Here is a 58,614-nt window from a genome sequence, read left to right on the forward strand (position 1 = left end):
TTACACCAAGCCAAGGACGTCTCAGCTTCTCACTCTGTCCTGCCAACGGGCAGGCTGGAGGTGCAGCAGGAGCTGGGAGGGGACAGATGCAGGACAGCTGACCCAAACTGTTCAAAGGGGTATTCCATACCATCTGACGTCATGCTAAACAATAGATAAGGGTGGCTATCCAGGGGGAGGAGGGCTGGACTGCTCGGGGTTAGGCTGGGCATCGGTCAGTGGGTGGTGAGCAATTGCATTGTGCATCACTTGTTTGTACACACTATTAGTAGTAGTTATATTATCATCATTATTGTTATTATTGTTATTGTTATTATTATTTTCCTGTCTTAATAAACTGTTTTTATCTCAACTCACAGGCTTCACTTTCCCGTTTCTCTCCCCCATCCCAGAGAGGGAGGGGGGAGGATGAGTGAATGACTGTGTGGTGTTTAGCTGTGGTTGGATTAAACCACAACACCTGGACATGAGAGTTTTGATGTTTGGGGGTGGTAAGAGGAGCATGGGCAGCAGAAAATAATGATTTCATAGAGGGAAGAGGCATCATGTAATGTAGATCATGCGGTAACAGTGACTTGTACAGTCATATATGGCCCTAACACTATTTTAACCAGTAGTTTTAATCCCTAAACCTAAATGTTCCTCCAACACTCTGACAGGAATCCATTTCTCTAAAGCTTGAACACAAGGTATCCCTTGAAGCAAAACTCACCCCATAACCCCTTTCCCTTACCTTTTCTCTCTTGCTCACCCTAATCCCTTCCCTTAACATTAGTAATAAAATGCTCTATTTAAACCTCGGCTTCTAGGCAGACATAAAAATGAACTAAACCACAGAGCCTGCCCATACCCTAAACAAAGAAGAACACCAAACCTTCCCATTAAACATTTGTTTACTCTCTAACCCAGAAAGGTGAGCCCCAGTCCAGTGGGAACTAGAAAGTAGTCAGCTCTGCCTCAGGATCTCCTGCCCCAGCAGCAGGAATGTGACTTTGAGGTCACTTCTGTCTCTGCCCTTGATAGGGCAGCAGCAGGAATGTGTCACACAAAGGGACTGTGAGGTCACTTGTGTCTGGAGGTGGCAGGTCACCCTTGACTTCTCCCTGGGAGCTGCACTTTTGGGCTGACACCTGCCAGTGGCCCTGCTAGGCCAGCAGAAGGCACCTGCTTGGCATGCTGACTGGGGGATCCCCTCTGCCTCCAGACCCAGGAGGACCCAGACAGAAAGAAGGCCCCCAAATGGGTTGTCCTGTCCCTTCTGCTTGAGTCCATGAGTGGGCAGCAGCAGGCACAAGGCTTGGCTGTGTCTAGCCAAGAAGCTGCAAGGCCAGCAGCAGGCCCCTGGCTTGGAAGCTGCTGCTGAGGTGACTTGTGTCTGGTTGGCTGAGAGGCCGCAAGGAGCCTGCTGGGTTGGGATGCCTACTTCAGGAGGGGTTTCCAACCTGATGGAGCTATCTGTGGTAGCAGGAAAGAGCAGGAGAGAAAAACTTGCCACAAAGTGTGCCCTGTGTTATAAATTAAACCACACAATTTACTGGTCTATTGAAATTATTTTATTAATCAAGTAAGCGGACACAAGCAAAACAGCGCTGGGTGGCTGGGGAGTCTCCACTCTGCAACAGCACGCAACTTCCCTTTCCAGTGTTGCTGTTTTATAGCAGTTGAATTCCGGCTTATCAGGACTTGTTGAACTGGCTGAGGCTGCGCAATCTATTGTTGAGAGGGGGGGTCGTTATTCCTCTGCTTCGTGTTCAGGTGGGGGTAGTGAAGCGGCAAAAAGGATGTCTTGTGGTAAGGAATTTCACAGAGTCTGGTTTAACTCAGGGATGTTCACCCAACACCCCCTCCTGCTTCCTCCCTTATCAAGGCCATTAAATTTTACAACCTTTTCTCCCCAGCAGATTCTCCAAATTCCTCAAAGACAATGAACAAACCCCCACTAATTTATCACACCCTGGAAGGTTGGAACTGGCCACAAGGAGGAAGAAATGTCCTTCAAGGGGTTGTGCTGTAGTGCCAGAGGTCACCCTCTGATCAGACCATGGCTTTCTGTTTCAAGGAACAGCTGGTGAGGGTTGACGAGACATGGGTTAAAGCAAGGGATGAGAGCAAAGTGGTGAACAGAGATGGGTGTCTGCAGACTTCAAGGCAATAGGGCAATGTGTGGGACAGCATTGGAAAACCTGCAGAGCAGAAGGCAGAGGGTGCTGGTAAAAAGGGAAGGTGCTAACAACCCTGAGATATTTGTCTCCTTTGCTGCAGCTTATGAGGAGAGATGTTATACTCGTTGCAATGAGGCCTCATTAATTGCTTGCAACCCTGTACATCAGCTCAGAGGTGACATACCACTATTCTTCCCTTGGCATCACCCTGCCCACCACATCCCACAGATTCCAGCAAGAGCCTTGAGAAAGACTTGGGGATGCAGGATCTCCTGTTCCAGTGGCTGGGGCCAACCCTTGGCCCTTCGGCATCACCAAAACCAACCAAGACTTTTCTCAGCATAGCGCTTTGCCTGTCTGTAACCGTGGCCTTCAAATATCTGCCTTAACAAGGCCCTGGGGAGGCTTTGTTAGGAACAGCCCTCAGTGGGGCCCATTAATATTCCAAGTCACTTCAACTTTTCTTTCTGACTTTACTTGCTCAAACAGTTACATCACTCTCTTCTCAGTACCTGAGCTTCATAGACTGAACACCGAAATACACCATGGAACTCATTAAAATGCAGAAAGTCCTAACATCTCTTCCATAGTTGTCTTCAAGCCTTCACGCCTTGTGCAGCTACTTGCAGAGCTTGCATGATGTAGTTAAGGATGAAGTTTTCAAAAAGCATCAAATATTTTTTTTTTCTTTTTCATTTAAAACGCTGAATTTTGTTGCATTTCAGTTTGGAGCATCATTCACCTATTGCTATTCATCCAGGGTGACTTATTTGCAGACCTGCATCAGGAGGAAAATCAGAGTCTGGAGGTCTGACACCTCATCTGCCAGCAGTGGTCTTTGTCCCTGTAGCTGCAGCAGGGCTCGGCACATGAAAACCTTTCAAAGATAATTCAAGGAAAAATAAAATAAAATAAAATAAAATAAAATAAAATAAAATAAAATAAAATAAAATAAAATAAAATAAAATTGAAATGACCATTGGATCCTGAGACATTCTAAATTAATCTTAGTAGACACCTGGACATCCATGGTTCTCTTGGGTCTTCTGTTGAAAACTCAGGAAGAAAACTAAAGAAAATATATCTTCAAGTGGCTGTAGCTGTACCCATGAGCTTGGCCTCTTTGGGGAAATCGTCCCTTTCCAGCCACGGAAACCTAAATTGAGTAAAGTGAAAAGACCTGCCCAGTCAATGGAGTAGGGCAAAGTCCTACTTCCTGTGCTATAGATGCAGAAGGCAAAAAGAATTGCATTGTGCCTGACACTGCTCTGGGACATGTCACCCAGGTCAGGCAACTTTACCTTAGTGCTGACAAGTCCATCACATAACCACGCTACCAAGCTCTGCATCTACACCTTGGCTCTCCAGTTAATGAACGAAGGTCATGGAGGGCAATCAGGGAGACTCGGTTAGCCAAAGCCTCACCGGTGGTGCCCTCTTGGAACTTTAAAGTTCCCTCTCCTGAAGCCAGTCTTTGCTGTTGCTGGGCAAAGTTGTTTGACAAATGAAAAGTTCTTTTTGAAAAGGACTGCTGTGGGGCGAAGGGTATAAGAGGGGAGCCTGTCCTCAAGATGAAAAAAGACATCCCGACATAATGAAAAAGGAATGAATAGGGACAGGCTAGCAGAATAGAGACCAGGATGGGAACAGGCACATTGATCACCTCATAAAGATAGGTTTGGCCAAACTCAGCAAACCACTCAGAGACTCTCGTACAGAAAGTCGCTGGAAATGGGCGCACTGGAGATGAGAAGAAGCTCAAGCTGAGAGAAGCAGAGCCACGCACACAACTGCCCCTCGCTGGTAAGCAGCTGCACATTATGGGGAATCATACGTCCTTAGAAACAAAGACTGTCCTGCTAACCTTACAGCTTATTCTCCTTCTTAACAATTAGACAGTTTATGATCCTGAAATATGGAACCAAACTGATGTCAAGATTGATGTCCAGGTGTGGGAATCTGCAACTAAAAATTACAAGGTTGCAGTGGGACTGCTCGGCACCTGGCAAGCAGTCTCTGAGGCCTTAAAGAGCCATGTGGGACCACAGTCAGACACATGTGGTTTGCCAGACAGTGAGGGAGCTGCAGGCTCATCCACCAATCCTTCTACTACACCATCGCCCCCGTCCCCACCACTACTGCCATTGCAGGCCTTTGCTATTATGCCCCCTGGTGACATGCCTTTTGACCCAGGCCCTGTTGACCTTGAAGAGGAGATAGATATGTTTTCTTCGATCTGGGAAGAATAGGATACATAAGGCCCGAAGGCCGAGTTCCTAGCAAGACATGTTGTTCCCACAACTAGCCCTGGAACTCTCCGGTGTTTGTAATCAAGAAAAGGAGTGGAAAATGGAGACTGTTAAGTCATGGAAGATATGGGAGCACTTCAACCAGGATTACCAACTCCAACTATGCTCCCCCATTCACGGACTTTAACAGTAATAGATTTAAAGGATTGTTTGTTACCGTTTCTGATTGTACATATGTATAGGCATATATAAAAGCAATGTTCTGTACGTTTAGAAAGTTCGATCTTCGTATGTGCATCTTGGTAGAGCATAGACTCCCCAGACACCCAGCACTGTTTACTTGCCTTTTATAAATATTACTAAATTCAGATTGAGTAAGACTTCATTTATAACAGGTGCTTTTGCCATTCCTTCCCAGTTAGACTCACTTCAGCCTCCAGTGCAGTTATCTCTTGGGCTGCCCCTGTCACTCCAGAAATACAGGTGGGTTTTACCTCTTTACAGCTTGATGGCATTAGGGTACTCTGTGCACTGGTGTCTAGTAGAGCCTGATACATTTGTGTGTCTGATGTGCCAGGCCATTAAATATACCTAGTCCAGTAAACCTGATTGTCCCTTTCCTCTGTGCCCCCGCCTTGGCTGGAAGGAGGACCCCTCTAGTCCTGCTCATGGTATTCATTGCTGTGTCTGGTAGATGGTGCACTGGAAAGCATGTCCCATCATGGCAGGGGAGAGGTCACTGAGGGCCAAGGAATGCAATTCGGTGCAGGAGTTGGGGCCCAGCAGAGACAAGGAGTCAAGGCAGTTGGGTGGGGGAGGCCAGCAGAAGCAGCCCAAGGGGTGGTGCTGCTTGTGAGGACACGTTTGTGGCAGCAGCCTGAGTGGGCAGCAGCTGTGCGCAGGCGAGGGGAGGCCAGGAAGCGCGTGCCAAGAGCGCTCCTGCCAGCACAGACAAGGCCGGGGCTGAGGCCAAGGGCAGAGGCAGGCCCAGGGCAGGGGGCTGCAAGGGCCATGCTGAGCTCCCTGCCCCTGCAGCAGCCGCCCTGGCCCTTGGCAGATGTGCTGGCAGGCTGCAGGGAGGGGACGAATGCCCTGGGCCCCCTTCCTGCTCTGCCCAAGCCAGCAAGGGCCCAGAGCGGCCTCCTCTCCCCTGCCCCTGCAGCTCTGGGCTCCCTTGGCGCAGCCCTGGCTCTGCAGCACCAAGCCCTGCTGGGAGCCCTCCCCTGCATGCTGCCACTGCTCTCTGACGGTGCTGTTTCCCTCTGCCGGGCACTGCCCAGCCCAGTCCAGCCACTGCCCACCTCTCCCCTACTCCCTTCCCTCTCCCCAGTACAGCCCAGCCCAGCCCAGTGCAGCCCAGCAGCCCAGGCTGGGTTGGCCCCAGGGCAGTGCCTACTGCAGGCTGCTGCAGGGCTCTGGGCATGGCCACCACAGCCCCAGCCCCTCAAAGGCACCGCAGCTGCTGCCTCAAAGGCAGCTCTGGGCCTCCCCAGCAGCCCCCGCGCTGGGGCCAGCCCCAGCTCAGGAGATGGAGGTCCGTGAAGCTGCAGGAGCCCTGCTCTCTTGCCTGGGAGATCCCCAGCACACAGTGCCTGTGCCCCGCAGGGGCAGCCCCGCTCCCCAGGCCAGCACAAGAGGCCTGGCCCAGCCACAGAGCAGCTCCACATTCCTCTCCAGCATGTTATTTGCCATCAGACTAAGCACAACCGGGACAGTTCCAGGCCAGTCAAGGCCAGTTATTGTTTGCTGAGCCATGGCCAGCCAAGAAGGGAGCTCCCAGTCCAGCACTACACTGAGCACTCTGAAATTCTGATCCACAGTGAAGGCCAGAAAAGCAAGAGGTCCATTCATGCAGCAGTTCCTTGCGTATATTCCTTCCACCAGCTTTGGAAGAGCTGTGCAATGAAAGAGATGCCACTGTACAGACAGCAAGATACATGAGATCTGAAGACTTAGTTGAATGTGAAAGCACGAGAGAACAATGAGGAAGCCAAAGGGAGTAGCAGTGAAAAGGCCACGTCCTGCTGCTGGCCATGGCCATGGCTCCAGGGAAGCAGCAGCCCCAACCCAAAGGCAGCAGAGAGGCAGAGCCCAGTGGGCGGTGAGCCTCTTGGCCCTGAGCCTCTCCTGCGTGCTGGGGCTGCTCCCCCAGAATCAGAGGAGATGGGAAGAGAGGGATACTGAGTCCAATGAATTTATGCTGTCTTCTTTATTGTCTATACTTACAGAGGAAGTCTAGTTCAATAGGTTGATTAGAAGATGTAGTTAAAGTAAATAAATTACTTAAAAAATTAAGCCAATATCAAAAGTTATGAAAATAATCAAAATGAAAAATGAAATGAAAATCTCTCATGTCAGCTTCTCAGATAGAATGGTAGCGTTTAGAGGATTATTAGTAGTAGTACAATATGATAATAATACTAAGTACAAAAAACGATATGATACAAATCACAATAATGTTAACAACACTGATGCTTAAGAAGCACATATAGAAACAGTTTCCCCTCTGGAACCTTGAGCTCCTGGTTCCTCATGCTGTACATGAGGGGGTTCACTGCTGGAGGTACTACTGAGTACAAAAGTGACACCACCAAGTCCAGAGATGGGGAAGAGATGGAAGCGGGCTTCAGGTAGGCAAACATGGAAGTGCTGAGAAAGAGGAAGACCATGGCCAGGTGAGGGAGGCACGTGGAAAAGGCTTTGTGCCTGCCCTGCTCAGAGGGTATCCTCAGCATTGCCCTGAAGATTTGCACATACAACAGCACAATGAAAACAAAAGAACCAAAGGCTAAAGAAATACTAAAACACAAGTGCCCCAACAAGTGCTCCCCCAGCTCCTGAGGGGATCGGAAGAGATGGCAGCTCAGACCAATGAATTTCTTCTGGATTCTTTATTGTTTATCTACACAGGAAGCCTGGTTCTGTAGGTAAATCTTTAAGAAGCAGGAGGCTAAGATTAATATTATTTATATCTGAAACAATAGCTAGTGAAAATAACAACACAGACAAATAAAAAGAAAAAAAAAAAGTATCTTAAAGATTTCTGAAAAAATAGATGTTTCTGATTATAAGCTTATTGTTATAGTCAAAGAACCAGAAGCATATGTATTCAAGCAGTGTCCTCACTGCATCCATTAGTTCCAAGTTCCTCATGTGTGTTCACTGCTGGAGGCACTGGTGATGGGAAGAGATTGCAGTAGAGACTAATGAAATTGTCCCAGTTTCTTTATTTAAACAAGAATATTGATTGTAAAGGTATTTGAAATTATCAACGTCGTAATAATAATAATAAAATAATAATTAGGAGGCTTAGAATAACATTAAATCAATGCCACAAGTTAAAGGAAATAATAATAAAGAAAATTACTTTCAAGAATTTGAACTAAGAGTGTTTGTTTGCAGAAATTCTATTAGTATTTTATGCACATTATTAATGCTGAAGAAAGAGGTATAAAATAGTTTCCTCACTGTATGTTTGAGCTCCTGGTTCCTCATGCTGTAAATGAGGGGATTCACTGCTGGAGGCAACACTGAGTACAAAACAGCCACCACCAGGTCCAGGGATGCGGAAGAGATGGAGGGGGGCCTCAGGTAGGCAAACATGGCAGTGCTAAGAAACAGGGAGACCACAGCCAGGTGAGGGAGGCACGTGGAAAAGGCTTTGTGCCGGGCCTGCTCAGAGGGCATCCTCAGCACTGCCCTGAAGATCTGCATGTAGGAGAAAACAATGAAAACAAAACAACCAAATGCTAAAGAAAAACTAAATACAAGTGCCCAAACTTCCCTGAGGTAGGAATCTGAGCAGGAGAGCTTGATGATCTGGGGAATTTGACAAAAGAATTGGTCAACAGAGTTGCCTTGGCAGAGGGGAAGGGAAAATGTGTTGGCCGTGTGCAGGACAGCATTGAGAAATCCACTGCCCCAGGCAGCTGCTGCCATCTGGGCACAAGCTCTGCTGCTCAGGAGGCTCCCATAGTGCAGGGGCTTGCAGATGGCAACGTAGCGGTCGTAGGCCATGACGGTGAGAAGGGAAAACTCTGAGCCAAAGAAGAAGACAAAAAAGAGAACTTGAGCAGCACATCCTTGATAGGAGATGGCCCTGGTGTCCCAGAGGGCATTGGCCATGGCTTTGGGCAGAGTGGTGGAGATGCAGCCCAGGTCAAGGAGGGCGAGGTTGAGCAGGAAGAAGTACATGGGGGTGTGGAGGCGGTGGTCGTAGGCTACGGCGCTGAGGATGAGGCCGTTGCCCAGGAGGGCAGCCAGGTAGATGCCCAGGAAGAGCGCGAAGTGCAGGAGCTGCAGCTCGTGCGTGTCTGCGAATGCCAGCAGGAGGAACTCACTCACTGAGCTGATGTTGGGCATTTGTTGACATTGAACACAGTTGTCTGTTGAAGAGGAGAAGGCAGAACAATGTTAGTTCACACTTCTCTGAGGGAGACTTATTGCAAGTCTTAGAGCACCCTCCAGCCTGAGCATCTCTCTTTTCAGAAGAACCTTTCTGTAGCTCTCTTACTTGAGCTCCAGCTGGTGCTGGCTGAGAGTGCACTGGGAGCAGGGGCTGCTGTAGACTGCAGAGGAGTCCTTGCTGCTGTAGAAAAGAAAGAAATCAGGAACATGGGGGAAGCTCAAGTTCTGTTCACTGGTCAGATCAATGAGCTTTTCAGTGTTATTTCAAACAACTCCTCTGAATGCAGTTACACAGGTCACTGCCCACAAGTCGTGTTCTAATCTGCCCTGTGTTTCCTGTCTTTGAGCCGCAGAACCATCCAGCTCATGAGTTTCCCTGAGAAGAAACTGGAGACAACTGAGAGCAGAGAAGCCCTAGTCCAAGTGCAGCTGGACAGAAACCTCACCTGAGGTGAAGTTCTCACACAGACAGAGCTTGGGAGCATCTCTTTGAGCTCTACCTTCTCTTCTACCCCTGCCTGCCCCACAGCCCATGGGCTGCAGGGGGAGAAGACGCCAGGGAGGGGCTGCTCCAGGGGAAGGCATCTGCATTGCAGGGCATGGCCGCAAGGTGCCCGAATCCCCCCTGCCACGGCGTTTCTGCCAACAGCTCCTTCTGGCCGCCTGCCCCTCTCTCTGCTGCCTGCAGCTGTCCCTGCCGGGAGCTGCTGCTCTGCGCCCACCTCTTCTTTCCCCCTGCCTGTGCTCACAGACCCCATCCCACACGGCTGTGCTCAGCGCTGCCCTGCAGCACCCTGCCACCAACAGGGCCCTGCCAAGGGGCACCTCCATGGCTGCAGGAGCTACGGGGCAGCTGAGAGAGAGCCCGGCATGGCCAGCCACGGCAGGGTGTTCTGGGCTGACCAGGGGCATCTGCCTTAGGGCACTCCAAGGGGCTTCTGCCAGACTTTCTCACCTCACACTGCAACCCATCAGGACTCTCAAAGCCTACTGCATTGCCCACTGCCCTCCCAGAAACAAGACCCAGCAGGAGGAGACCCTTCCAGGACCTGCAGCTGCATGGCCCTGCAGCCAGGCACTTACCTTGTCAAGGGCTGTGCAGGTTTCTCCTGCAGGCAGCTCTCAGCATCCTCCCACTGCCAAGTGCCTCCAAGCCCTCTCTCCTTCTCTCCTCTCTGTGTGCCAGCTGCAGTCAGAGCCCCCAGCCCTGCTGCGCTGTGCAGAGGAGCTGCTCCTGGGCACAGCTGTCTCTCTGCACCAGGGCCCTCTTGCCAGCAGCTCTCTCTGTCCCACGAGCCCGGCCCAGCTCAGCAGCACAGCACCAGCCCAAGGCACTGCAATCACCCCTCTGGGGGCTTTGCTGATGAGCCCACGAACCTCAGGCCCTCAGAGACAATTGAAGACATCTCTCCAGAAGTCCAAGTCAGAGGCAAGTTTCCTGCAGTGTCCCCCTGAGGGCCAGCACTCACACAGCCTCCCTTGGAGCTCGTTAGAGCAGAACCCTGGAGGCAGTGAGGACAAGGAGACAAAGGCAGCATGAAGGTGACACTGAGGTGTAGGATAATTGGATGTGTGTCACCAAGCACAAGGGCCAGGCCTTGACCCCTGTCCCCTGAGAAGGGAGATCCTTAGCGGCCACACCTTGCTCAGGGCTCATTGTGGGGCAGTAGGAGATGGGGATGTGCATGGCCAAGTGCAGGAGAATGGTACGACCCCTGCCTGCTTCATGGGTGGGGGGCGAGGAGGCAATGAGGCCCTGGTGCTTTAACGATCAGCCGTCTCCTCCTAGGCCTCAGTGGCAGAGACAACAGCCATAGCCATGGACACAAAGACCTGAGTCCTGATGGGTCTTACAGCCTTGCCACAGCCATTACTCCTCTCCACAGCAGGCTGTCTGAGAGACTCCCGGACTTCCAAATCTTCCACTGCCAGATGCAGACCCTTCTGTGGGTAGTGTCACATTTGATCTGAGCTGAGTCTGATAACTCAGATCTTCTTGGTGGCCATGCGGCTCATAAGGAGCTCTGTAGGAAGCTGCCCTGGTTCCTGGTGAGCAGGCACCACTGCTCGTATGGCATCCCTCGTGGTGCCCAGGCCCTCCTCCTCCTGGGCACTGCTCACTCAGCAGAGTCCCAGTCTGCCTCCATGTATGGGGTTCCTCTTCCTCTGGTGCAGGATTGGGCTCTTCTCCTTGTAAATGTCAGGAGGTTTGTGTAGGCAAATTCCCACAGTTTCTCAAGGTTGCCCCACACTGATGCTCCATTCTGTCAGCTGTTAATGTCTGCAGGCATATGGATCACCCTGACTATGCTGTTTCTCACAAGATAACAGTAACAGGAGTTTGCAGGACAGTTTGGATTATACAGCAGGAACAAGTTGAATGGAATTACAGCACAGAATCAGTGAAGGGTGGGGGACAGAAGGCTGCCAGATTCTACTTTTCTCTTCTTCCTTCTCATGCATACTGTTACTTTATCTGGAACTGTGTCCTATATACAAAATACAACACTGTATCATCTAATAAGAAGGAAATTAAGTCTATCCCAGACAACACATGGACAATATCCAGCCCATATTCCATACCATCTGCACCGTGCTCAGCTCCAATACTTTCCAGTTAATCACCACCACCTTTTCTCAGATGATATACACACAGATATATCATGCCCTTAGTCTGTGGGTGTGCTGGAGTTGGCTAGGATCGAGTTAATTTTCATCTTAGTAGCTGGTATGAAGCTGTGTTTTGGATTTAGCATGAGTACTCAGTACTAGGGCCAGTCCTCTTTAATATATTTATCAATGATCTGGATGAGGGGATCAAGTGCACCCTCAGTAAGTTCGCAGATGACACCAAGGTAGGTGCATGTGTCGATCTGCTCGAAGGCAGGAAAGCTCTGCAGGAGGATCTGGATAGGCTGCACCGATGGGCTGAAGTCAACTGAAGTTCAACAAGGCCAAGTGCTGGGTCCTGCACCTGGGATGCAATAACCCCAACCAGAGCTACAGGCTGGGAGAGGAGTGGTTGGAAAGCTGCCAGGCAGAGAAGGACCTGGGAGTGATGGTGGATAGTCGGCTGAATATGAGCCAGCAGTGTGCTCAGGTGGCCAAGAAGGCCAACGGCATCCTGGCTTGTATCAGGAACAGTGTGACCAGCAGGGCTAGGGAGGTGATCGTCCCCCTGTACTCAGCTCTGGTGAGGCCGCACCTCGAGTACTGTGTTCAGTTTTGGGCCTCTCACTACAAGAAGGACATTGAGGTGCTCCAGCAAGTTCAGAGAAAATACGAAGCTGGTGAGGGGTCTGGAGAACAAGTCCTACGAGGAGCGGCTGAGGGAGCTGGGCTTGTTCAGCCTGGAGAAAAGGAGGCTCAGGGGTGACCTTATTGCTCTTTACAGCTACCTCAAAGGAAGCTGTAGTCAGGTGGGGGTTGGTCTGTTCTCCCACATGCCTGGTGACAGGACGAGGGGGAACAGGCTAAAGTTGCACCAGGTGTGGTTTTGGTTGGAAGAACTTCTTTACCGAGAGGGTTGTGAGGCATTGGAATGGGCTGCCCAGGGAAGTGGTGGAGTCACCATCCCTGGAGGTCTTTAAAAGATGTTTAGATGTTGAACTTAGTGATATGGTTTAGTGGAGGACTTGTTAGTGTTAGGTCACAGGCTGGACTCGATGATCTTGAGGTCTCTTCCAACCTAGACAATTCTGCGATTCTGTGATTCTGTGGGAAGAAGAGCTTGGCCAGCAGCAACTTACGATTTCATAGAAGGAAGAGGGTTTACGTAATGTGGATGCTGTGGTAACACTGACTTAAAACAGTCACATATGGCCCTTTCCTTACTTGAAACAGTACTTTCAATCCCTAAACCTAAATGCTACTACAGTACTCTGAAAGGAATCTTTTTTTTTTTATTTTTTTTCTCTTACTAACCCCAATGCCTTCCCTTAACATTAAAATTCCCATTAAAATTCTCTATTTAACCCTAGACTCCTGCTCACCAGGAACCAGGCCAGCTTCCTACAGAGCTGCCTTACGAGGAGCAGGACCTCCAAGAAAATCTGAGTTATCATACTCAAGCTCAGATCCGGTGTGGCTCCACACAGAAGAGGGTCTGCAGCCCTCAGGAGGTACAGGTCTGGGAGTCCCTAGGACAGCCTGGTGTGGAAAGGATCAAGGGCTCTACAAGGGCTCAAAGTCACAACCCAGGTCTTTGTGTCCATGGCGATGGCTGTTGTCTCTGCCACTGAGGCCTAGGAGGAGACGGCTGATCGTTAAAGCACCAGGGCCTCATTGCCTCCTCGCCCCCACCCATGAAGCAGTCAGAGGTCGTACCATTCTCCTGCACTTGGCAATGCACATCTCCATCTCCTACTGCCCCACAATGAGCCCTGAGCAACCTGTCAAGGGAAAGGATCTCCCTTCCTGTGTGCCATGCGACAACACCTGGCCCTTGTGCTTGGTGACACACATCCAATTATCCTACACCTCAGTGTCACCTTCACATTGCCTTTGTCTCCTTGTCCTCACTGCCTCCAATGTCCTGCTCTAATGAGCTCCAAGGGAGGCTGTGTCAGTGCTGGCCCTCAGGAGAACACTGCAGGAAACTTGCCTCCGACTTGGACTTCTGGAGAGCTGTCTTCAATTGTCTCTGAGGGCCTGAGGTTCGTGGGCTCATCAGCAAAGCCCCCAGAGGGGTGATTGCAGTGCCTTGGGCTGGTGCTGTGCTGCTGAGTTGGGCTGGGCTCGTGGGACAGAGAGAGCTGCTGGCAAGAGGGCCGTGGTGCAGAGAGACAGCTGTGCCCAGGAGCAGCTCCTCTGCACAGTGCAGCAGGGCTGGGGGCTCTGACCGCAGCTGGCACGCAGAGAGGAGAGAAGGAGAGAGGGCTTGGAGGCACTGAGGAGTGCAACAACAGAGGGCAGCGTGTGGCAAGACACATCTTCAGGCTCTTGACACCGGGAGGCTCTGGCAGCAGGTGGGGTTGCCAGAGGGGTCTTCTACAGCTGGCACATCATAAGCCTGATACAGCATATTTCAGGGTGGCTCTCACTCTACATGTAATTTGGACTAGGAGAAACTTTAGAGTATGTCATTTATGAATGGGTATTTCAGGAGGAAGCCTGAGGCTTGGTTAGTCTGAGGAGGAAGGCTTTTTTGGATTCTCTGCTTTAAGATTCTTGCAGTGGAGGGGAATCTGAGTGAGTGTGAGCACAAAGCTTGTGGGATGAGGTCTGTTAGCGTGGACAGGGAGGAGATGTGGGGACAGAGAACCAGTTCCCAGCAGGGCCATGGGCAGGCAGTGAGAGGGAGCTGCTTCCAGAAATGCTGTGCAAGGGAGGGCTCAGGCACCTCCCTGGGAAAATCGATGCTCTTCTGTCCCACCAGCACAGGGCAGCACAGAAAGACCAGACACAGAGAGACACAGAGAGACCAGCACAGACAGACCAGACGTGATGGACAGACTGGCTGTGCTCTCTGAAGTACACTCTGTAGTAGAGGAATCTGTGATTCTGAGGATCCACAAGGTTTTCAACGTAGAGCAGCAGGAATGACAGTATAGAAAAAAGAAATCGCCACAGCCCTTCTCTGCCGTTAGGTGATTTGGGAGCAACAATTTGTTCATAAGAATTAAAATAATCTGAGAATATGCAATGTTCCTCTTTACTTCTTTCTATAGGTAAGAACTGTTAACTACACTGCCCAAAGCAGAGTCCCCTGCTCCCAGGGACACCCTTGGGAAGCAACAGACAGAGCTCATGAAATGGACCTGCTTAATATCTACTTAATAGGCTGAAACTGAATCAGATATCATCAGATAATTTTGTTGTATTTTCTTACTGCCTTTTCCCTCCTTGGGAGAACCCTATGGCCAAAACCAGCAAATGCCCAACATCAGCTCCGTGAGCGAGTTCCTCCTGCTGGCATTCGCAGACACGTGTGAGCTGCAGCTCCTGCACTTCGCGCTCTTCCTGGGCATCTACCTGGCTGCCCTCCTGGGCAACGGCCTCATCCTCAGTGCCGTAGCCTGCCACCACCGCCTGCACACCCCCATGTACTTCTTCCTCCTCAACCTTGCCCTCCTGGACCTGGGCTGCATCTCCACCACTCTGCCCAAAGCCATGGCCAATGCCCTCTGGGACACCAGGGCCATCTCCTATCAAGGATGTGCTGCACAGGTCTTTTTCGTTGCTTTCTTGTTTGGAGCAGAGTTTTCCCTTCTCACTGTCATGTCGTATGACCGCTACGTTGCCATCTGCAAGCCCCTGCACTACGGGAGCCTCGTGGGCAGCAGAGCTTGTGCCCAGATGGCAGCAGCTGCCTGGGGCAGTGGCTTTCTCAATGCTGTCCTGCACACGGCCAACACATTTTCCCTGCCCTTTTGCAAAGGCAATGATGTGGAGCAGTTCTTCTGTGAAATCCCCCACATCCTCAAGCTCTCCTGCTCAGATGCCTACCTCAGGGAAGTCGGGGCATTTGTGTTTACTATTTCTTTAGTCTTTGGTTGTTTTGTTTTCATTGTGTTGTCCTATGTGCAGATCTTCAGGGCTGTGCTGAGGATGCCCTCTGAGCAGGGCAAGCACAAAGCCTTTTCCACGTGCCTCCCTCACCTGGCAGTGGTTTCCCTGTTTGTCAGCACTGCCATATTTGCCTACCTGAAGCCTGCTTCCATCTCTTCCCCATCTCTGGACTTGGTGGTGTCACTTATGTACTCAGTGGTACCTCCAGCAGTGAACCCCCTCATGTACAGCATGAGGAACCAGGAGCTCAAAGTTGCAGTGAGGAAGATGCTTCTATATGTGCTTTTTAAGCATCAATGTTGTTAATATTATCGTGATTTGTATCATATCATTTTCATATTTAGTAGTATTATCATATTATAATCATTAATAATAATCCTCTGAAGACTACCATTGTATTTGAGAAATTGACATGACAGATTTTTATATTATTTTTCTTTTTTATTTTTATAATAATTTTTAATATTGATTTAATTTATTTAGTAATTTATTTACTTTGAATACATCTTCTAATCAACCAATTGAACTAGGCTTCCTCTGTAGGTATAGTCAATTAAGAAAAGAGCATAACTTCACTGGTCTCAGCTGCCATCTCTTCCCATCTCCTCTGGAGCTGGGGGAGCAGCCGCAGCACGCAGGAGGGGCTTGGGGCCAAGAGCGCAGCTGACACATGCAGGAGCAGCCCCGGTGGCCCTCGGGGCTGCCCCTCACTGCCTGCTGGGCTCTGCCTTTCTGCTGCCTTCGGGTTGGGGCTGCTGCTTCCCTGGAGCCATGGCCATGACCAGCAGCAGGACGTGGCCTTTTCCCTGCTACTCTCTTTTGGTCTCCACATTGTTCTCTTGTGCTCTTGTACGTGGGTTAGCCATCAGGTCTCATGCACCTTGGTGAGTTTCCTGATGTCCCTAAAGTGGCATCTCCTCCACATCTGTGTACACCTCTTCTAAAGCTGATGTTAGAAATACACCCAAGGAGCTCCTCCCAGAACAGCCCTCTTGTTTTTCTGGGCTTCAGGATGGATCAGATTCCCATAGTGATCACTGGAGGACAAAGGGCTGGACTGTGATCTGACTTCTTGGTAGCACATGGCCCAGCAAACAGTAATAACTGGCCTTGACTGGCCTGGGAGTGTCCACTGGTGCTGGGTTTGATGGCAAATGGCAACCTGGAGAGGAATGTGGAGCTGCTCTGTGGCTGGGCCAGGCCTCTTGCGCTGGCCTGGGGAGCGGGGCTGGCCCTGCAGGGCACAGGCACTGTGTGCTGGGGATCTCCCAGGCAGAGAGCAGGGCTCCTGCCTCTTCATGGACCTCCATCTCCTGAGCTGGGGCTGGCCCCAGCGCGGGGGCTGCTGGGGAGGCCCAGAGCTGCCTTTGAGGCAGCAGCTGCGGTGCCTTTGAGGGGCTGGGGCTGTGGTGGCCATGCCCAGAGCCCTGCAGCAGCCTGTGGTGGGCACTGCCCTGGGGCCAGCACAGCCTGGGCTGCTGGGCTGGGGAGAGGGCAGGGGGGTAGGGAGAGGTGGGCAGGGGCTGGGCTGGACTGGGCAGTGCCCGGCAGAGGGCAACACCAGCGTCAGGGAGCGGTGGCAGCATGCAGGGGAGGGCTCCCAGCAGGGCTTGGTGCTGCAGAGCCAGGGCTGCACGAAGGGAGCCCAGAGCTGCAGGGGCAGGGGAGAGGAGGCCGAGGGCCAGGGCAGCTGCTGCAGGGGCAGGGAGCTCAGCACGGCCCTTGCAGCCCCCTGCCCTGGGCCTGCCTCTGCCCTTGGGCTTGGCCCCGGCCTTGGCTCTGCTGGCAGGAACACTCTTGGCATGTGCTTCCTGGCCTCCCCTCGCCTGCGCACAGCTGTTGCCCACTCCGGCTGCTGCCACAAATGTGTCCTCACCAGCAGCACCACCCCTTGGGCTGCTTCTCCTGGCCTCCCCCACCACACTGCCTTGACTCCTTGTCTCTGCTGGGCCCCAGCTCCTGCACCGAAATGCATCCCTTGACTGTCAGTGCCCTCTCCCCTACCATGGTGGGATGTGTTTCCAGTGGGTCATCTACCATGCACCATAATGAACACTATGAGCAGGACTAGAGGGGTCCTGCTTCCAGCCAGGGGGAGGCAGGGAGGAAAGGGACAATCAGGTTTACTGGACTGGGTATATTTAATGGCCTGACACATCACACCCACAAATGTATCAGGCTCTACTGGACACCGGTGCACAGAGTACCCTAATGCCATCAAGCTAGAAAGAGGTAGAACCCACCTGTATTTCTGGAGTGACAGGGGGATCCCAACAGTTAACTGTACTTGAGGCTGAAGTGAGTCTAACTGAGAAAGAATGGCAAAAGCACCCCACTGGGACTCGCTCAGAGGCTACGTGCATGCTCGGCATAGACTGCTTCAGGAGAGGGAACTTCAAAGTTCCAAGACGGCACCACCGGTGGGGATTTGGCATAGCTGCCTTGTGAAAAGACCTGCCCAGTCAATAGCAACTCTATTTGAGTAATGTGACTTTTCACATTACTCAATTTAGTTTTCCGTGGCTGGAAGGGAACAATGTCCCCAAAGAGGCCAAGCTCATGGGTACAGCCACAGCCACTTGAAGAAATATTTTCTTTAGTTTTCATTCTGAGTTTTCCACAGCAGAACCAAGAGAGACTGTGGATGTCCAGTTTTCTAGTAAGATTCAGGCTGTATTTCTCAGGTTCCAATGGTCATTTCAAATTTATTTTGTTTCAAATTTATTTTATATTATATTTTATTTTATATTATATTTTATATTATTTATTTTATTTTATTTTATTTTATTTTATTTTATTTTATTTTATTTTATTTATTTTAATTTTATTTTTTTCCCAAGGAACCCCTGACTTGTCTTAGAAAGGGTTTCCCGTGCTGAACTGGGCTGCATTTACAGGGACAAAGACCACTGCTGGCAGTGGAGGTGTCAGACCTCCAGTCTCTGCTTTTCCTCCCTATGGAGGTCTCCAAAGAAGTCAACCTGGATCAATAGCAATAGGAGAATGATGCTCAAAATTGAATTGCAGAAAAATCAACCTTTAAAACCAGAAAAGATTTTTATTAGGTGCTTTTTGAAAACTTCTTCCTTAACTACAGCATGCAGGTTCTGCAATTAGGTGCAAAAGCTGTGAAGACTTGAAGAAAACTATGGAGGAGATGTTAGGAGTTTCTTAATTTTAATGAGTTCCATGGTGTATTGTGGTGCTGAGGCTATGAAGCTCAGGTACTGAGAGGAGAATGATGCAACTGCTTTAGCAAGTAAAGTCAGGAGGAAAAGCTGAAGTGACTTGGAGTATTAATGGGCCCCACTGAGGGCTGTTCCTAACAAAGCCTCCTCAGGGCCTTGTTAGGGCAGATAATAGGAGGCCATGGTTACAGCCAGGCAAAGCACTGTGTTGAGAAATGTCTTTGTTGGTTTTAGTGAAGCAGAAGAGCCAAGGCCTGACCCCTGGAAATGTGAGAGGAGATCCTGCACCCCTATGTCCATTTCAGGGCTCTTCCTGGGGTCTGTGGGATGTGGTGGGCAGTGTGATGCCATGAGAAGAACAGTGGTACTACACCTCTTAGCTGCTGCACAGGGTTGTAAGGAATCCATGAGACCCCATCACAATGAATATAACATCTCTCCTCCTAAGCTCTAGTCAAGAGGACAAAAACCTCAGGGCTGTTGGGCCCTCCATTCTTGCTAGCACCCTCTGCCTTCTCCTATGTAGCTTTTCCTACGCTGTCCCACAATTTGTCTTATTTCCTTGAAGCCTTCAGACACCAATCTCTGTTCACCACCTTGCTCTCATCGCTTGCTTTCACCGATGTCTCGTCAACCCTCACCAGCTGTTCCTTGAAACATGAAGCCATGGTCTGATCAGAGGGTTACCTCTGGCACCACAGCATGACCCTCTGAGGGACATTTCTTCCTCTTTGTGGACAGTGCGCAACTTCCATGGTGCACTTTGTTGAGTTTCTTCTCCCCTGCTCTTTCCTACTAGCAAAGGAAAGTTCCATCAGGGTGGAAACCACTCCTGAGGTAGGCATCCCAACCCAGCAGGCTCCTTGCGGCCTCTCAGCCAACCAGACACAAGTCACCTCAGCAGCAGCTTCCAAGCCAGGGGCCTGCTGCTGGCCTTGCAGCTTCTTGGCTACACACAGCCAAGCCTTGTGCCTGCTGCTGTGCAGTCATGGACTCAAGCAGAAGGGACAGGACAACCCATGTTGGGGCCTTCTTTCTGCCTGGGTTATCCTGGGTCTGGAGGCAGAGGGGATCCCCCAGTCAGCATGCCAAGCAGGTGCCTTCTGCTGGCCTAGCAGGGCCACTGCCAGATGTCAGCCCAAAAGTGCAGCTCCCAGGGAGAAGTCAAGGATGACCTGCTACATCCAGACACAAGTGACCTCCCAGTCGCTTATCGTGACATGTTCCTGCTGCTGCCCTATCAAGTGCAGAGACAGAAGTGACCTCACAGTCCCTGCCACAGTCACATTGCTCCTGCTGGGGCAGGAGTTGCTGAGGCAGAGCTGAGCTCCTCAGAGCATTGCCACCCATCTCCTCCTTGTGACCCACAAGCTGATCAGATCCATGGCCCCTCACATTCATTTGGAGTTAGGGTTTGGTTTAGGTCTCTTAAGCAGTTTTCTAGTTTTAAATATACCATTTTGATGCTAGTATTAAAGGCAGAGATCAGAGTGATTAAGAGTGTAAGAGCTAGGATGAATCAGCTATGGGCTGAGTTTTGTCTTCTAGGGGTACGCTGAGGTCACTCATTAGAGTAGTGGATTCCTGTCAGGGGGCTGAGTAGCATTTAGTTTTAGGAATTAACTTTACAGGTTGAAGCCAGGGAATAGCCTCATATGACTATTTTAAGTCACAGTTATGGCAGCATCAGCAGAACCTGAACCGTCTTGCCTCTACAAAATCCTTAATTTTGGCTGGCCAAGCCCCTATTCCCTCCTCTCAGTCTCATGTTTCTCCTGGGCTGTCTTCTCCTGATTTCCCCATATCAGTTATCTTTTTAGGGGCATGCTTATGATGCCTTTCATGATCTTAGACTATCTGTCAGTGCTCTGTTGGCTACTCTATTCCTGAGAAAAGTGGCACTTAATACACGATGGAAAAGGACACAAATGTCCATCAGAGCACCCTGCACAATGTGCCCAGCAGCTCTGCACTGCCACAAAAGTTCTGTTCCTGCCTACAAGTTTCCTTTCCAGAATGGCTCCTATGGCTCCAGGGTAACTTTTCCCAGACACTCACTTCCCCAGGCCACACCACTCTTACCCACAGGCCCCATGTGTCTCTCCAAGCCTCCCCTCTGCCCTTGCAGTAGTGACACCTCACCGCAGCAGGTTGGTGCATCTCCAGGCTCAGGGGTGCTTCCTGAGGGCCTGCCCCGTGTGGGGAGTGGTGGGGAGGAAGAGAGCAAGGTCATCTCCTGGGGCATGGCTGAGCACAGCCCAGCCATCCTGCACCGTGGGCAGGCCCCTGCTCCCAGGCTGAGGCACACATGCAAGGCGGACACTTCTCCATCATCCCAGCTTCACGCAGGGACCTTCAGCCCTGTCCCAGTCCCAAGATTTGGCTACTTCTCCACCCACAGACATACCCTGCTTTCCATTTGGGGACTCAGGCAGGACTTTAAGGATCTGCTAAAGCCCTGAGTGTCCTTGTTTCTCACAGCCTTCTCACAATTCTTTCTCCTGGCCCTCCCCACTGCCCAGCACTGCCTCTCAGGTGGCACTCAGTGACCCTTCAGAAGGGCCTTTGGGCTTCCTCAATTGTCCTGGTGCTTATTAGCACCTTCCTGGATCCTTCCAGAGCTCAGAGGGAGTCTTCTTTTTCCATCAGGGGCCCTGTACTTGCTCTGGCTGGGGCAGTTACTCTCTGCAAAGCAGCCCCTTGTGGTACTGTGTTTTGGCTGTGTGACCAGTGATGGTCACCCACAGTTGTGGTTGCTGTTTTTGAGCATTTCTTGCACAGCATCAGGGCCTTCTGTGGCTCACAATTTCTGAGTTTTACTTGGTTTTGTTATTCTGTCCCCAGTTCCTCTAGAAGAAGAGAAAGCAGGTGGCTGAGAGGTGTTTATCTGCTGGATGCATGGAGCAAGGAGGTGTCCGTGGTGCCAGGAGATGGAGGTCCATGAAGCTGCAGGAGCCCTGCTCTCTTGCCTGGCAGATCCCCAGCACACAGTGCCTGTGCCCCGCAGGGCCAGCCCCGCTCCCCAGGCCAGCACAAGAGGCCTGGCCCAGCCACAGGGCTGCCTGCCCCGAGCAGGGGCCTGCACAAAGAGCTTTCTCCTTCTCATTTCTGCTTTTATATAGGCCCAGCAATGCTGCTCTGCTCTTCCCCAGGGCCATCCCTGCTCCCAGAGAGCCTTACCCAGGGCACCGTGTCCGTGCTGGCCTGGCCAGCCGTTGCTTCTTCCATCCCTGTGCTCCCCACAGGGCCGCAAGCTTGCAGTGCTGCTGTGAGAGCCAGGGGCTGTGGTGCCCTGGGACCCCCGGGGATCTCCCCCGTACCCGTGATGGTCAGGGTGGGCAGCACACCTACGTCCATGGGGATCTCTGCTGCTGAGCCCCTTTCCATCTGCCCTGATGGCTCAGCAGCACAGGGCAGTGCTGGGCAGGGCCATGGGGTGTCTCTGAGAACACAAAGGGCAGGCGAGTGCTGCACCAGACCTCGCCACAGCACTTCAAAATGTATATCCGCAATTACTCTGCAGTCTTACGGGCCTTCACCTGCTGGCTCTCCACCACGTCTTCTGGCATTGCAGAGCCCTCCTTTAGCCCATGGACTTCTCAGATTCACCTTTTCCTTTAACAGACCCTTCTTTGGATGATCACACATTTTAGGAGGTTCTAATCACTACCCACTGAGCACATTGTCCTTGCAGATCCCCTGACATCTCCTGGCAGCTCCAGATTCCTCTACAGGCTGGAATCTGCCATCTGCCCCGCTGCAGGGGGTGCAGTCCCATGCAGATAAATTTAAGATCAGTTGTCATCTCCTTAGGCAAGTTCTGTCATAATGGGAGCTCCTAGTGTTGCCCTTGGTTCCTCAGGGACCACCCTGGGACTTTCAGCCTGTGTCCTTCACTCTATGATGAACACCCAGAATAGAGAAGAGAAGGGAGCAACCCTTTGGCTGTGTTCCTGATAGCACATTTGGAAGAGGTGTCCAGGGTCCTGGGCTTGCCCTCAGCAGCCCCTCTTGTTACTGTGGTGCTAGCAGGGAGGCAGCTTTGACCCAGGGTTGCAAAGTGCTTGCTGCTGCCTGCAGCCACAGGGATGCCACTGCAGAGAGAACAGGACTGTCACCAAAGTACATGAGATCTGAGGGTTTACCCAGAACAATGTGGAAGCCTAAAGAGCAATAGTGAAAATGCCACATCCTGCTGCTGGCCATGGCCATGGCTCCAGGGAAGCAGCAGCCCCAAACCAAAGGCAGCAGAGAGGCAGAGCCCAGCGGGCAGTGAGGGGCAGCCCCGAGGCCACCGGGGCTGCTCCTGCATGTGGCAGCTGGGCTCTTGGCCCTGAGCCCCTCCTGCATGCTGGGGCTGCTCCCCCAGCTCCAGAAGAGATGGGAAGAGATGGCAGCCAAGACCAGTGAAGTTCTAATGGCTTTATTATTGGGTTTATCTACACAGGGAGCCGTCTTTAATAGGAAAATAATTGATTCTAGGGGGGGTTAAAAATAATATTATTTAATTCAAAAGTGAAATACTTAGAGAAAATAATAATACAGACATTTAATAACAGAAGACATGATATTATTTTATTTCTGAGAAAAACTAGGATTTCTAATATTAGGCATAGTATTATAGGTGAATTTGCTGAAGATGTGTGTATTCAAGTAGAGTCCTGATGGAATCCCTTAGTTCCCAGTTCCTCATACTGTAGATGAGAGGGTTCGCTGCTGGAGGTACTATTGAGTACAGAAGTGACACCACCAAGTCCAGGGATGGCGACGAGATGGAGGGAGGCTTCAGGTAGGCAAACATGGCAGTGCTGACCATCAGGGAGACGACAGCTAGGTGAGGGAGGCACGTGGAAAAGGCTTTGTGCTGGCCCTGCACAGAGGGTATCCTCAGCACTGCCCTGAAGATCTGCACATAAGATACCACTATGAAGACAAAACAACCAAAGGCCAAAAAAATACTAAACACAAGTGCCCAAACTTCCCTGAGAAAGGCATCTGAGCAGGAGAGCTTGAGGATGTGGGGGATCTCACAGAAGAACTGATCCACAGCATTGCCTCGACAGAGGGGCAGGGAAAATGTAGTGGCTGTGTGCAGGACAGCATTGAGAAAGCCACTGCCCCAGGCAGCTGCTGCCATCTGGGCACAAGCTCTGCTGCGCAGGAGGCTCCCGTAGTGCAAGGGCTTGCAGATGGCAATGTAGCGATCGTAGGCCATGACAGTTAGAATTGAATACTCTGAACCAAAGAAGAAGACAAAAAAGAGAACTTGAGCAGCACATCCTTGATAGGATATGGCCCTGGTGTCCCAGAGGGCATTGGCCATGGCTTTGGGCAGAGTGGTGGAGATGAATCCCAAGTCGAGGAGGGCGAGGTTGAGGAGGAAGAAGTACATGGGGGTGTGGAGGCGGTGGTCGTAGGCTACGGCGCTGAGGATGAGGCCGTTGCCCAGGAGGGCAGCCAGGTAGATGCCCAGGAAGAGCACAGAGTGCAGGAGCTGCAGCTCGTACGTGTCTGCGAATGCCAGCAGGAGGAACTCGCTCACAGAGCTGCTGTTGGGCATTCTCTGACTTTGTACTTGCTTGTCTGTTGAAGGGGAGAAGGCAGAAAAACATTAGAACAAACTTCTATGAAGAAAACTGGAAATAAAACAAAAGGCTGGCTAACTCATATTCAGACAAATGTATGATCAATGAGGTTTGACGTATTGCTGCAAAAGACTGAGCTGAATGCAAAGCAGAGCTGCAACTCTTTCCCTCACTTTATTTTATTCTAGTTGCCCTATCCTAGTTGAGGTATTGGATTTTGAAACTCCCTGACATTACTTGCACACTCACGGTGAAATCCTTTGTTTGCCAGGAGGCAAAAGGGCTGTGCCTAGGTGAAGACTGAGCAGAGCAGCTCTGCCCAGTGGTCCTGTTCTCAGTTGCTCTGTGTCACCTCTCTGAGCGGCAGGACCATCCCACTCAGATGTTTCCCTGAGAAGAAACAAAAGAAAACTGAGAGCAGAAAAGCCTGAGTCCAAGTGCATCTGACAGAATCCTCACCTTGTCTCACAGGGTCTTAGCAGGATCTCAGCTCTTCCCTCCTAACCAGGGCTGCAGAAGCCTCACTCCAGCTTCCCAGAGACAGCCATCCAGCAGCACATCCAGACATGGCCTTAACACGGAGGTGTCTCCTCCTTCGGGTACCTGGATGCTGCAAGGGCACAAGGATGCCACGAGAGAGCTGCATCTTGCTGGAGAGCAGCCTGCAGACCAGGAGGACACCCCTCAGACTGCTCTGGATATTCAAAAGCTGGGGTATCCCAATATTTAAACTGCATCCCCTGCAGTGTCTGGAGGAGGCTCAGCCAGCACACTCCTGGCTGACCAGGGGTAGCTAGGTTATGACATTCCAAGGGGCTTCTGCCAGACTTCATTAACTCACACTGCAACCCAGCAGGACTCTCAAAGCCTACTGCATTGCCCACTGCCCTCCCAGAAACAAGACCCAGCACGAGGAAACCATTCCAGGACCTGTGGCATAATGTCAGCGGCATAATGTCAGCAGCATGGCCCTGCAGCCAGACACTTACCTTGTCAAGGGCTGTGCAGGTTTCTCCTGCAGGCAGCTCTCAGCATCCTCCCACTGCCAACTGCCTTCAGCCCCTCTCTCCTTTTCTTCTCTCTGTGTCTGTGCCTCTGTGTCTCTTTCCTGCTGCGCTGTGCAGAGGAGCTGCTCCTGGGCACAGCTGTCTCTCTGCACCAAGGCCCTCTTGCCACGAGCTCTCTCTGTCCCACGAGCCCAGCCCAGCTCAGCAGCACAGCACCAGCCCAAGGCACCGCAATCACCACTCTGGGGGCTTTGCTGATGAGCCCACGAACCTCAGGCACTCAGAGACAATTGAAGACAGCTCTCCAGAAGTCCAAGTCAGAGGCAAGTTTCCTGCAGTGTCCCCCTGAGGGCCAGCACTGACACAGCCTCCCTTGGAGCTCGTTAGAGCAGAACATTGGAGGCAGTGAGGACAAGGAGACAAAGGCAGTGTGAAGGTGACACTGAGGTGTAGGAAAACTGGATGTGTGTCACCAAGCACAAGGGCCAGGCCTTGACCTTCAGCCCCTTGGAAGGGAGATCTTTCCCTTGACAGGTTTCTCAGGGCTCTTTGTGGGGCAGTAGGAGATGGGGATGTGCATGGCCAAGTGAGGAGAATGGTACGACCCCTGCCTTCTTCATTAGTGCAGGTGAGGAGGCAATTAGGTCCTGGTGTTTTAACGATAATCTGTCTCCTCATAAGCCTCAGTGGCAGAGACAACAGCCATACTCTTGGACACAAAGACCTGGGTCCTGTTGGGACTTTCAGCCTTTCCACAGCCCTCTATACTGTCTAAACCTGGGTCTTAAAAGGACTCCCATACCTGCACATCATTCACTGCTGGCTGCAGACCCTTGTCTGTGTGGTGTCACAGCAAGTCTGAGCTGAGTCTGGGAACTCAGATCTTCTTGGTGGCCATGCTCCTCGTAAGACAGCTCTGTAGGAAGCTAGCCTGGTTCCTCGTGAGCAGGCACCACCGCTCGTATGGCATCCCTCATGGTTCCCAGGCCCTCCTCCTGCTGGACATTACTCACTCAGCAGGGTCCCAGTCTGCCCTGATGTGTGGGGTTTCTCTTCCTCTGGTACAGGACTGGGCTCTTCTCCATGTAAAAGTCAAAAATTTTCTGAAGTCAAAATCCTGCAGATTCTCAAGGTTCACCCGCAGTGATGCTCCATTCTATCAGCTGTTAATGTCAGCAGGCAGACAGTTCAACCTTCGTGTAATTGTGCTATCTCTGACCAGAGATACCTTGCAGCAGCAAGGGTTGTAGGGAAATTTGGATAATTCAGGAGTAACCATCTGAATGGAACTGCAGCACAGTCACAGAAGGTAGGGGATGTAAGGCTGTCAAGTTCCACATTTGCTGTGCTTTCTTCTCATGCATGCTGTCAGTTTGTCTGAAGCTGTGTCCTGAATGTTAAGGGGCTGTGCAGGTCAAAATTAGACGGGCCAAAGCCCAGCTGGAGCTCAATCCATCTATTACTGTCAAAGACAAATAAAAAAATAAAATAAGATAAAATAAAAAGATATAAAGAGTTTAAATGAAGGAGGATTAGGGAGAATTATAATCCTTTATTGGATTCTGGGGGGAAAACCCAGTGACAAGGGATGAGGTAAAGTCTGAGGCACTTAATGCCTTCTTTGCCTCTGTTATTAGCAGCAAGACCAGTTTTTCCCCTGGACATTTCTTCCACAACATGGCCAGTGCCAATCTTCCAATGCAAACTTTGTGGAATTTTTTCTCTCCTGCTCTTTCCTACTATCACAGAATGCTCCATCAGGGTGGAAACCACTCCTGAAGTAGGCATCCCAACCCAGCAGGCTCCTTGCGGCCTCTCAGCCAACCAGACACAAGTCACCTCAGCAGCAGCTTCCAAGCCAGGGGCCTGCTGCTGGCCTTGCAGCTTCTTGGCTAGATACAGCCAAGCCTTGTGCCTCCTGATGCCCAGTCATGGACTCAAGCAGAAGGGACAGGACAACCCATCTGGGGGCCTTCTTTGTGCCTGGGTCCTCCTGGGTCTGGAGGCAGAGAGGATCCTCCGGTCAGCATGCCAAGCAGGTGCCTTCTGCTGGCCTAGCAGGGCCACTGGCAGCTGTCAGCCCAAAAGTGCAGCTCCCAGGGAGAAGGCAAGGGTGACCTGCCACCTCCAGACACAAGTGACCTCATCATCCCTTTGCGTGACACGTTCCTGCTGCTGCCCTATCAAGTGCAGAGACAGAAGTGACCTCACAGTCCCTTTCTGTGACACGTTCCTGCTGCCCTACCAACGGCAGAGACAGAAGTGACCTCACAGTCACTGCCACAGAAACATTCCTCCTGCTGGGCCATGAGATCCTGAGGTAGAGCTGAGCTTTCTCTAGCCCCTTTGGTATCTCTTTTTCATTTTCTGGGTTAGAGATTAAGCCAAGTTTTAGTAGGAGTTTTTGGTGTTCTGCTTGTGTTGTCAGGTCTGTGGTTAAGGTGTCGACAAGCTCTGTGGTTTACGGGTGTTTTTTGTCTGTCAAGGAGTCTAGGGTTAAATAAGGCATTTTAAAGTATGTGTTAAGTGAATGGATTACAGTTTTCAAGAGAGAAATTTGATTTCTTTCAGTTTGTTGTAGTAGCATTTAGGTTTATTTAGAGTTAAAATTACTGGCTCAAGTAAAGGGCCATATATGACTGTTTTAAGTCAGTCTTACTGCACTACCGGCATTGCATGAATGCTCTTACCTCTATGAAATCATTAATTTCTGCTGGCCATGCTCCTCTTACCACCCCAAAATCTCACATGTCTCTTGTTCAGGCTGCTCCTGACCTTCCCATATTTTACTGGGATCAGCTTTCTGATGACATTTAACATCTCAGTGTATCTGTCTCACCTCTGTTGGCTTCTTCATTCCTGAGAAGGAAGTGGCATTGTAGTCAGGAGGGAAAAGGACACAAAAATCTTTAGGCGCATCCTGAGCAATGTGCCCATCAGCTCTGCACCTCCACAAAATCATGCTTCCAACCTACAAGTTTTGTTTCCCAAGTGGCTTCTGTGGATCCAGGGTTACTTCTCCCAGGCCCTCTCACATGTTTCAGTTTTGGATGTGCAGGGATGGGATAAGGAAAGCCAAGGCATGGATGGAACTCAGCTTATCTGGGGATGATAAGCATAACAGGAAGAGATCCTATAGGTACTTTGCTCAGAAAAGAAAGGCCAAGGAGATTGTACCCCATCTGATGGATGAGAAGGGTGAACTGGTAATGACAGACATAGAGAAGGCAGAGGGACTCAACAACTTCTTTTCTTCAGTCTTCCCTGCCAGTCAGGCTTCCCAAGTCTTTCATTCCCTGAACCTATAGATTGAGGCTGGGGGGTGCAAATTCCCACCTGTTGTAAGTGAAGAGAAGGTTTGAGGCCACCTGAAGAAGCTCAAAAAGTACAAGTCTATGGGGCTTAAAGACTTGCATTCCAGGGAGTGGAATGCTGTGGCTGAGGCTGTGGATGTTCCATCCTTGGGGGTGTTCAAGGCCATGTTATATGGCCCTGAGGAAACTGATCTAGGGGGTGGTGTCCCTGCCTATGGCAGGGGGGTTGGAACTAGATGATCATCAAGGTGTTTTCCAACTCAACCGTTGTATGATTCTCTGATTCTGTGATTGTGCTTCAGAGGGAAAGTAATAATAACAGTGATAGTGATAGTGATAGTGATAGTGATAGTGGTAGTGATAGTGATAGTGATAGTAATAATAATAATAATAATAATAATAATAATAATAATAATAATAATAATAATGAAAGCATGATATTGAGTTTCAGAATACTCAGTGATCCTTTGTGATATGGCTTAGTGGAGGACTTGTTTGTGGTAGGTCAGAGGTTGGACTAGGTGATCTTGGAAGTCTCTTCCAGCCTAGGTGATTCTGGGATTCTGTTCATCCATGAGACAAAACCCTGCAAGCAGAACGAAGGACACTGAAATGTGGCCTAACATGAAGGAGGCTCCAGATCTCTGGTGTAGAAACAGTATTTTTGTGCCATGACCAATGTGGTATATGCTGCAGGAAAAGGCCTACATCTGAAGTAAAAGGCCTAGGCCAGCACCAGTGTGGCACAGGCTTGAGATTTGGGTGTATGTGAAACTTATGGAACCACAGGATCTTTAAGGTCCCTTCCAACATGAGCTGTTCTATGATTCTGTGCTTAGCAGCCCTGTACAGCCCCTGTAGGGCCTAGCCTCAGTTCGTGCACCTCAGCTTGTGCTCCAAAAGTGCTCCCTCACATCACTTGTCCCATCTGCGTTCCTCAGCTACCCCAGGGCATCCTGAAGGCAGTGGCCACCTCTGAATAGAGAATGGAAACCAGCCATGAAAGTAGATCTAGGAAAAAATGGAAACCTGTGCATAAAAGGACTCTAAGTAACAGCTGAAAGAGTCTTTTATGGCAACACCACCAGCTTTTTTTTTTTTTCTATGAATCTCTTGATTTAGTCTCATAGGTTTTTTATTATTATTATATTTATTTATTTATTTATTTATTTATTTACTATTGACAGCACTGTGGACAAGTACTATCTACCAAAGTAGGCTTTTACTGTGAATAGTCTTATGCAAACATTTACCAAAAGATATTTCCCAACTTTTTTTTTTTTTTTAACTTTTTTTTTTTTCTTCTTCCTCCACCTCCCACTCTTCAAGTAGAACTCCAAGGGAAGTAGTCATTGATTTAAAGAATAACTCACGTTGAAGAGATCAAGACTGGGAAATGTGCTCCATGCCATCATAAAGGGAGATGAAAAAGAGGGTCAACTGTGTTGGCCCAAGTGCCCATGACTGAAGGGTGCTGCTGCTAACTAGCTGGCAGGAAGACTTGGTATCACTAATGTCCAGCCAACTTCTCCCCCCCCCAACTTCATCCCCTTCTTCAGTGTGAATATCAGCAATGTGGCTAAAGGGAGACTCCAGGAGACTATGGCAAAGGCCTTGCCAAATCCAGGTTCACCACATTCCTTTCTCTCCCCTCCCCTACTGCTTCACCTGCGGCAGGACTTTCCCCATCACGTTCCCATGGGCAGAGGTGACAACTGCAAATCTCCCAGTCCTTTTTCTTGTCCTTCCTGAAGACAAGTTTGCTGTCTGTTTTTTCCAAGTCCCCAGAAATCTCTCTGATCCAAACGCTTGATGGCCTGGTCCAGAAAGGCAGGGTAGTGTGACATAGCAGAGAGGGGCATCTGTAATGAGCCTGTGAGAGGGGGGTTACGGAAATCTCACAGGGACACTGGGGGTTGGTTCTGGAGTCACACAGGGCAACGGCAGCGCTCTGTGAGGTGTCTGCATCTGAGCTGGCCTCCCACACTCCTCATACACACAGGGCTGTTGCGAGACACGAGTCTCTGCCTTGCACACCACGCACAGTGCACTGCAGTGCCTGCAGTGTCCCTCTGGCTCCTGCAGCCACTGCCAGAGGCTGTGGGGCACCTCAGCCCTGCAGTGCTTTGCCTTGCTCTGCCCTTCTCTGAGGTGCCCCAAGGCATGAGGAATGGTCACAGGGACCTTGCTTCAAGCAAGCACATCTCAGAGCTGGATAAAGGTGACTTCCCAAGGCATGTTAATTAATCTCGTGACACTGTCTGCCCCACTGGCCTTCATGAGACTTGTAGGAATGGCTGATGGCATTTGTGCTCGCTCATGTTCATGTCTCTATGTGTGTATCTGTGCAATGCATTCTGGGTCATATGCAGAAGAAAATGGGCTATTTTTTTGATTTTGTAACATCTCTAGTCATCAGTCTCCTCAAGGCATCCTTGAGATCCTGGTTCCTCATGCTGTAGATGAGGGGATTCACTGCTGGAGGCACCACTGAGTACAGAACTGCCACCAAAAGGTCCAGGGATGGGGAAGAGAGGGAGGGGGGCTTCAGGTAGGCAAACATGTCTGTACTGACAAACAGAGAGACCACGGCCAGGTGAGGGAGGCACGTGGAAAAGGCTTTGTGTCGGCCCTGCTCAGAGGGCATCCTCTGCACTGCCCTGAAGATCTGCACATAGGACAACACAATGAAAACAAAACAACCAAATACAAAAGAAAAACTGAACACAAGTAGCTCAACTTCCTTGAGGTAGGCATCTGAACAGGAGAGCTTCACGATTTGTGGAATTTGACAAAAGAATTGGTCTACAGAGTTGCCTTGGCAGAGGGGAAGGGAAAATGTGTTGGCCGTGTGCAGGACAGCATGGAGAAAGCCACTGCCCCAGGCAGCTGCTGCCATCTGGGCACAAGCTCTGCTGCTCAGGAGGCTTCCATAGTGCAGGGGCTTGCAGATGGCAATGTAGCGGTCGTAGGCCATGATCGTTAGAATTGAATACTCTGAACCAAAGAAGAAGACAAAAAAGAGGACTTGAGCAGCACAGCCTTGATAGGAGATGGCCCTGGTGTCCCAGAGGGCATTGGCCATGGCTTTGGGCAGAGTGGTGGAGATGCAGCCCACGTCGAGGAGGGTGAGATTGAGGAGGAAGAAGTACATGGGGGTGTGGAGGCGGTGGTGGCAGGCTACGGCGCTGAGGATGAGGCCGTTGCCCAGGAGGGCAGCCAGGTAGATGCCCAGGAAGAGCGCGAAGTGCAGGAGCTGCAGCTGACGCATGTCTGCAAATGCCAGCAGCAGGAACTCGCTCACAGATCTGATGTTGGGCATTTTCTGACATTGAACACAGCTGCCTATTTGAGAGAAAATGGTAGAAAAAGTTATAAAAGATTTCTTTGTGGAAGAACTATTGCAAGCCTTAGAGTACACCCCAGAGCAAGCCTCAGTATGTGAAGACATTTTCTGCAGCTCTCTTGCTTGAGCTGTGGCTGGTGCTAGCTGAGAGTGGCACTGGAAGAATGGGTAGTTGTGGGCTCCCTAGCATTCCTTCCTCCTGTGCAGCAGGAGGGAAGCAGGAACATGAGGGAACCTCAAGTGCCTTCTTCTTGTTAGTTGTTGCAAACAACTCATCTGAGTGCTGAGCTGAGCTGTAGGTATTTTGTTTGCTTTATTCTATCCCAGTAGGCCTGGCAAAGCTTAGGATAGGAATTGGGTTGCTGAAAGTCCTCACATTTCCTGTGCATTCCTCTTGATACCCTGTGGGAGTGTCCCTTGGTGAAGATCAAGCAGAGCAGCTCTGCCCACCAGTCCTGTTCTTACCTGCCCTGTGTCACCCTTATGTGAGTTGCAGGACCATCCCATTAGACTGTTTCTCTGAAAAACTGGAGAAGACACTGGAGAAGGCTGCTGAGGGAGGAGGGCCACAGAAAGCCAGATGGAGCTTGGGAGCTTGTCTTCTTTTCCATGGCTGCAAGAACTATGAGGCAACTGACAGAGAGCCTGACATGGCCTGCTCGAGCAGGGTGTTCTGGGCAGACCAGGGAGACCTGGCCTATGGCTATACAAGAGGTTTCTGCCAGACTTCCTCACCTCGCACTGCAACCCAGCAGGACTCTCAAAGCCTACTGCATTGCCCACTGCCCTCTCAGAAACAAGACCCAGCACGAGACCCTTCCAGGATCTGCAGCTGCATGGCCCTGCAGCCAGACCCTTACCTTGTCAAGGGCTGTGCAGGTTTCTCCTGCAGGCAGCTCTCAGCATCCTCCCACTGCCAACTGCCTTCAGCCACTCTCTCCTTTTCTTCTCTATGTGTCTGTGCCTCTGTTTCTCTTTCTTGCTGCGCTGTGCAGAGGAGCTGCTCCTGGGCACAGCTGTCTCTCCGTACCACGGCCCTCTTGACACGACCTCTCTCTGTCCCACGAGCCTGGCCCAGTTCAGCAGTACAGCACCAGCCCAAGGCACTGCAATCACCACTCTGGGGGCTTTGCTGCTGAGCCCACGAACCTCAGGCACTCAGAGACAATTGAAGACATCTCTCCAGAAGTCCAAGTCAGAGGCAAGTTTCCTGCAGTGTCCCCCTGAGGGCCAGCACTGACACAGCCTCCCGTGGAGCTCGTTAGAGCAGAACATTGGAGGCAGTGAGGACAAGGAGACAAAGGCTGTGTGAAGATAACACTGAGGTACAGACAAACTGGATGTGTGTCACCAAGCACAAGGGCCAGGCCTTGACCATTGTCCTCTGGGAATGGAGATCCTTTCCCTTCACACCTTTCTCGGGGCTCTTTGTTGGGCAGTAAGAGATGGGGATGTGCATTGCCAAGTGCAGGAGAATGGTATGAGCCCTGCCTGGTTCATGGGTGGCGGCAAGGAGGCAATGAGGCCCTCGTGTTTTAATGAGAAGCAGTGTCTTCATAAGCCTGAGTAACAGAGACAACAGCCATAGCTGCCCCTTTGGCTAGAGCTTAGGAGGAGATATGTTATACTCATTGTGATGGGGCCTCATTGATTCATTTCAATGTTGTACAGCACCTCAGAGATGTCATACCACTGTTCTTCTCATGGCATTACACTGCCCACCACATCCCACAGACCCCAGCAAGAGCCCTGACACAGACGTGGGGGTGCAGGATCTCCCCTCCCACTTCCAGGGATGAGGCCTTGGCTCTTCTGCTTCGTCAGAAGAATACAAGACTTTTTTCAGCACAGTGCTTTGCCTGTCTGTAACCATGGCCTCCAATTATCTGCCCTAACAAGGCCCTGGGGAGGCTTCATTAGTAACAGCCCTCAGTGGGCCCATTAATACTCCAAATCACTTGAACTATTCCTCCTGACTTCACTTTCTCTAGCAGTTGCATTATTCTCCTCTCAGTACCTGAGCGTCATAGCATCAGACCAAAATACACCACGGTACTCATTAAAATGCAGAAACTCCTGACATCTCTTCCATAGGTTTCTTCATGACTTCAAGACTTGAACAGCTAATGGCTGAGCTTGGATGAAGTAGTTAAGGAAGAAGATTTCAAAAAAACAGCTAATACAAATATTTTTTCTTGTTTTAAAGGATGAATTTTGCTGCATTTCAGTTTTGAGCATCATTCTCCTATTGCTATTGATCCAGGGGGACTTCTTTGGAGGCCTTGATCGGGAAGAAAAACAGAGTCTGGAGGTCTGACACCTCCACTGCCAGCAGTGGTCTTTGTCCCTGTAACTGTAGCACAGTTCAGCACATGAAAACCTTTCTAAGATAATCAGGGAAAAAATAAAAAATAAAATAAAATAAAATAAAATAATAAAATAAAATAAAATAATATAAAATAAAATAAAATTATAAAATAAAATAAAATTTTAAAATAAAATAAAATAAAATAAAATAAAATAAAATAAAATAAAATAAAATAAAATAAAATAAAATAAAATAAAATAACATTGAAATGACCATTGGATCCTGAGAAATTCTAAATGAATATTGTAGAAAACTAGATATCTGTCCTGGTTTCAGTTAGAACAGAATTAATTTTCTTCCTAGTAGCTGGTGGAATGCTGTGTTTTGACTTAGGATGAGAAGAGTGCTGATAACACCCCGATGTTTTAATTGTTGCAGAGCAGTGCTTATACCAAGCCAAGGACATCTCAGCCTTTTGCTCTGTCCTGCCAACAGGCAGGCTGGGGGTGCAGTAAGAGCTGGGAGGGGACAGACCCAGGACAGCTGACCCAAACTAGCCAAAGGGGTATTCCATACCATCTGACGTCATGCTAAACAATATATAGGGGTGGCTAGCCGGGGGAGGGGGGCCGGATTGCTCGGGGTTAGGCTGGGCATCGGTCAGCGGGTGGTGAGCAATTGCATTGTGCATCACTTGTTTGTACACATTATTATTAGTAGTACTATTATAATCATTGTATTATTATTATTATTGTTACTGTTATTATTATTATTATTATTATTTTCCTGTCTTATTAAACTGTTTTTATCTCAACTCACGGGCTTCACTTTCCATTTCTCTCCCCCGTCCCAGAGAGGGAGGGGGGAGGGTGAGCGAACGGCTGCGTGGTGTTTAGCTGCTGGCCGGGTTAAACCATGACAGAGTGGCAGGGACTGTGAGGCTAATTCTGCCTCTGCAGTTGATAGGGCAGCAGCAGGAAGGTGTCACAAAAAGGGACTGTGAGGTCATTTCTGTCTGGAGGTGGCAGGTCAGCCTTGACTTCTCCCTGGGAGCTGCACTTTTGGGCTGACATCTGGCAGTGGCCCTGCTAGGCCAGCAGAAGGCACCTGCTTGGCATGCTGACTGGGGGATCCCCTCTGCCTCCAGAGCCAGGACGACCCAGGCAGAAAGAAGGCCCCCAGATGGGTTGTCCTGTCCCTTCTGCTTGAGTCCATGACTGCACAGCAGCAGGCACAAGGCTTGGCTGTGTCTAGCCAAGAAGCTGCAAGGCCAGCAGCAGGCCCCTGGCTTGGAAGCTGCTGCTGAGGTGACTTGTGTCTGGCTGGCTGAGAGGCCACAAGGAGCCTGCTGGGTTGGGATGCCTACTTCAGGAGGGGTTTTCACCCTGATGGAGCTTCCTTTGGTAGTAGGAAAGAGCAGGAGAGAAAAAACTGCCACAAAGTGTGCATTGGAAGGATGGCACTGGCCATGAGGAAGAAGAAATGTCCAGCGGAACAACCGGTCTCGCTGACCTAGTCGGAGGCAAAGAAGGCATTAAGTACCTCATCCTTTACCTTATCTCGAGATCATTACCAGATTTCCCCCATGTCCAATGAAGGATGATGATTCTCCTCAATCCTCCTTTACTTAAAATATTTCTATAAGCAGTGTTTATTGTCTTTGACAGTAATAGACAGATGGAGCTCCAGCTGGGCTTTGGCCCTTCTAACTTTGACCTGCACAGCCCCATAACATTCAGGACACAGCTCCAGACAAACCGACAGCATGCATGAGAATGAAGAACAGAAAAAGTAGAATCTGGCAGCATTCCACCGACTGATTTTCTGTGACTCTGTGTTACAGTTCCATTCAACTGGTTACTCCTGTATTATCCAAACTTTCCCGCAGCTCGTAATGCAACTATCTTGTCAGAGATAGCACAGTCACACAAAGGTTGAACCATCTGCCTGCAGCCATGAATGGCTGACAGAATGGAGAATCAGTGTCGAGGAACCCTGAGAAAATGCAGGATTTTGCCTATAGAAATCTCTCGTCATTTACAAGGAGACAAGCCACGTCCTTCACCGTAAGAATAGGAACCCCACACATCAGGCCACACGGGGACGCTGCTGAGTGAGCAGTGCCCAGGAGGAGGAGGGCCTGGACAACAAGAGGGATGCCATGTGAGTAGTGGTGCCTGCTCAGCAGGAACCAGGCCAGCTTTCTACAGAGTTGCCTTACGAGGAGCATGGTCACCAAGAAAGTCTGAGTTATCCGAATCAGCTCAGATCCAGTGTGGCACCACAGAGAAGAGTGTTTGCAGCCCTCAGGAAAAGAGGTACAGGTCTAGGGGACCCTAGGACAGGCTGGTATGGAGAGGATCAAGGGCTATGGCAAGGCTCAAAGTCCCAGCAGGACCCAGGTCTTTGTATCCATGGCTATGGCTGTTGTCTCTGTCAATGAGGCCTTTGAGGAGACAGCTGATCGTTAAAACACCAGGGCGTCATTGCCTCCTCGCTCCTACCCATGAAGCAGGCAGGGATCGTACCGTTCTTCCACAATTGGCAATGCACATCCCCATCTCGTACTGCCCCACAAAGAGCACTGAGCAAACTGTAAATGAAGCACAATGCCTGGCCCTTGTGCTTGGTGACACACATCCATTATTCCTACACCTCAGTGTCACCTTCACACTGCCTTTGTCTTCTTGTCCTCACTGCCTCCAGGGTTCTGCTCTAACGAGCTCCAAGGGAGGCTGTGTCAGTGCTGGCCCTCAGGGGGACACTGCAGGAAACTTGCCTGGGACTTGGACTTCTGGAGAGCTGTCTTCAATTGTCTCTGAGTGCCTGAGGTTCGTGGGCTCATCAGCAAAGCCCCCAGAGGGGTGATTGCAGTGCCTTGGGCTGATTCTGTGCTGCTGAGCTGGGCCAGGCTCGTCGGACAGAGAGAGGTCGTGTCAAGAGGGCCGTGGTGCAGAGAGACAGCTGTGCCCAGGAGCAGCTCCTCTGCACAGCACAGAGCAGCTCCTCTGCACAGCTTCCCTCCTTGGGAGAACCCTATGGCCAGAACCACCAAATGCCCAACATCAGCTCTGTGAGCGAGTTCCTGCTGCTGGCATTTGCAGACACGCGCGAGCTGCAGCTCCTGCACTTTGCGCTCTTCCTGGGCATCTACCTGGCTGCCCTCCTGGGCAACGGCCTCATCCTCAGCGCCGTAGCCTGCCACCACCGCCTCCACACCCCCATGTACTTCTTCCTCCTCAACCTCGCCCTCCTCGACCTGGGCTGCATCTCCACCATTCTGCCCAAAGCCATGGCCAATGCCCTCTGGGACACCAGGGCCATCTCCTATCAAGGATGTGCTGCACAGGTCTTTTTTGTTGCTTTCTTGTTTGTAGCAGAGTATTCCCTTCTCACCGTCATGGCCTATGACCGCTACGTTGCCATCTGCAAGCCCCTGCACTACGGGAGCCTCCTGGGCAGCAGAGCTTGTGCCCAGATGGCAGCAGCTGCCTGGGGCAGTGGCTTTCTCAATGCTGTCCTGCACACGGCCAACACATTTTCCCTGCCCCTCTGCCACAGCAGTGTTGTGGACCAGTTCTTCTGTGAAATCCCACGGATCCTCAAGCTCTCCTGCTCAAATACCTACCTCAGGGAAGTTGGGGCACTTGTGTTTAGTGTTTCTTTAGTCCTTGGTTGTTTTGTTTTCATTGTGCTGTCCTATGTGCAGATCTTCAGGGCAGTGCTGAGGATGTCCTCTTCCCAGGGCCGGCACAAAGCCTTTTCCACGTGCCTCCCTCACCTGGCTGTGGTCTCCCTCTTTGTCAGAACTGGCACGTCTGCCTCCCTGAGGCACCCTTCAAACTCATTCCCATCCCTGGACCTGGTGGTGTCATTTTTATACTCAGTGGTGCCTCCAGCAGTGAACCCCCTCATCTACAGCATGAGGAACCAGGAATTGAAGGATGTTATAAACAAACAATTTAAACATTTGTTAAAGCATCACTAAAGTTCTCATCAATTTATCCATTCTTCTAGCATATCCAAAAAGAGTTGAGATAATCTTTCATTTCTAATATACTTTAGAACTAGTTTAGCAAACACATGATAACATTTTCAGTTAAATATTAATCTTAGCAGCCTACCTGTTTATTATTTTAATTACTTTGATCAGGTAATCTAATTTACCTATAGAACTAGGCTTCCTCAGTAGATATAGACAATAAAAAAATGCATGAGAATGCATGAGATGTCTGAGCTGCCATCTCTTCCCTTCTCCTCTGGAGCTGGGGGAGCAGCCCCAGCACGCAGGAGGGGCTCAGGATCAAGAGCCCAGCTGACACATGCAGGAGCAGCCCCGGTGGCCCTTGGAGCTTCCCCTCACTGCCTGCTGGGCTCTGCCTCTCTGCTGCCTTTGGGTCGGGGCTGCTGCTTCCCTGGAGCCATGGCCATGGCCTGCAGCATGATGTGGCCTTTTCACTGCTGTTGTCTTTTGGCTTCCACATTGTTCGCTTGTGTTCTCCCACTGAGATCTCATGCATCTTACTGACAGTCTAATTGTCTGTAAAGGGGCATCTCTTTCTTTGCACAGCTCTTCCAAAGTTGGTAGAAGGAATATACCCAAGGAACTGCTGCATGAATGGGCCTCTTGCTTTTCAGGTCTTCACCATGGATCAGAATTTCAGAGTGTTCAGTTTAGTGCTGCACTGGCAGCTCCGTTCTTGGCTGGCCATGGCTCAGCAAACAATAATTGGCTTATGTCATGCCTGGGAGTGTCCACTGCTGTTGGATCTGATGGCAAATGGCATGCTGGAGAGGAATGTGGAGCTGCTCTGTGGCTGGGCCAGGCCTCTTGTGCTGGCCTGGGGAGCGGGGCTGGCCCTGCGGGGCACAGGCACTGTGTGCTGGGGATCTCCCAGGCAAAAGAGCAGGGCTCCTGCAGCTTCACGGACCTCCATCTCCTGAGTGCAGGGCTGCTGGGGAGGTCCAGAGCCGCCTTTGTGCCAGCAGCTGCAGTGCCTTTGAGGGGCTGGGGCTGTGGTGGCCGTGCCCAGAGCTCTGCAGCAGCCTGCGGTGGGCACTGCCCTGGGGCCAGCACAGTCTGGGCTGCTGGGCTGGGCTGGGGAGAGGGTAGGGACCTAGGGAGAAGTGGGCAGGGGCTGGGCTGGGCTGGACAGTGCCCGGCAGAGGGAAACAGCAGCGTCAGAGAGCAGTGGCAGCATGCAGGGGAGGGCTCCCAGCAGGGCTTGGTGCTGCAGAGCCAGGGCTGCACGAAGGGAGCCCAGAGCTGCAGGGGCAGGGGAGAGGAGGCCTCTCTGGGCCCTTGCTGGCCTGGGCAGAGAAGGAAGTGGGCCCAGGGCATTCGTCCCCTCACCACAGCCTGACAGGACCTGCAGGGATATCAGGAACAGCCCAGGGCCAGGCTATGCCCTGTGGCCACGAGCCCCGCCTGTCCTCCTCCTGCCACGCTGCATGCGCTGGCTGCAGCAGAGGGGACCCCCAGCCAGCCCCTGCAAGTGGCTCTGCCACCTGCCTGGCCCCAGCCCTCTCCAGCGCCCTCCTTGCTGCTCTCTGATGCACGCCAGCACCTCCCTGTGCATGCCGGCCAGCACATCTGCTGAGGGCCAGGGCGACTGCTGCAGGGGCAGGGAGCTCAGCACGGCCCTTGCAGCCCCCTGCCCTGGGCCTGCCTCTGCCCTTGGGCTCGGCCCCGGCCTTGGCTCTGCTGGCAGGAGCGCTCTTGCCATGCACTTCCTGGCCTCCCCTCGCCTGCGCACAGCTGCTGCCCACTCAGGCTGCTGCCACAATCGTGTCCTCACAAGCAGCACCACCCCTTGGGCTGCTTCTCCTGGCCTCCCCAACCAACTGCCTTGACTCCTTGTCTCTTCTGGGCCCCACCTTCAACACTCAGATGTGTCCCTTGGCTGTTGTCTCCCTTTCCCCTGCCCTGTGGGAATACTAATCTGGGGCGGACAGGTTACCGTTAGGTGTGCTGGTGCTTGTGTAATTCACATGGGTGATGGCACAAATGCTGGTTCCTTCACCAGTGATGCACATCCTTCTTCATGTTAGGCCAAACTCAACGTCTTTCTCTGTGCTTTTCCTCATGGATGAACTGGATTAGGTCTCCCTGATTATTCTGAGGCACAATGCAATGCTTTTTGCCTTCTGCTACTCCAGCACAATATGTGTGACTTTCCCTTACTCTGCACATTGACCTGCAGGGTCATTCCATATTTGTTGCTTTCAAAATGTTAGTTGGACGGGGGCCATTTCCAAAGTGGGGCAAGCTGATGGGTTCTGCCTCAGCCATTTGAAGCATGCTATACTTGAGTTTTTCAGCCTGAGTTTGCTAAAGATGACCCAGGAAGGTCATCAACAGATGTTCAAGTGTCTAGTTTAAGTAAGGGAGAGTATCTCAGGTTTCCAGTGGCCATTTCAAATCTAGGTCAATCCAAGGAACCCACTGAAGAAGAGGTTTGTCTTTGAAGGGGTGTTCCTGTGCTGGGCTGGGCTGCAGTTACAGGGACAAAGACCACTGCTGGCAGTGGAGGTGCCCTGGGAACTCCACTTGGCTCCACCTGATTTTCCTAAAGGTCTCTGGCATCCTGCAGGTCTTTTCTGATATCTGCCAGTCCAGGCAAGTGCCTCAAACACAACAGGGCCACAGGAGGTTTTCCCTGGTTGCTTATGGTCAGACAGCAAAGCTCTGCCAGAATACCCAGTATTTTTTTCAGTACTTGAATGATAAAGCAACAACTCATCAGCTCAAAAGACTCAATCCTTTCTGTAAAATGTCTCATGTGAAGTGTAATTTCTATCATGAAGAAATGTGATTTTTCAGGATGCATATTCATCCCAGGAGAAGAAATACTGGTGTTCACCTGTACTTGCATTGTCATCGTTTTTCTATCATGGTGTGCTCCCTCCCTCATCTTCCAGGCACAAAACTCATCTTGATTACACAGACCCTGCTGAATGTCCCCTTTCCAGCTGCCTGTCTGGACCTATGCACTTCCCATCATTCTCCTGGTTTGCCCTCCTCTTACCGTTTAATCATTCAGACCACTCTCAGTGACCCAGTTGCTGCTTGGAGTTTCAGTGAGTTCAAGGTCGCCCATCTCTCAGCAGCCTGTCTAATGCTTTCCTTAGTAAGACCCTCATCATTTATCATTGAATTAGTATGATACGGATTAATATTAACACAATTAGTTAAAATTTCCTATTAATCACTGTAAAATACATCATGTACAGTCATCCTTTTAAGAAGGTAAACATCACTGGAGGCAACAAAATAAGGAACTTGATCTGTGTTTTTTTTTTTTTTTTTTTTTTTTCTTTGAAAATTGCAGCATGATTTCCTGTTGTTTGTTTTGAAATAGGAAAACTCCTGTTCTTCCCACCTAAACAGGGCTTCAAAGGAGAAACCCTAGACCAATATAACCAGGAGAATGATGCTCTAAACTGAAACACAACAAAATTCAGCCTTTAAAATGAAGAAAGATTTTTATTAGATGCTCCTTGAAATCTTCCCCCTTAACTACAACATGAAAGCTCTCCAATTAGCTGATCAAGTCTTGAAGACTTGAAGAAAATGGTGGGAGAGACATGGCTCCTTAGGGCTTTCTGTGTTTGAATGAGTTGCATGGAGTATTTTGGTGCTGAGTCAATGAAACTTGGTTACTGAGAGGAGAATGATGCAACTGTGCGAAAAAGCAAACTCAAAAGGAAAAGCTGAAGTGACTTGGAGTATTAATGGGCCCCACTGAGGGCCGTTACTAACAAAGCCTTCCCAGGGATGTGTTAGGGCAGATAATTGGAGGCCATGATTAGACAGGCAAAGCACTGTGCTGAGAAAAGTCTTGGTTGATTTTGGTGAAGACAAGGCCCAAGGCCTGACCCCAGCCACTGCGAGGAGAGATCCTGCACCCCCTTGTCTGGCTCAGGACTTTTCCTGGAGGTCTGATGAATGTGGTGGGCAGTGTGATGCCACGAGAGGAAAACTGGTATGACACCACCCTGCCTCTGCACAGGGTTGCAAGGAAGCAAAGAGGCTGCACTGCAATGACTATATCTCATTTTCTCAAAAGCTCTAGGTAAAGCGTCAGGACTGTTGGGGCCTTCCCTTTTTACCAGCAACCTCTGTCTTTTCCTCTGCACGCTTTCCTATGCTGTCCCACACTTTGTCCTATTTCCTGGAAGTCTGCAGACACCCATCTCTGTTCACCACCTTGCTCTCATCCCAGCATTTCCATCATATCACCAACGTCTCTTCAACCCTCACCAGATGTTCCTTGAAAAACAAAGCTAGGGTCTGATCATAGATACTCACCAGCATCTTCAAAGCCATGGGCTTGCTGCTGGCCTTGCAGCTTCTTGGCTAGACACAGCCAAGCCTTGTGCCTCCTGATGCCCTCTCATGGACTCAAGCAGAAGGGACAGGACAACCCATCTGGGGGCCTTCTTTCTGCCTGGGTCGTCCTGGGTCTGGAGGCAGAGGGGATCCCCCAGTCAGCATGCCAAGCAGGTGCCTTCTGTTGGCCTAGCAGGGCCACTGCCAGATGTCAGCCCAAAAGTGCAGATCCCAGGGAGTAGTCAAGGGTGACCTGCCACCTCCAGACACAAGTGACCTCACAGTCCCTTTCTGTGACACGTTCCTGCTGCTGCCCTATCAAGTGCAGAGACAGAAGTGACCTCACAGTCCCTGCCACAGTCACATTCCTCCTGCTGGGGCAGGCGATCCTGAGGCAGAGTTGAGCTCCTCAAAGCACTCCCACCCATCTCCTCCTTGTGGCCCACAAGCTGATCAGGTCCATGGCCCCTCAAATTGATTTGAGGTAAGGGTATTGTATAGGTCTCTTAAGCAGTTTTCTAGTGTTAAATAGACCGTTTTAGTGCTACTATTAAGGGCAGAGATCAGAGTGATTAAGTGAGTAAGAGCTAGGATGAATCAGCTATGGGCTGAGCTTTGTCTTCAAGGGATACGTTGAGGTCACTCATTAGAGTAGTGGATTCCTGTCAGGGTGCTGAGTAGCATTTGGGTTTAGGAAATAAGTTTACAAGTTGAAGCTGGGGAATAGCCTTGTATGACTATTTTAAGTCACGGTTACAGCTGCATCAGCATAACCTGAACCCTCTTACCTCTACAACATCCTCAATTTTGGCTGGCCAAGCCCCTATTCCCTCCTCTCAGTCTCACATTTCTCCTGGGCAGTCTTCTCCTGATTTCCCCATATCAGTTATCTTTTTAGGGGCATGCTTATGATGCCTTTCATGATCTTAGACAGTCATAGCTGTCTAAGATGTCTAACATCTGTCAGTGCTCTGTTGGCTACTCTATTTCTGAGAAAAGTGGCACTTAAGACATGTTGGAAAAGGGTACAAAAGTCCATCAGAACTCCCTGCCCCTGCAGCAGCTTCCCTGGTCTTCAGCAGATGTGGTGGCTGGCACGCATGGGGAGTTGCTGACGTGCATCACAGAGCAGCAAGGAGGACGCCGGAGAGGGCCAGGGCCAGGCAGGTGGCAGAGTCCCATGCAGGGGCTGGCTGGGGGTCCCCTCTACTGCAGCCAGCACATGCAGTGTGGCAGGAGGAGGGCACACAGGGCTTGTGACCACCTTGCTGCAGAAGAGCCCTGATCTGGAGGACAAAGCTCTTCCTGCTTGGAAGGACAAGCATCTCCAGCTTCTCCCCACACCTCGTGTCTTTACCCTCTCCCTGTGCACCACAGGGCAGAGCCAGGCCCTGGGCCCTTCCTGACATCCCTGCATATCCTGGTGATATCAGTTCAGAAGGACATTTGGTTCTCTCCCTGTTAGAATAATAAAACCAAATTTGAAATACGTTGCTATATTTAGTTAGATGGAAGACTAGAAACTTTTTATGTCTGATGCTACATTAGTCACTAACACCTTATCTGTAAGGCCATACAGAATTGTAACCCAGGATGGAGGAGAGGGATAAGATAATCTAGGGCTGTAGTATGTGCCTGTAAAGAATAGGTGAGGAACTTGTGGTATACAAGCAGTGCTATAGGCTGGGAGATGAGTGGTTGGAAAGCTGCCAGGCAGAGAAGGACCTGGGAGTATTGGTTGATAGTCAGCTGAATATGAGCCAGCAGTGTGCTCAGGTGGCCAAGAAGGCCAACGGCATCCTGGCTTGTATAAGAAACAGTGTGGCCAGCAGGGCTAGGGAAGTGATTGTTTCCCTGTTCTCGGCTCTGGTGAGGCCGTACCTCGAGTACTGTGTTCAGTTTTGGGACCATCGCTACAAGAAGGACATGGAGGTGCTTGAGCAAGTCCAGAGAAGGGTGACAAAGCTGGTGAGGGGTCTGGAGAACAAGTCCTACGAGAAATTGCTGAGGGAACTGGGCTTATTCAGCCTGGAGAAGAGGAGGCTCAGGGGTGACCTTATTGCTCTCTACAGGTACCTTAAAGGAGGCTGTAGAGAGGTGGGTGTTGGTCTGTTCTCCCATGTGCCCAGTGACCGGATGAGGGGGAATGGGCTAAAGTTGCACGAGGGGAGGTTTAGGTTGGATATTAGGAAAAACTTCTTTTCTGTGAGGGTTGTTAGGCATTGGAATGGGCTGCCCAGGGAAGTGGTGGAGTCACCATCCCTGGAGGTCATTGCATCATTCTCTTCTCTGTACCTGAGCTTCATAGACTCAGCACCACAATGCACCATGGAACTCATTAAAATACAGAAACTCCTAACATCTCTTCCATAGTATTCTTCAAGCCTTCATGCCTTGTGTAGTTAATTGCAGAGCTTGCATGATGTAGTCAAAGAAGATTTCAAAAAGCAGCTAATAAAAAATATTTTCTACTTTTAAAGGCTGATTTTTGCTGCATTTCAGTTTTGAGCATCGTTCTCCTATTGCTATTCATCCAGGGTGACTTCTTTGGAGACCTCCATCGGGAGGAAAAGCAGAGTGTGCTGGTCTGACACAGCCAGTGCCAGCAGTGGTCTTTGTCCCTGTAACTGCAGCCCAGCCCAGCACATGAAACCCTTTCTAAGACAAGTCTTTTTTTTTTTAGATAAATAAAATAAAATAAAATAAAATAAAATAAAATAAAATAAAATAAAATAAAATAAAATAAAATAAAATAAAGTAAAATAAAGTAAAATAAAAAGGAAATAACCATTAGAACCAGAGAAATTCAGCTTAAATATTAAATTTTATTTTATTTTATTTTATTTATTTATTTATTTATTTTATTACAAAATTCAGCCTTTAAAATGAAGAAAGATTTTTATTAGATGCTCTTGAAATCTTCCCCCTTAACTACAACATGAAAGGTCTCCAGTTAGCTGATCAAGTCTTGAAGACTTGAAGAAAATGGTGGGAGAGACATGGCTCCTTAGGACTTTCTGTGTGTTAATGAGTTGCATGGTGTATTTTGGTGCTGAGTTAATGAAACTTGGTTACTGAGAGGAGAATGATGCAACTGTGCGAAAAAGCAAACTCAAAAGGAAAAGCTGAAGTGACTTGGAGTATTAATGGGCCCCACTGAGGGCTGTTACTAACAAGGCCTCCCCAGGGACGTGTTAGGGCAAATAATTGGAGGCTATGATTAGACAGGCAAAGCACTGTGCTGAGAAAAGTCTTGGTTGGTTTTGGTGAAGCAAAAGGTCCAAAGCCTGACCCCAGCCACTGTGAGGTGAGATCCTGCACCCCCCTGTCTGGCTCAGGACTTTTCTTGGGGGTCTGAGGGATGTGGTGGGCAGTGTGATGCCACGAGAGGAAAACTGGTATGACACCACCCTGCCTCTGCACAGGGTTGCAAGGAAGCAAAGAGGCTGCACTGCAATGACTATATCTCGTTTTCTCAAAAGCTCTAGGCAAAGCGTCAGGACTGTTGGGGCCTTCCCTTTTTACCAGCAACCTCTGTCTTTTCCTCTGCACGCTTTCCTATGCTGTCCCACACTTTCCCCTATTTTCTTAAAGTCTGCAGACACCCATCTCTGTTCACCACCCTGCTCTCATCCCAGAATTTCCATCACTTTACCAATGTCTCATGAACCCTCGAAAGATGTTCCTTGAAAAACAAAGCTAGGGTCTGATTATAGATACTCACCAGCATCTTCCAAGCCATGGGCCTGCTACTGGCTTTGCAGCTTCTTGTGGAGACACAGCCAAGCCTTGTGCCTGCTGCTGCCCACTCATGGACTCAAGCAGAAGGGACAGGACAACCCATCCTGGGGCCTTCTTTCTGCCTGGGTCGTCCTGGGTCTGGAGGCAGAGGGGATCCCCCAGTCAGCATGCCAAGCAGGTGCCTTCTGTTGGCCTAGCAGGGCCACAGCCAGATGTCAGCCTAAAAGTGCAGATCCCAGGGAGAAGTCAAGGGTGACCTGCCACCTCCAGACACAAGTGACCTCACAGTCCCTTTCCGTGACACATTCCTGCTGCTGCCCTATCAAGGGCAGAGACAGAAGTGACCTCACAGTCACTGCCACAGTCACATTCCTCCTGCTGGGCCATGAGATCCCGAGACAGAGCTGAGCTCACTCTCGTCTCCTCGGTACCTCTTTTTCACTTTCTGGGTTAGAGATTAATCAAAGTTTTAGTGGGAGTGTTTGGTGTTCTGCTTGTGGTGACAGTTCTGTGGTTAAGGTACGGACAAGCTCTGTGGTTTAGGGATGTTTTAGGTCTGCCAAGAAGTCTAGGGTTAAATAGAGCATTTTAATGTTAGTGTTGACAGAAGGGATTAGGGTAATCAAGAGAGAAAACTGCTTCATTTCAGAGTATTGTATTAGTATTTAGGTTGGGGAATAAAATTACTGTTTCAAGTAAGTTAAGGGCCATATGTGACTGTTTTAAGTCAGTCTTACTGCACTACTGGCATTGCATGAATGCTCTTACCTCTATGAAATCATTAATTTCTGCTGGCCATGCTCCTCTTACCACCCCATAATCTCACTGCTGCTCCTGACATCCCCATATCTTACTGGGATCAGCTTTCTGATGACATTTAACATCTCAGTGTATCTGTCTCACCTCTGTTGGCTCCTCCATTCCTGAGAAGGAAGTAGCATTGTAGTCAGGAGGGAAAAGGACACAAAGATCTTTAGGAACATCCTGCACAATGTGCCCATCAGCTCTGCACCTCCACAAAATCATGCTTCCTATGTACAAGTTTTGTTTCCCAAGTGGCTTCTGTGGATCCCAGTCTACTTTTTCCAGGTCCTCTCGCATGTTTCAGTTTCAGATGTGGAGGGATGGGATAAAGAAAACCAAGGCATGGATGGAACTGAGATTAGCAGGGGATGAAAAGAATAACAGGAAGAGATTCTGTAGGTACCTTGCTCAGAAAAGGAAGGCCAAGGACATTGAACCCCCTGTGATGAATGAGAAGAGTGAATTGGTAATGACAGGCATGGAAAAGGCTGAGGGACTCAACAACTTCTTTTCTTCAGTCTTCCCTGCCAGTCAGGCTTCCCAAGTCTTTTGTTTCCCTGAACCCATAGTTGGTGGCTGGGGACGCAAATTCCCACCTGTTGTAAGTGAAGAGAAGGTTTGAGGCCACCTGAAGAAGCTCAAGAAGTACAAGTCTATGGGGCTTGATGACTTGCATTCCAGGGTGTGGAATGCTGTGGCTGAGGCTGTGGATGTTCCATCCTTGGGGGTGTTCAAGGCCACGTTAGATGAGGCCCTGAGCAACCTGATCTAGGGGGTGGTGTCCCTGCCTATGGGGGGTTGGAACTAGATGATCGTCGAGGTGCTTTCCAACTCAACCGTTGTATGATTCTCCGATTCTGTGCTTCAGAGGCTAAGTAATAATAACAGTAATAATATTAATCATCATCATCATCATCATCATCATCATCATCACAACAACAGTAGCATGGTATTGGGCTTCAGAATACTCAGTGATCCTTTGTGATATGGTTTAGTGGAGGACTTGTTAGTGGTAGGTGAGAGGTTGGACTAGGTGATCTTGGAGGTCTCTTCCAGCCTAGATGATTCTGGGATTCTGTGATCCAGTTCATCCATGAGACAAAATCCTGCCAGCAGCACGAAGGACACTGAAATGTGGCCTCACGTGAAGGAGACTCCAGATCGCTGGTATAGAAACAGCATTTTTGTGCCATGACCAACATGGTAAATGCTGCAGGAAAAGGCCTACGTCTGAAGTAAAAGGCCTAGGCCAGCAGCAGTGTGGCACAGGCTTGAGATTTGTGTGTTTGTGAAACTTATGGAACCACAGGATCTTTAAGGTCCCTTCCAACATGAGCAGTTCTATGATTCTGTGCTTAGCAGCCCTGTACAGCCCCTGTAGGGCCCAGCCTCAGTTCATGACCCCAAGCTCGTGCTTCAAAACTGCTCCCTCACGTCACTTGTCCCATCTGAGTTCCTCAGCTACCCCAGGGCATCCTGGAGTCAGTGGCCACCTCTGAATAGAGAATGGAAACCAGCCATAAAAGTAGATCTAGGAAAAAAATTGAAACCTGTGCATAAAAGGACTCTAAGTAACGAGGGTCAGGCATTTGTTCTTCTTCTTCACTAAAACTAACCAAGACATTTCTCAGTACATTGTTTTGCCTGTCTGTAACCATGACCTCCAATTATCTGCCCTAACAGGGCCCTGGGGAGGCTTTGTTAGTAACAGCCCTCAGTGGGGCCCATTAATACTCCAAGTCACTTCAACTTTTCCTCCTGACTTCACTTTCTCTAGCACTTGCATTATTCTCCTCTCAGGACCTGAACTTCACAGACTGAGCACCAAAATACACCATGGTACTCATTAAAATGCAGAAACTCCTGACATCTCTTGCATAGGTTTCTTCATGACTTCAAGACTTATACACCTAATAGCAGAGCTTGCATGAAGTAGTTAAGGAAGAAGATTTCAAAAAAACAGCTAATACAAATCTTTTTTTGTTTTAAAGGCTGAATTATTCTGCATTTCAGTTTTGAGTATCATTCTCCTATTGCTATTGATCCAGAGGTACTTCTTTGGAGACCTTCATTGGGAAGAAAAACAGAGTCTGGAGGTCTGACACCTCCACTGTCAGCAGTGGTCTTTGTCCCTGTAACTGTAGCACAGTTCAGCACATGAAAACCTTTCTAAGATAATCAGGGAAAAAAATAATTAAAATAAAATAAAATAAAATAAAATAAAATAAAATAAAATAAAATAATAAAATAAAATAAAATAAAATAAAATAAAATAAAATAAAATAAAATAAAATAAAATAAAATAAAATAAAATAAAATAAAATTGAAATGACTGTTGGATCCTGAGAAATTCTAAATGAATCTTAGTATACAACTGGACATCCAGGGTGTCTCTTTGGTCTTTTGTGGAAAACTCAGGGTGAAAAGTGAAAAGAAAAATAATCTTCCTGTGTCTGTAGCTGTACCCATGAGCTTGGCATCTTTGGGGAAATTGTCCCTTTCCAGCCACACAAACCTAAACTGAGTAATGTGAAAAGACCTGCCCAGTCAATAGAGTAGGGCAAAGTCCTACTTCCTGTGCTGTAGATACAGAAGGCAAAAAGAATTGCACTGTGCCTTACACTACTCTGGGACGTGTCTCCCAGGTCAGGCAACTTTACCTTAGTGCTGACAAGTCCATCACTAAACCACGCTCCCAAGCTCTGCATCTACACCTTGGCTCTCCAGTCAATGACCCAGCTCATGGATGGCAATCAGGGAGTCTCGGTTAGTGCAACGCTGCCTCAGGTGCGCCACCGTGGTAGCCATTGGCACCTGCTGTTCTTCAAACCTCAGCAAACCCCCAACAGAAGGGTTCTGTGGGAGGCCAAGCAAGGTAGACAACTGTTTCATGTCCTTTGTCTCCAAGGCAGCTCTGCCAAAGCCCCACCGGTGGTGCCCTCTTGGAACTCTGAATTCCCTCTCCTGAAGCAGTCTATGCCGAGGATGCACATAGCCTCTGGGCCAGTCCCAATGGGGTGCTTTTGCCATTCCTTCCCAGTTAGACTCACTTCAGCCTCCAGTACAGTTAACTGTTGGGATCCCCCTGTCACTCCAGAAATACAGGTGGGTTCTACCTCTTTCTAGCTTGATGGCATTAGGGTACACTGTGCACTGGTGTCTAGTAGAGCCTGATACATTTTGTGGGTCTGTTGTGCCTGGCCATAATAATAATTATATCTGTGTTTATACTAATACTAATACTAATACTAATACTAATACTAATACTAATAAAAATATATAATAATAACAATTTATTGCTATTGTTGTTTTTATTATTATTTTCTTTGTGTCCTATTACTCTGCTTTTATATCAACTCATAAACTTTTACTTTTTTTTTCTCCTTCTTCTCTCCTGCAGCCCATTGGATGAATATCTGTACAGTTCTGAGCTGCCTGCTGGGTCAAACCACAGCAAGGCTTTTTGGTGCCTAGCATGAAGCACAAAGGTTGAGATGACAGAGCTGACCACAGCGTTTTAAAAGTAAATTGTGATAAGCATTAGATCAGTTTAACAGTTGCTGATCACAGTATTGATATTTTTGATCTGGGGTCTGTGGTGCTTGTTTTCAGAATTGTGTTGTACAGCACATTACTAATTGCCATCCATGGTGTGCTCTTTATCAGTTCTGGGGGCTGGTTTAAGGTTACTGTTTTGCTGTATTGGATAACTCTGACTTATGACAGGATAAAATAATTGCTGCCTCCATACCTCAGGAACCATCTCTTCATCTCTTAGAAATTATTTAGAATTACACTCTTTTAAACTCTTTGCCTTTTCTCCTTGGGGAGTAAACCTATGCAGGGTGGGTGGAACTGGGATGGACAGTGGGGGATGCTTTTCACCACTTCTTCCCTCTCCCTTTCTCCTGCACATCCCCCTTCTCCTCCATGACAGGCATATAGCCTGTCCAAAGCCACTCCAAACCCTGCAACAGGCCCTGCAGGCACTCCAGCTCCTGAGGTGGGCCCAAAGTTAAATTGACACTCGTGACAGGCCCTATAGCTACTCCCAAACCTATGATAGGCACTGCAGCCACTCCAACTCATCCAAAAGGCCCTGCAGCCAGAACAACTCCAGCGATGGGCCCTGCAGCCACTCCAGCACCTGCAATGGGCCCCATGGCTGGGCCAGAGAACCAGCCTGTGCCAGTATCGGTTGCCTCTTTATGCAAGAGAAAATGGGTGTAAAAGTCAGTTTTTCTTTAGAAAGGAAAGAAACCCAGGCACCCAGACAAGAAAGGTGGAGGAAGTAGAAGAGGCATGTTTCTCCTAAGTTGGTCCATCATGGAAGCAGGATGACCAAGAGGAAGCAGGATGACCAAGAAGAAGAGGTCATATAAGCATCAGAAACCATGTGATCCCTACCGCAGTGTAAGCTACGAGACATGGGAAAATATTTTAGCCATCATCTCGGTGAGCACATTGTCAGCTGGCTGCTCCAGTGCTGAGAGAAGGGGGCTAACAGTCTGGATTTAGAGGGCAGGGAAGCCAAGCAGCTGGGATCCTCCTGTAGGTGAGGGGTGATTGAGAAAGCCAGTGGAAAAGGGCACAAGGAACTTAATCCTCTCAGGCCTGAAAGAAAGGTATCCCTTGAAGGAAGATCTTCTATGTCAACCAGGCAAGTGGACCACCATGCAGAGGGGTATCCTGTACCTAAGGGAATTACCCATGCTGAAGGCGATTTGTAGAAACCTAGAAACTAACAGCTGTCCAAAGATCCAGATAAAGTCAACTGCACATGACCCATGTGACAGAAGTTTGTACAGAGCACACCATAATCATATGCCAATTCGTTGGCAGTAATGACCAGGAAAGTCCAAGAGGAACACATGGTGGATGAATCGGCTAGCCAGCTATGGCATTACAAAGAAAGTCTCTCTTCTTCCCTACGAACCTGTGTCTCGTCAATGGAGAAACTGTCTGAGTAGGTCCAAGAACTACAAGAGAATACATCTTCCTCCCTACCTGTACGAACCAATACCTCAGCTCTCAGGTGTAAGTGTCCCTCTACTCAAGAAAGGTGATATAGTGGGTACATACCACGTGCAGCTCTGTGGTTTTAACTGTATGATCACGGAGAAGCCATGAGTAAATGGGATGGAAAATCTACCTCCATCCTAGAGGCATGGATACATGAAGCACAAGGAAAAGCATTCACAAAAAGTGGTTTGTCTGAGAAAATTGCTGCTCCTGTTTCTAGTGGCCAGTCCTCCAAACAGAGTAATGAATACTATGAGCGGGACTAGAGGGGTTCTACCTCCGTCTGGGGGGAGGAAGGAGGCAACTGAGTGTATTGGACTTTGAGGATTACTCGCTTGGCACATCAGACCCACAGCAGGTGTTAGGTTTTAAAGGACACCAATGCACAGTGTAGTGTAATGCCATCAAGCTAAAAGGGCCAGAACCCAATTGTATTTCTGGAATGATGGGAGAATCCCAGTAGGTAACTGTATTGGAGGCTGATGTGAGTCTAATGGGAAAGAGTGGCAAAAGCAACCCCTTGAGACTGGCCCAGAAGCTCTGTGAACCCTTAGTATAGACTCCTTCAGGAAAGGGTACTTCAAAGATCCAAAGGCTTACCTTTAAACAGATGTCTACCTTGCCCACTCTCTCACAGGACCCTTCTGCTCTGGAGGTGCTGATGGCCAATGAAGAGCAGGTGCCAATCGCTACCACAACAGTGCACCTGAGGCAGTATTGCACTGACAGAGACTCCCTGATTCCCCTGCATGACCTGGTTCATTGACTGGAGAGCCAAGGAGTGATCAGCAAGGCTCTCTCACCCTTTAATAGTCCCGTATGGACAGTGCAAAATTCTAATGGGGAGTGGAAGATAATGGTGGACATCTGTGGACTGAATGAAGTCCCACCACCTCTGATTTTGACATAAAAAAAAGTAAGGTCAAAGGACCTACACAGGAGATCCTGAGGCAGGCTGGCCAGGTTCAGGGGGACCCCTGCCTGGGGACGGGCTGTGTATTGTTCAGTGTGTGGTGAGCAACTTCACTGTGCATCGCTTGATTTATTAAACTACATTATCACCATCATCATCATCAGCAGCAGCAACATCTCTTCCTTTCCTTTTGCAATCAAACCGTCCTTATCTCAACATATTAGCATTTCAGGGGTGAGGATGAGCTACGTGGTGCTGAGCTGTATGCCAGGATAAAGCACAACATGCTTGACAACCACAATCCAAAGCACAAATCACACTTTAAAAAATTAGTCTCTGGCATCTACAGAGAGAAGAGGTCAGTGATGACTTCAGTCTCCTTCAATCAGCACACCCCAGCAGAGACCCTGCTGCCTTGGGGAGCTGTCAGCCCTGAGGCCTTGGGGACACCTCGAGGGAGCCCAAGGGCACAGAGCAAGCGATGCCATGGTCGGGTGCTGTGCTGCTGAGCTGGGCCGGGCTCTTGGGCCCAAGCAGAGCTCCTGGCAAGAGGACAGTGCTGCAGAGAGAGAGCTGTGCCCAGGAGCAGCTCCTCTGCACAGCGCAGCAGGGCTGGGGGCTCTGACCGCAGCTGGCACACAGAGAGGAGAGAAGGAGAGAGGGCTTGGAGGCACTGAGGAGCGCAACAACAGAGGGCAGCGTGTGGCAGGACACATCTGCAGGCTCTTGACACCGTGAGGCTCTGGCAGCAGGGCCATGCAGGTGGGGTTGCCAGAGGGGTCTCCTACAGCTGGCACATCCAATGGCTGACAGCACCTGTCGGGATGGGTCTCTCTGTTTCTCCAGAAAGGAGTGGAAGATGCTTTAGAGAATGGCATTTATAAGGGGTCAGTTTCAGAAGAAGATTGAGGCTTTGTTTATCTGAAGGAGAAGGCTTTTTTTTTTTTTTTTTTTGGTTCAGTGCTTTCCTATTCCTGCACTGCAGAGGAGGCAAGTTTGAGGGTACTTTGTTTTCAGGATTGTACAGGAGACTGAGAATCCCAGAGTATTGCACAGAGAGATCAGAATGGAAACAATGAGATTCTGACAGGTTCTCCTGTAAAGAGAGAAGATCACCTGGGGGGTGTGCTAAGATAGGGAATACGTTTTCTTCATTTAAGTCTGTTCTAACTTTGATCTGCATTCTCATCTTCAACAGGCATCTGTGCTTAATGTCAGCAAATGCCCAACAGCAGCTCAGTCAGTGAGTTCCTGCTGCTGGCATTTGCAGACACGCACAAGCTGCAGCTCCTGCACTTCGCGCTCTTCCTGGGCATCTACCTGGCTGCCCTCCTGGGCAACGGCCTCATCCTCAGCGCCGTAGCCTGCCACCACCGCCTCCACACCCCCATGTACTTCTTCCTGCTCAACCTCGCCCTCCTCGATGTGGGCTGCATCTCCACCACTCTGCCCAAAGCCATGGCCAATTCTCTCTGGGATACCAGGGTCATCTCCTATCAAGGCTGTGCTGCTCAGGTCTTCTTTTTTGTCTTCTTGATTGTAGCAGAGTATTCCCTTCTCACTGTCATGGCCTACAACCGCTACGTTGCCATCTGCAAGCCCCTGCACTACGGGAGCCTCGTGGGCAGCAGAGCTTGTGCCCAGATGGCAGCAGCTGCCTGGGGCAGTGGCTTTCTCAATGCTGTCCTGCACACGGCCAACACATTTTCCCTGCCCCTCTGCTATGGCAATGTTGTGGACCAGTTCTTCTGTGAAATCCCCCACATCCTCAAGCTCTCTTGCTCAAATACCTACCTCAGGGAAGTTAGAGCACTTGTTTTTAGTGTTTTTTTGGCCTTTGGTTGTTTTATTTTCATTTTGGTGTCCTATGTGCAGATCTTCAGGGCAGTGCTGAGCATTCCCTCTGAGCAGGGCAAGCACAAAGCCTTTTCCACGTGCCTCCCTCACCTGGCCGTGGTCTCTCTGTTCATCAGTACTGCCATATTTGCCTACCTGAAGCCTCCCTCCATTTCCTCTCCATCCCTGGACCTAGTGGTGGCATTTCTGTACTCAATGGTGCCTCCAGTAGTGAACCCCCTCATCTACAGCATGAGGAATCAGGAGCTCAAGAATGCAGTGAGGAAATTGTTTCCATACTTGCTTCTTTAGCATCTGTGATGTATTCAGAGAATGTATTCTTAATAATATGCAAATATTTTGATTCATACTATATCGTATCATTTTTATCATTATTAGTGTTATCATAACATTTTCATTAATAATAATCCTAACAGAAATAAAAGGGTATTCGGGAAAATGACACAACATTTTAAAAATTATTTTTCTCTGTTAATATTTTATTTTATTTTTTTATTTATTTATTTTTTTTTGTAGTGTAGTTCTCAGCATTCTGAATGTTACATTTTGTCTTAGTTTTTACCATATCATTTAATATACACAGAGATCATGTTTCCTTTGTTGTTAAAGACAATAAAGATACCAGTGGAAATTCATTAGTCTCAGTATCCTTCTCTTTCCATCTCCTCTGGAGCTGGGGGAGCATCCTCAGCATCCTGAAGGGGCTCAGGGCCAAGTGCCCAGCTGCCACGCATAGGAACAGTGTACTTGGATTAGACCTTGTGGATCTAGGTGACAGTCCTGTCGTCTCTATAGCAGGGCCAGCACAAAGCCTTTTCCACGTGCCTCCCTCACCTGGCCATGGTGTCCGTCTTCCTCAGGCCTGTCATGGTTGCCTGCCTGAAGCCCCCCCCCCATCTCCTCCCCATCCCTGTACCTGGTGGTGGCAGTTCTGTACTCAGTGGTGTCTGTAGTGTAGCACGTCCTCATCTGTAGCATGAGGAGCCAGGAGCTCAAGCATGCCTTGTGGAAATAGATGGCTAGATGCGTCTTGGATGCAAATTTCTGATCTGCTTCTGCACATGACTTGTAAAGTCAATAATTATATGAATAGCCAATATACCTGTGGCGTTTTGTTTTGTTTTGTTTTTCGTGGTTGTGTTTCTGTATATTCTTATTACATCAATTCAGCTAATAACACCCATTAAAATGATATGAATGTACCTGTTGAATATAGTTTATAGACTCTGTGCATGTGAAACCATGATCTCTATGAATTTAAACTTCAGGAACTTAAAGTTCAATAGGCTTTTTTGTCTGACATCCTTCCTCTGAGACCTGTTCTGGCTCTGCAGGGGCAGTGCCCATGTGCAGGGGTGCAGAGGAAAAGAGTCCCATCCCAGCAGCACGGCCAGGGAGCACCAGCACTTGGGGCATGCAGAGCTGCTCTCTTGCCACTGCCGCCCTGTCCTGCTGAGCCCTGATGGTGGGGTCAGGCCCGGCTGCTCCTGGAGCTTGGTGCCAGTGCTGCTGTGGGGCTGTGCTGGGACTGCAGGCAGGGACAGGCAGTGGGCACGGCACTGGCACAGCTGGCCTCCACTGCAGCACTTCCCTCCTAAGGGGGGATCTCCTCCAAGGTGGCCTAACCAGAGCTCAAGTGCTCAATCTGGTGTGAGCAGGCAGAGGAGAGCTCTGCAGCCCCAGGGAATGCAGCAGCCCCACCAAAGGAGCCTGGGGAGTGATTCCTTGCAGCCCTGGGGCAATGGCAGTGACCCCATGAGCTGGGTCTGCCTCCCAGCCTGCCCAGCACAGCCCTGCAGAGTGCCCCCGTGCCACAGGCACCACAGCTCCCTCACCCTGCAGAGAAGCTCGGCCAGCTGGGGCTGGGAATGGAAGGGTGCTTCCCCTGAGTGTCTTCTAGGCCAGCTTCAGGCTTCTGGACTTGAGTGTGATCTTCACTGTGCACTAGGAGCTGAGAGATCGCCAACAGGCATGGGGCTGGAACATTGCTTGCAAGGTCCCTCCTGCCCTAGCACCTCCCAGAACTGGCACGGAACTGGCTCCTGTGTGTCAGAGAGGCTGGGAGCCCAGCAGGTGTGCCATGAGCTTGGAGGATCACAAACAGATCATTTCCATCTGGGCAGGTCCTGGCCCAAAAAGGGGGTGTTTTGTAGGTGTGGTATTATAAGCTCAGTGGTGCATCAGAAACACTAAGTCCAGCAGGAAGCAAATGGCTGTTAAACGTCTTGTGAGGTGACTGCTTTCTGAAGTAGCTGACAGGTAACCCTTGACTCCTGGCTGGGATCTGTTCCTTTAGGCTCACATCTGCCAGTGTCCATGGTAGGGCAGCAGAAGGCACTTGCTGTGCATGTAGTTTCTGAGATCGGCTCTTTCAAAGTACTTGGTAGGCCCCATAGAGGAAGAGGTCTTGGATAGGGGTTGTCATGTCAGAGGTGTCAGCTTTTGCCTGAAGTCATCCTTTAGGACTGCTTTCAGTTTTCGACACAGAGGGGGCCACTGCCTCCAAGACGCTTGGGGCAAACTGAACCATGCATGAGGGTTTGGAAAAAAGATACCCTGGGTGCACAGAAGCCATTCCATATCTAAAAGTTGGAGGCAGGAAACAAAATTTTGGGGTGGTACAAGAACTGCTGGGCATATTGTCCAAGGTTCACCTACAGCCTTTGTGTTCGTTTCCACCCTGACTTAGGTGCCACATCAGTCTCAAGAAAGGAGTAGCCAACAGATATGAGAAAGATACTCTGAGATCATGAAAGCCATCAGAAAGCTGCCCCTAGGAAGATGACTGATATGGGAAAGTCAGGAGAAGCCTGGCCAGGAGAGATGTGAGATTTGAGAGAGGGAAAAGGAGTTTAGCCAGCAGAAATTAATGATTGCTCTGAGGTTAGAACATTCAGGCAATGTTGATTCTGCTGTAACGCTGGCTTAAAACAGTCATGTAAAGCCCTTCCCCTATTTTAACCAGTGACATTAATCCCCAAACCTAAATGCTACTCCACACCCTGACAGGAATCCACTACTCTTATGCCTGACCTCAAAGTATCCCTTGAAGCCAAAACACAGCCTATAGCCTCTTCCCTTTATCTTTAATCTCTTGCTCACTCTGATCTGATCAGCTTGTGGACCACAAGGAGGAGATGGGTGGGGATGATCAGAGGAGCTCAGCTCTACCTCAGCATCTCCTGCCCCAGCAGCAGGAATGTGACTGTGGCAGGGACTGTGAGGTCACTTCTGTCTCTGCACTTGATAGGGTAGCAGCAGGAACGTGTCACGGAAAGGGACTGTGAGGTCAGTTGTGTCTGGAGGAGGCAGGTCAGCCTTGCCTTCTCCTTGGGATCTGCACTTTTGGGCTGACATCTGGCAGTGGCCCTGCTAGGCCAGCAGAAGGCACCTGCCTGGCATGCTGACTGGGGGATCCCCTCTGCCTCCAGACCAAGGAGGACCCAGGCAGAAAGAAGGCCCCAACATGGGTTGTCCTGTCCCTTCTGCTTGAGTCCATGAGTGGGCAGCAGCAGGCACAAGGCTTGGCTGTGTGTAGCCAAGAAGCTGCAAGGCCAGCAGCAGGCCCCTGGCTTGGAAGCTGCTGCTGAGGTGACTTGTGTCTGGTTGGCTGAGAGGCCGCAAGGAGCCTGCTGGGTTGGGATGCCTACTTCAGGAGTGGTTTCCACCCTGAGGGAGCTTTCTGCGGTAGCAAAAAAGAGCAGAAGAGAAAAAAACTGCCACAAAGTGTTCCAGAAAGGCTGGCACTGGTCACAAAGAGGGAGAAATGTCCCTCAAAGGGTCATGCTGTGGTGCCAGAGGTCACCCTCTGATCAGACCCTGGCTTTGTGTTTCAAGGAACAGCTGGGGAGGGCTGACGAGACATTGGT

At 49.7% G+C, this 58,614-nt stretch overlaps 5 protein-coding genes across 5 annotated transcripts; 2 read left to right on the plus strand and 3 right to left on the minus strand.

Moving 5' to 3' along the window:
- Positions 1-7,780: 7,780 nt before the first annotated feature.
- On the minus strand, positions 7,781-8,773 carry LOC311216109 (olfactory receptor 14C36-like; the record flags this gene model as incomplete). Its single annotated transcript, XM_084297655.1, has 1 exon — positions 7,781-8,773. One exon carries the CDS (start codon positions 8,771-8,773, stop codon positions 7,781-7,783), a length of 993 nt encoding a protein of 330 aa, XP_084153781.1.
- A 5,919-nt stretch (positions 8,774-14,692) lies between these two features.
- Positions 14,693-15,634, plus strand: LOC311216110 (olfactory receptor 14C36-like; the record flags this gene model as incomplete). The annotated part of the gene is made up of 1 exon (XM_084297656.1): positions 14,693-15,634. One exon carries the CDS (start codon positions 14,693-14,695, stop codon positions 15,632-15,634), a length of 942 nt encoding a protein of 313 aa, XP_084153782.1.
- Positions 15,635-23,134: 7,500 nt separating this feature from the next.
- On the minus strand, positions 23,135-24,076 carry LOC311216111 (olfactory receptor 14C36-like; the record flags this gene model as incomplete). The annotated part of the gene is made up of 1 exon (XM_084297657.1): positions 23,135-24,076. One exon carries the CDS (start codon positions 24,074-24,076, stop codon positions 23,135-23,137), a length of 942 nt encoding a protein of 313 aa, XP_084153783.1.
- Positions 24,077-30,805: 6,729 nt separating this feature from the next.
- LOC311216112 (olfactory receptor 14C36-like) lies at positions 30,806-31,744 on the minus strand (the record flags this gene model as incomplete). The annotated part of the gene is made up of 1 exon (XM_084297658.1): positions 30,806-31,744. One exon carries the CDS (start codon positions 31,742-31,744, stop codon positions 30,806-30,808), a length of 939 nt encoding a protein of 312 aa, XP_084153784.1.
- Positions 31,745-54,109: 22,365 nt separating this feature from the next.
- Positions 54,110-55,036, plus strand: LOC311216113 (olfactory receptor 14C36-like; the record flags this gene model as incomplete). The annotated part of the gene is made up of 1 exon (XM_084297659.1): positions 54,110-55,036. The coding sequence occupies one exon, from the start codon at positions 54,110-54,112 to the stop codon at positions 55,034-55,036; it is 927 nt and encodes a 308-aa protein (XP_084153785.1).
- Between the last annotated feature and the right edge of the window lie 3,578 nt (positions 55,037-58,614).

This window comes from Netta rufina (assembly GCF_964035555.1).
Source record: "Netta rufina genome assembly, chromosome: 18".
In the NCBI taxonomy this organism is placed as follows: domain Eukaryota; kingdom Metazoa; phylum Chordata; class Aves; order Anseriformes; family Anatidae; genus Netta; species Netta rufina.